Source organism: Haliotis rubra, unplaced genomic scaffold (genome assembly GCF_003918875.1).
Source record: "Haliotis rubra isolate DU_JTF1 unplaced genomic scaffold, ASM391887v1 Scf309, whole genome shotgun sequence".
NCBI lineage: Eukaryota > Metazoa > Mollusca > Gastropoda > Lepetellida > Haliotidae > Haliotis > Haliotis rubra.
In genome coordinates, this window is record NW_025766979.1 from 415452 (window position 1) to 485504 (window position 70053).

Consider the following 70053-nt stretch of genomic DNA (forward strand, 5'->3'; position numbering starts at 1 on the left):
ACTCATTGCATCTAACCTTGAACATAATGCTGAAGTGTTTTCATGTATTATGTATGCAACAGGCATCTAGCAATAATATCAGGTACAATTGAATAAAATTCACAAGGTTTCTTCAGTGGTAATAAATAAATAAATACCTCCCAATCAATATCTAACACTACATTCTGTTTCCAATGACAACGAACATCATGACGTGATCCTGGGTTACAGACAGATCTGTGATAAACATAAAGGAATGATTCACCTTCCTCTCAAAGACCTATTTCCATATTAACTCAGAATGTTGAGAAAGACATAAAGATCACACAATGCATGCAACTTTCCTGATCAACACATTTATGTTTGGTAGTTAATGCATTGCTGTACAGGGGTTTTACCCATTTCCATGGTGTTTTTCTGTCAGGCAACAAATTTTATATCACACTTGTCCAGTTGTCCAATATTAATTATGTTCTTTATTTTGCTGTAGTGGAAAAATGCCACCTCCTGATTTTTTAAGCTAGATTTAACATGTATAAAGCCACCTCCTCTAAAGATTAACATCTAGTCTCTAAAATGAACATATTTCACAGAAAAAAAGTTCCTAAAATAAATCATAAAATATAATAAAAAGGAGCTAAGAGAGATTCTTCATGTTCCTAGACTTGCATGGGCTCTCGTGGATTTATTCGTTCAGGGTCTGTATGATAGACTACATTTAAGCATACCCAACCAACATCTGGACCAATCTGTACACAAATGTTTATACAAGCATCATACAAAGACTAACACTTTACATGGCAGCGGGTAAAGACATGACCACTAGTCCACGACTAGAGATAAATCTAGAGTGACCTGTTCTTTAAACCTGACCTACATACTCTACACAACTTACTATGAGCAATGAACTGGCTTGAAATGATCAATGGTCATTGGTGCCGATCCATGGACAGTCCATATTTTCCTGTGTAAAACTTTGTCGTTGACAACAAATCCTCTTACCAATATCACTGCATATCATAAGCTCCAAATGAGCTGCATATTTCCACAATTACTCGGTTAAGTCTGAATTTTTGTATAATACGTATGTAAACAGAGACGCCAACCCTGAATCTAAGGAAAAAGGAGTCATGACTGGCTGAAAGCCAGGCCTGAGCACCAAAGGTGCGAGTTGGGCGTGAGCGCTTGGTCGACTCTGCCATTTTGCTTCACTTTGACATGCATTTCGAAAAAAATTGTGAATCTTCATCGTCAATAACACGGAATATACACAATCGACACCCAAAGGATCAAACGCTAAGCTTCTGAATGCTTTTACCAGCATTCACTCAAATAAATCACCGGCGACTTATGAATTTGTATACCGCAAAAATAAATTCAGAATTTCTTCTCAAAAATCGAAGTTTTTTAAAGAGAAATTGGAGAGCAGATTTTGTATTTGAAAATCAGAGTAACTCCTCCAAAATCAGAGTGGTTGGCATCTCTGTGTAAAATGCATAAACAAAATTGCATAACAGACTTGAATAACTACCAAAGCTTTCAACCTGTACACCTATATATCTTTACAGAATCTGTACTTACTGACCCAATGTAAGCATTAGATAAACATGAACTCCAGCCAGTGCTGTAAATAATTAATAATCAAGACACTATGTCTCGTGTTATGTTAGTCTTTCATACCAGAAGACAAATATCAATACATGACGTGAACAGTAACTTCTGAGCATGGCTGTCACACACTTAATTGTTCAGACAGTCATGTGAAACCCTGATATAGCATGGAATGTTGCTGTAATACCTAAATCTGGCTTGTCTCACCAAGCCTCAATATTTACAGGCGGCTGTGGTGTAGCTGGATTATGGCTGATAGTGGCACAGAATAAACTAACAAATCCTAACAGACCTCTGCAACCCAGCCAGTGAGGCTTTTACACTGAATATAGGAAAGCTGTCTGCACTGTAGGGCAGTTAAACTTAAAGAACTTGAGAGAAAACTACTAGCATTTACATGTACAATCTTTAGTTTTAGATAAGGTGTAGCAGTAGTAACCATGACATTAACTAGTTAGCACTCTGCATGACTCAACAGTAGGGCTGTAACGAATACACTATGTTGCTAATATGATAATATTGAGAAAATAACTGAATAATTATTCATGAATACAATATTGAAGTTAAGGATTAATGCACAATATTGAAGCCCATGTTGACAGTGTTAATTTGTCACAGCAATAACCAGTGATCTCATGACACTCAAATTTGGTATCTAATAGTTATAGCTGACAGTAACATGTGCAGCCTTGGAAAATAACATGACTTGCAGTACTACAAGATACATATTTCATTCTTGCATATCTCATTTTGAAAAAGGACATAAGGGTTCAAGTAAAACGGACACCTTTAAACGGTTTGTAAATATTCATGAATATTCGGTTCTGGTGGCCACATAATAGCTAATTGAATTCATGAAGGTCTACGGAATCGATTCACTGAATATTTATCTGAATCGTTTTGTTTCAACAGCATCCCTATTTACATCAGCTATGAAACACCTGAAAATACTGACACAAGGCTCTGAAGCTCACTGATTTTTTCTGGATACTCCATTAAATTCCATTCAACATCTAAATGTATAGGGGATTTGGTAAAACTCCTATATTAAAGCTATATTCCACATTTCTGCACTTATCTGATGTTGAAAAATTATCTGGATCTGGTCATTCTTGAACTAATGTGGAGTAATATAAAAGTATTAATAGTGTGGGTTTATAGTATTACTGTTAGTCCACTGAATTACCATGTTCCATTAAATGCCAAACACACTACAGTGTAACAATTTGTATTAGTTTCCTAGAAAATCATAACTTGACAAGGGCCTTTTCATGGCAAATCACTGGCAATTAGGGCCTCTTCAAGGCTAAAACAAATTTAGGATCTTTTTAGGGTAAAAGTCTAAATATCAAGCACATGTGAATCATGTACCCATGAGAGAATATTACATATATAGTCTGACCAAACGTTTATGAATCAAAACAATTAACATCATTAACAGCTAATGTACACAGATGTCAAGTCAAATTTTAGAACAAAATGAAAATAAATATGTTCTACCAGTTCTAGTAAATCTTGAACACATAATAAACAAGATGAATACACAAACCATACAAAGCCAAGTTATACTTGGGATTACACTTACTTTACTGAGAAAGTGTCATCCCAAATATGACTTGTGTTACATAAACATGATTATCACTGACTTGTAACTCTCAATAATTCTCAAACATCAAAATATCTTCAGAAAACCTGATTTTACCAGTAACCCTGGCAACAGTAAGATTTCAACAAGGCTAGTTCCACCGTATGAATAGGAGTACATTATCCTGCATAACAATGTCAAGGTCATATACTGTCTCAGCATGCTAAATATGATATGCTAATATCATCATGACTTGAAATATTTTATATGTCTCCTGCCAAGATGCAAACATGATTTGCATCTTGGTAGGATAGAGTAAAAATATTATTTTATACTTATCCTGACTCTTACTTATTGCTTCTCTTTACTTTTCTGAGATATAGAGGAAACAAAGACTTTGGATTTTTTAAAATAATTTTGACAGGATGAGTTATATAAAAACACTGAAAGTTCTCACCCAATCAGTATTGTTCTTGGGGAACAAAACACAGAATGTTTCTATTGGATCGCAGGTTTAGGGAGAGAGAAGCATATAGTATTAGTGTGAGTCAGAGAAAGGAAAACTCTACAATACATATCATCTCAGAAACACAACTGAGAAAAGCACAGGATGTGTGTGTATGTGTGGCTTCTTGTACTAACCCAGTAAGCTGGTCTTATAGTGCTAGTCCACTGAGATAATACGCCGCAGTAAAGCATGAATACCCCACACAGTCTGACAGACACATTATACTCTGAGCTGACCAGTCCTTGTACCCATTAATGTCAAGCGCCAGGCCGGGACCAAAAAGTACCATATTTTAAGGTCTTTTGGTATGACGTGGCTGGGGATCAAACCAGCAACCTTCTGCTCTCCGTACCATGTTCTAACCACTACACCACAGAGGCAGTCTAACACAATGTCAGTTGTGAAGCGCTGAATGTAATGCATATGCTTCCTATGACGTCTGTAATTTTACAAATATTCTCTATTTGTTATAAAAATGAATGATGTACAGGATCTAAATTAGCACAATGACCCCTGATAGGTAACTTTTCTCAACTTATACAGCAAAACCATTTCAGAAAATTTCAAAACATGAGATGTTCATGATGTTGTAGCATAATAAAAGTTGTAAGGAACAATCTTTCAATAGTACATTGTGTAGTCTACATTGATTTAATTTGTTGTTGTTAATGCACACGTCATTTCAGTAAACTATGCTTATGCTCTTGAGTGGTGACTGACATATCATTACAACGATTATGGGCAATGTTCCACAACACCTAGTGCAATAAATTTATTATTATTATAGGATATTTATATAATAATAATAATAAAATCTGACCTAGTCCATTTGACCAACTCTTGTAAGCATGGACAATTATTGGACTACCACTGACCAATTCTATCATGACCGTCCACTTATGGTGGACACCATACACATCTACTGAAAAGGGTCTGTGTTATAACAACCCGTGAAGATTAGGTTAGAATTGGTCTTCTGCAATGCTTCTTGTAAGAGGCGACTATCAGAATTGTGTTGTCAGCCTCGCTGACTTGGTTGACACATTTTCACATTGCGGTTTAGGCTATGTAAGATAACTATATTCTGAGACAAATCCCAACTAGTCCCGAAAAGATTGGGATTAACAGGCTTGGATTAACAAAGCTATACTTTATCGACTTCCAAGGTAACAACTGTACCACGTGTGCCTCTGTGTGTTTGTGGGGCGGTTGGGCCAACTTATAATGTTGGCAGCAAACTTTGTTGTGATATGAACTGACGTCCCTTTCACCCAAATCAAGTGCAAGGCATAACTCGTTCTTTCACCGATCTTCAGAGCGATCGTTCAAGTAACACCCACGACTTTCCAACAACAAAATATACAAATACGTCAACTATAACCTATTTAATTAACAGATAAAAGCAGAGACGAAACCTATGCCTTCCTGAAACACTGAACATGACATAACACTTGAAAAGTCAAACGGTGACAAAGTGTCTGCGCTCCTGTCGATGATATCGCCAATGTTCACAGGGACAATTCCCTGTTCCATATTTTCAACAGGTGGTGAGATTTTACAAAATAACAATCAAATGTTTACAATTATCTACTATATCACCAAAGGAAACACTTACAGATAAATATGATATCCCGATCGTAAGAATCACCGACTTTTCCCCTCCGGTTACTGTCGAAACAAGTCCTGAATGGACGACTAACCCCGTTCTTGGCAGTCGCGTGCTTTGTCCATATATTCCTAACAACTACTAACGTTCGTAGTGCACGGGCGTCAGTTGTTTGAGACGTACTTGACACATATTTTGAGCTTGCCATCGTCAGTGAGTTTTGAGGTTTAACCTTACTGTAAATATTATTCTCTATCACTGAGGATTGTAAATAGAACTAGAACATTTCGTTTTTCCGTTCTAACATGCACTGTCCTTCAAACTTTTGTTAATTCATGTTGGATACCATTTGAATAATCAAATTATGACTATCACATGGTTTTCATTTTCATGGTTGTCAGGTAAGAGCCACATATTGTATATGTAAAAGTTACATGGATGTCTCCCCGGGTCTGGAAGACTAATGTATAAAGATAAACCTTTTATATTACGAAGGCGTACCCCGGCAAGGGTAAAATGCTAAACCCTATTCATTTTAGATGTGTGTGTTTATTCCAAATGCAAGATACAAGATTGTATTCAGTACTGAATTCCTCATGTCCAAGATGTATGCGTAATAAGCTTTACGTAACTTTACATTCTTCATACTTTACATGGTATCCCTCACAGTGTCCGCAGAGTACGACCTTGACATACATGTCATACTAAAATTATATTACGTAAGACGGCAGATGTTTGTTTATATAACCTTCTTCAGGGCAGCTTTGACAAAAATACAAGAATTTTGGATGGCTGGTTCTGCCAATTCGCCCTTTGGCTTTCTATTGCATGGCGAAATGCTATGTAATGAAGACGCGAAGACCAAATACACCATAGACCCTCCACAACAGGAATCAGCCGCTATAAGTTTGGGTAGACTAATGCTTAGTCTCTGAATATATATAATTTTGATAGTAACAAACAAGCCCATTTAAATTGAAAAGGAGCCCCAGGGAGACCAGAGAAATCTAGACTTGCTTTATTTTAGGGCTTTAGCACTGCAGAGAGGGCTTGGCAGTAGGGAAAATAATGTGGTTCAGGGACTGTGAGACGGACTAAAATTTGGGTTACGGTGAATTATAAGAGCATTCCGTGTAGCATGATGAATGTCCAGTGATAAGAGGGCGGACCGGCACATATTTCCACATCGGAAAAATAACCTCATATTGTATAAATTTATTTCTATAAACTGGACCACACTATCGTGCACCCAAGTCTGTTACCAACAAACTACAGCACATCCAGAATACAGCTGCTCGGATAGTCTCCAGCTGCAGGAAGTACGACCATATCATTCCCCCATCTTACATGACTTACACTGGCTGCCCATCCGACAGAGAATCAGCTATAAGATCTTGTGTCATGTGTATCGATGCCTGTCTGAAGATGCTCCACAATATCTGTGTGATTTGATCACAGAGTACAAACCACCTCGATCACTGCGGTCAGAAAACAAGCTCCTGTTGCAAGTTCCATCTGTCAAATCTGTGAACTATGGACAACGTTCCTTTGCTTTCAGTGCACCAAAGGAATGGAACGATCTCCCAGTCAATCTCAGACAGTCTTCATCTCTTGCCTCCTTCCAATCCGAGCTAAAGACTTACTTATTTAATAGTGCCTTTCTAGAATGACTCTTAATACCCACATATATGTGCGCTTAGAGCATGCATTGTGCATGGATTAATGCGCTATATAAATTCACTATTATTATTATTATTGTGATTGATCATAATCATAGAAGATTCGATCTCTGAAATCTTCCAGACAGTAAGTATCAACGTCTTAAGTATAAACCTGTTATAAGGATGACAAAGCATTATGGGAAGGAAATGCATATACTAGAAATATAACTGTAAGAATGCTAAAAACATCCTGAGAGTGAGCATGGTTTTCACAAAATTAATCAAAATGCCTTCATGCAATTAAAATGAAAAACATACAGCGTGGTCAAGTCCAACATAGGTTATATTTGAGATATATATTTCTCAGTGAAGTATAGATTATAGTGCTTTTGTTGGGTTGTGTCCCATCAGGAATTCGAACCCACACCCTCAGATTTAAACACTTATGATTTCCAGCACACGTTGATACAATAACACAGTTGATATAAAATATCGATTTACATATACATATTATATTTGTGAATATTTGGATAGAATAAAATAAAGTGTACTGATTGGCGAAAATCCGCGAGACATGTTAATCTTACATTAGAACACTGAAACCCAGCTGTTTTATCGAACATATGTCTGTTCCATGCACGGATGCCGATGGCGGAGATTTTCAATGGCGGTAATGTAATCTAAGAGTTAGAGAAGAACTTTTTTTGTCTCAGAGGCTGTCGGTTGCTATAATAATATTCTGCTGTTATGAAAACGTTGGTGTGTTTGAACGCCTCTTGAAACTGTAAATTAGGTTCTCCCCTAGAATCTTGGTGAAATCCGAGATCACAGGATTCTTGCACTCCAAGGGGACGTAACTTCGTGTAGTTTATTGAGTCGCTTTAAACGAAAGGGTCACCTCGTTGGTCTTTAAACAGTTGCAGTATTTTAGACTTGTCCAATTTAACTCGCATAAAGTTAAGATAAAATGAATGGAAACAGAGTCTTTAACTATTTTTTAATTCTTTTGTGTCTGGTGTAAGCCATTCCATTCCAAACAATTGTGTGTGTTTTTCCCCGAAACAAAATTACATCTTGTCCCACTCTCACGTAATACTTATATATTGATCTAGCGTGTTTCCTTAGTCAAAGTGGGAAATATTACCTAGAATTAGATACAAATGTTTACAAAATAATATTATTATTTAATTGTGTAATCTGATATAAATTCGTTATCTAGCGACGAGAAGTATGCTACGTATGACATGCAAGCATAACTAGTTGTACAACCAGCATGATACATGATATTTTCACGAAAGATCTCTAATATTCTCTAATAATGCATAATTCCAGCGTCACAACACTTTTAATGTAGAAAAAATGAGAATATACATATTTTGTCAAATTATTAGGATTTATTAACGAATTCTCGATACCCCGAGAGTGACATTTCAAGGTCGGCCATATTGACCTGGATAAGCGAAGTCCCCAAACAAAGCTGCTGAACAGCAACAAACTGTTGGATTTTTAATTCGCCATGGGGAATATATACACGACAGGACCCAACGAAGCACTTGTTATTTCAGGTGGGTATGTTTTTAAGCAATGACATTACTTGGAAATCGTATTTTGCAACAGGTTTGTCAGGAATGTTGCTGGAGCCGACACCCTCCTCTTCGACAGAGGTTCCTGGAAATATTCTAAGTATTTCACAATATGAACCAGTCTCATTAATTATCTGATATCTTGTGTTTGTTTTTTACGATGCAAAGTCCATCTTTTGATCGCCATGTATGTATATTGATTGTTCTCTTTGCTTGTTGATTCGCAAACTTACTTGAGACTTTTTTGGGATCAGAGGAATTTGATTGCGAAAGCTGCATACGTTATGTTGAAATATGTCACGGTAATTGCGTGAAATGTGGCTGTGGTGTAGCGATTAGTCATTAATCCACCACACTCATCTTGGGGTCCTAATTCAAATGTGTAACATTTACAATAACCTACAGTTGTAAGACAAAACAAGCATGATGCATCTGCATCAGCAGCATGTCAAAAGTATGAATACATAGGTCTGTGTCGTAATGTAAACATTCCCTGTAGAATCTGGTATGTTTCGATGCAACTAACGGGATGTAAGATTAGCTGGCTGCTTTGTGCAGTAAACACATGCATCTCACATCAGTGCAGTGTAAACATGTATTGCACTTGATACCTGTTTAGCAATGTCTTCTTCTTGTTCCTTAGGTATCACAGCAAATGATATTTGATAGCATACCAATGTCAACACTAGGCAGGATTAGAATTTCCTTATTTCACCATTATTTTAATTACAGATGTTACCTTGATAAGAATAGTATTTTGTCATTCACAGACTAGCACTCTGTCAAGGTGTACCAAGTGCAACAGTAGTAGACCTTTTGCAGCATTCGTTGGTTTCACATTACTTTTCAACTCGCAAAATATCCACTGGCATGTTTCCGGTTTGGTCGTATGTTTATCGATAGTGTAAATGCACTCTAAATAAAAGCTGTTTTGAAAATTATTTACGTTGAGACAACTGTTCATAGCTGAGTACATACTTCCATTTGCCTCTGCTTTTCAATAATTGATGTCCTATTTTGGTTGCAATTCCATCAGAGATGTATTTGTTCAGTTGTGAGAAGGGGATGTGCGGGAAGGACGGTGGTGGTGAGATGTCTTTATACAAGAGCTTGTTAACATAAATAAAGCTATTTATTTAACTAATCCCGGCCTCTGTTTCATAAATCAATTGGGATCAGTTGTATTCGACATAAAACTATATATTTGTTTTGATTTTCGTTTTCTTTGGAGTATTTACACTATTGATAAACATACGACCAAACCGGAAACATGCCAGTGGATATTTTTCGCACGCTCTGCGCATGCGCATACAGCGAGTTGAAAAGTAATGTGAAACCAACGAATGCATTATTTGGTCTTACTTATTTCAGTTGAAATAAACATGATGAAATTTTGATTTCATTGAATCAAACTAGATCCCTTTGGGAATTCAATTTGTTATTAGTGATCACGAGAATTAAATGTTCATCTTTTTTTAATGTATGACATGTTTTATGGATAACAATTTATCTTCCTTATTCTTTGTCACAACATTTCAGAGCTAATTCTTGTTCCTTCATCATTCACCTAATGAACATGATGAAGGAACCAGAATTAGCTCTGAAACATCATGATGAAGAATGAAAACAGAAATTGTCATCCCTAATATGTGTCATGTATTCATGTTTATCAAACTTCAAAATAACTTTCGAGAACTTCATCTGTGTGTGTGTTTATGTATATTTGGGTGTTTTTTTATCAAAGCTGTATTTGTAATTTAATATAGTCAAGCCAAACTGGTTAATTGTTTGCACTCTTATGTTGTTGTTTAACAACACACTCAGCAGTATTTCAGCTATATGGCGGTGGTCTGTAAATAATTGAGTCTGGACCAGACAATCCAGTGATCAACAGCATTAGAATCGATTTACGCGATTGAGATACGATGATATGTGTCAACCAAGTCAGCGAGCCTGACCCACCCGATCCTGTTAGTCACCTCTTACGACAAGTATGGGTTACTGAAGACAAATTCTAACCCGGCCCCTCACAGGTTTTGAGGGATTCTATTTTCTTTTTTATAAAATTTATTGTATGTAAAGTATGCTGTTTTGTCAATTAATTACAGTGGAAAACTTCAGTGTAAATGAAAGTTTGTGTAGATTTTTAGCTAAACAAGAGATAATCACAAAACTTCATATATTTTTATTACCTAATATATCAGTTCTAAGAAAAAACATTGCAATATGTATCGTTTTAGAGGCATGTTGCCAGTTGATTGGTAATACTTGCAATATATTGTTGACTGCAGTGTTAAACATCATGAGTATCATCTAAGCAGTTGGTGTACGATCACGATTCACATCGAGTCTGACCACACAATCATGTTAAAACATTGATAATCAAGATAATGGCAGAAGGTAATAAGTAAAATGCTTTCTCTCCAAGTAGAGGTAGAAGAGATACAATTTGAAAGGGGTAGTAGAGAATATAAGTAATATTCAGGTTATCTCGACTCTGATATCATTCACAACATTTCTCATGATTATCTTGTCAGTATACATCTCGGGTTGTTCACCTAAGATAAACAAGCTCCAGATAAGCTGCATATTTGCATATAATACCCTATAGAAAAGTTGAAATATGCAAGAAAAATAAATGCCACTGCCAGCGTATGAAAAAAACACTAAATATTTACGTTTACGTGATGTCAAAATAACTATGCTTATTTACCCAATACATCAAAATCATGTTGCGTATCGTATCAATTCAAGCCACTTGAAACAAACTCCATCTCCAAATATTCACGATTAAAAGAATCTTGAATAATTCTAAATGCAATTAAGATGCGTAATGCAAAGAAGAAATTTAACTCTTATTGGAAAAATTACAGTTATTAAAACTCTAGCTCTTTCCTCCTTGGTTCATATCTTTACAGCTCTACCTAATCCACCAAAAGCTTTTATTAAAGACTTAGAGCAAATGTTTTTTTCTTTTCTGTGGAATGGGAAACCTGACAAAATAAAAAGAGTAACATTGAAAAAGGACCACCGGGAAGGGGGAATTAGGATGACAGATATCCTTTCTTTCATCGACTCACTAAAAATAGCAACATTGAAAAGATGCCTTTGTAGAGCTCCTTGCAATAATCCCTGCAATGTTCCCATTATACCATTACTCCAATTAGGAGCTAATAGTAATCTATCTAAGGAAGTTGATAACCTTTATTGGAAAGATGTTTTTCAGGCATGGACGAGGTACAGATCTTCCTTTAAAATTGATCAACGTGACTATCAGAAAATACTTCATGAACCGTTGTGGCTAAATCATCATTTTGCAAACCCTTCTCTTTTTATCTGTAATTGGTTCAATAAGGGTGTAACTGAGATTAAAGATATATGTAACTTTGACGGGTTATTATCTTTTGATGACTTTAAGAATAGATTCTTAGTTAAAGGTACCTTTTTGGATTACAACAGAGTTTTGAGTAATATTCCCAATACATGGAAAGCCACAATAAATGACCATAAACTGGAAAATCAAAATCTTGGTATTAATGAAGCGATATTAACTCTGCTTACACCTTCTAAAGGCTGTAGAACATTTTATGACAAATTGATCAAATCAGATAGATTGCCTGATGTTTGCAGAAAATGGGAAGTTTTGATAAACATTGCTATACCTTGGGACGCTATTTTCTTAAATTATAGAAAATGTACAAATGATATTAAACTCTTAGATTTTCAGTACAGATTCACTCACAAAGTTATTTACACAAGAAAAGAATTAGTAAAGATGAAAATAATAGATAATGATCGCTGTATATTCTGTAAAAAAGAATCTGAAGACATTGTACATGTGTATGTTTCATGTGATATTGTTCAGACTTTCTGGAATGACTTAAGTATGTATATTAAAAATACTGTTAATATTAATATCCTATTTACGAAATTTACAATATTACTGGGGATTAACACTGGCTACCTTTTTATTGATAACATCATTCTTGCTGGAAAAAGGTTCATATATCTAGCCAGTATAAATGATAGAAAACCGACTTTGGACAAATTTCTAAATTCACTAAAAAATCTTCTATCAATTGAAAGATATATAGCCAGAAAAAATAACAACATGGCAAAGTTCCAGAGAAAATGGCCCAAGGAATTGAAACTGTAGTATCTTTCTCATATAAATGTACAATGCAATACCTACTATAAAAGTTCTTTACGCTATTATATCTATTATACTTAGCTATAATGTGTGCTATGCTAACACAGTTATTTCACTGCACCATATTTGCCATAGAAGGAACTGAAATAATATCCTCAAACTAGAATACTTATTTCTATAAGTGTATCATGCGCTATTTATTGCATTGTTTTGGCTGGATCAAAATGTTTGCTATGTCAATACGGATATTTCACTATACTACTTTTTGTATCATGATACTTTACGAAAATCAAGTGTAATATGTGTCGAGTTCGGGACTACACCTTCTTAGTACTCGATGCATATGTCATGCTTGTTTTACTATTTCATCAAATTATATTCATATGCCATCCTGTATGCTTCACTGAAATGCTTGTCTACTATTTCATCAAATGATATTCATATGCCATCCTGTATGCTTCACTGAAATGCTTGTCTACTATTTCATCAAATGATATTCATATGCCATCCTGTATGCTTCACTGAAATGCTTGTCTACTATTTCATCAAATGATATTCATATGCCATCCTGTATGCTTCACTGAAATGCTTGTCTACTATTTCATCAAATGATATTCATATGCCATCCTGTATGCTTCACTGAAATGAATAAAAATATTGAAAAAAAAGAAGATGCGCAATGCAGAGAGAATACCAGTCATGGTTTGTTAACCCTTCACTGAGGCCTTAAAAAAAAAGCTTGTGGTTCCGATTTCCCGACCGACCCTAAATATTCCCGCCGAGCCTAACAATTTTACTCACCACATAATAAATTAAATTTATTTTCTGACACATGAGTAATGTAAAAATATTTTGCAAAAAAACCCCCAAAACCTACCTACCTACCCTAGTTCTGAAATGTAGGAAATCGGAACCTAACATTTATTTTTTTTGGCCTGATTGGCCCATCTATAAATAGAGACCAATCAAATATCTGTTCCTGTAAACAAATTGATAATGGTGAGCAAATATGGTCAAAAGCTTACACACGCTCAAAGTAAAATATCTAGGTTTTTTTCATGCTACAAACACAAAACAACAAAAGATGAATTAAAAGGCAAGTGCTGTGTTCCATACTCAGAATCAATTGCCGGTGATATCTTAAATGAACTTGTTACATTAGCTATTCGTGGTGTGGAAGTGAAACAACACGATGGGAACCAAAGAAAATGGATATAGACTTAGGCACATATTATTTCTTACAGCACAAGTGGATAAAGCTGTATTAGCTATTAGCTATAATTTAGCATTATTAGGTATTCACCTTTAACCTGGATGATTTTGTCTTGTCTCTATTATTGAATAAAAAATATGTCACACCTCTATGAAACTTGTTATTAGAAATGAATACCAGCATTTTAAAAAATATGGTGGGTATAAAGAAGTATAGAATCCCACTTGAAATTGGAAATACCCAATTAGTTTCAAAAGTATGGGTACAACAAGCTGTGACCAAGTGTAGAATACATTTCATATCATGAATATGATTATGAATAAATATGTAGAACAGAATATATCCCCCAAAGCAAATTGTATTGTTTGTACTGTACAAAAAACTTTACAGTTAATAGTAATTCCTGAACTGATTCTATTTAGAGGGTGATAAATCATGTATCTCAGTGTCCAAATACCGGTAATACATACAACAATCATTCCTCAATGAAAAGTGTCTTTCTAATCCAGCTTGTACAAATTATTCAAAGAATAAATGTTCAATGTTAAAATATTAAACTATTTGTTTATTGATATCATTGTAATGACAGGTAGTCATGGCAACAATGTAATATAGAGATTTCAATCATTGAAACTAAGTGAATGTAATGATGGTAATACTTGTGATAATACTTTAAAGACTGCCATTTTGAAAATGCTGACAAAATGTCAGTGTTTTCAAGATCACAGTTTATTTCCAACACTGTGGGGGGCAGCCTAGTGGTTAAAGTGTTCATTCGTCACGCCAAAGACCTGAGTTTAATTCCCCACATGGGTACAATGTGATCAGCCCATTTTTAGTGTCCCCCGCCATGATATTACTGGAATATTGCTAAAAGCGGTGTAATGCAAAAAAACTCACTCCAACACTGTGTTATCTTGTGTGATGTTTTTGTTGCAGGTGGTTGTTGTGGTGCAGAGGGAAGGAAATACATCATTGGAGGCTGGGGATGGGCATGGTGGCTGGTGACCGACACTCAAAAGTAGGTACTTCACTCAGCGGGGCTGGAGAAGTAGGTTGATGACAAGTGATTGAAATGATTACAGATTGATCGCAGTGACTAAACGACCAAGTAATCGATCATGTTTTCACATAATCAAACACAAACAATTTTGGAACACCTGTTTGTATTAACAATATTTTCACAAGGTTGTTTTTGACTGTGTCGTTAAAGTTTGGAAATAGGGGTGGAAATATCCCATTGCCCGACGCCCGAGTCCAGTGTTTTTTTTCTGTCGGGCAAGCAAATTTGTATATCACACTGTACCGGTGTCCAGTTGACTTTCCAATGTTAATTATGTTCTTTATGTAAAAAATCAACAAGAAAACAGCTGGTATATGGAAAAATTATCAGGGCAAGTGATTTTACATGTGCCACTGTACCGGAGTACACTAGCAATTTTAAAGTTATTTCCACCCCTGTCATAAGCACGACAAGCTTGTTCCAAGTCATGAATGAATTTATCTTAAAGACTCCAGGAAGTTTATGTTCGTATCATATTAGTTGTTGTTTAAAGATGCAAGTTGCATCAGTTTAAGTTGGCTTTGAAATTTTCAAATGCATTTTGTGCAATTTACAAATAATAACAAAGAACTACATGTTTTTTCTTTATTTTTATGTGCATTTGCCATTAACAACCATGACAGGAAAACTTGTTAAATGCCGCTAACCAATTTTTTTTATTACTGAATGGTTTTAATGAACCAATCATCAATTATGAGATTTTAAGAAATTCTAAACACTAGTGGTGACTGGTGAGAAGTAAATTAGATGTTCATCATATCATATCATATCATATGTTATTTTGTTTGTCAGTCCCGTATCTAATCCTGATGATCGTGATTCTATATGGACCCGAATGATTTATAATTATATAGATCTGCTCAGGGTTAAGGCTCTGTTATTCAGTCATAAATTTGCAACAAATGTCAGTACAAATTCCCAAATTGAATTGAAAAATTTCAGATTCTTAAGAAATTTATGGAAATAAGAACTGTGAAAAAATCAAATTTCAAACAAAGTCAAGTTTATCTGAAGTTGCCTTCCAAGGGCATACCTTTCTGAACCTTAGATTAATCTCTGAACCAATCTTCTAAAAGATATCACAGACCAAAGTCTACAGCAAATGTCAGCAACTGGTCAGTAAACATTACCAATTTGACTGAAAAATTCCTAAATTGTAATTATAAAATCACTGTGAAAAGTACAAATTTTGAACAATATCACAATTTTTGTCCAGTCAAGGTAACTTAGTTTAAAATTCAAGGTTATATCTGGACCCATGTTGTAAAGAGGTCCCAAGCACTCCATTATGGTTTTACTTGTGTGTCATCATGATCTGATGACATTTCTTGTAGTCCATCTTCTGTTAACCTCACTCAGATCACTTCCATACCAGGCCTTGATGTTGGTGAAATGTTGCTAAATATGGGATAAAACCATACTCACGCACTCCATACCCCTTTGTTAATGCGTCTTCCCTCACTCACTCATCATTGTACATGTGACTGTGTAGACCTTGACCTTGACATGTTGACCCTCTTCCAGGATCTCCCTGGAGGTGATGACCTTGAACCCTGTGTGCGAGAGCGTGGAGACATCAGAGGGAGTTCCAGTCACGGTGACCGGAGTGGCGCAGTGCAAGATCATCCGAGAGCCAGACATCTTGAAGAATGCCTGTGAGCAGTTCCTTGGCAAAGATCCTCGGGAGATTCAAAGCGTCATCCTGCAGACAATGGAGGGCCACCTGAGAGCCATCCTTGGTAAGTTGCCTTCACTTGCCTAGAACACAGCAATATGTAATGCCTGATCTCCAGTCGGTTAAGCCTAAACTCCAGTGTGTTAAGCTGAGCCTGACCTCAGGTATGATAAGCCTGACCTTCAGTGGTTTAAGCTGTGTCTGACCTTCTGTGTGATAAGCCTGACCTTCAGGGTGTTAAGCCCAACCTCCAGTATTTTAATCCTAACCTCCAGTGTGTTAAGCCTGACCCTTCCTCCTCTGACCATGTGTTTGTTGCGTTTCAGGAACCCTGAGTGTTGAGGCTATCTACCAGGACAGAGATCAGTTTGCCCAGCTGGTGCGAGAAGTTGCCTCCCCTGATGTGGGCAAGATGGGCATTGAGGTCCTCAGCTTCACCATCAAGGACATCTTTGACAACGTGGAGTACCTGTCCTCACTCGGCCGTGCTCAGACCGCCAACGTCAAGAGAGACGCTGACATCGGTGTTGCAGAAGCTAACAGAGACGCTGGCATCAGGGTTGGTACTGGGGGAAATTGCATAGAAATGTTGAACTGTGTGATAATCTTATATCTGATATATCATGGCCATGTGGGGACAGAAAACAGCTCAAATTGGACTGACTTCTCCATGCCACTTAAAACCCTTGTTTTAAGGGTTAAACAGCATCAAACAAAATGAACTAAAATGAGTTCATCAGTTTTCTCGAGACAACAGCTCAGTGTTGATGTGTTTGTTTCTGATCCAGCCTATCCCTATCCCTTTGATTATGGATGTTTGTTTCTGATCCAGCCTATCCCTTTCCCTTTGATTATGGATGTGTTTGTTTCTGATCCAGCCTGATCCAGCCTATCCCTTTGATTATGGATGTGTTTGTTTCTGATCCAGCCTATCCCTTCCCTTTGATTATGGATGTGTTTGTTTCTGATCCAGCCTATCCCTTTCCCTTTGATTATGGATGTGTTTGTTCCTGATCCAGCCTATCCCTATCCCTTTGATTATGGATGTGTTTGTTCCTGATCCAGCCTATCCCTTTGATTATGGATGTGTTTGTTTCTGATCCAGCCTATCCCTATCCCTTTGATTATGGATGTGTTTGTTTCTGATCCAGCCTATCCCTTTGATTATGGATGTGTTTGTTTCTGATCCAGCCTATCCCTATCCCTTTGATTATGGATGTGTTTGTTTCTGATCCAGCCTATCCCTATCCCTTTGATTATGGATGTGTTTGTTTCTGATCCAGCCTATCCCTATCCCTTTGATTATGGATGTGTTTGTTCCTGATCCAGCCTATCCCTATCCCTTTGATTATGGATGTGTTTGTTTCTGATCCAGCCTATCCCTTTCCCTTTGATTATGGATGTGTTTGTTCCTGATCCAGCCTTATCCCTTTGATTATGGATGTGTTTGTTCGCGGTGTCAAGATCACATGTGGTTGAGCTGTATATACGTTGGATGTTTCTTATAGTGTGGTTGAACTGTATGTGTCGGTTGAGTGAGTGTACGTGCAGTTGGGCTGTGTGCGAAGTGAGATTGCACGTGAAAAGCAGGCAGTTTCTGCGACTTAGTCATAAAAGTGGACGGTTTGATGTGACGGGTGCAGTCGTGATATGATAGAGCGGAGCGACGGTGTGAAAGCTGAGCCAGGAAAATTATCATGGCTGTCGGGGCCGTATTGGCTTGACGGCCTGTGTGCTGGCTAGTTGAGTGTGGCGGGTCAACACCAAGTATGCTGACCAGCGAAGTGATGCCTCTCACCAGTGTTGTGACCGGACGTTGTCCAGTGCCAAGTATGGAGGGCAGGGTAGCCTCAAGGTATTGCCGGTTGAGTGTGGCGGGTCAACTCCAAGTATGCTGACCAGCTAAGCGATGCCTCTCACCAGTGCCTCTCACCAGTGTTGTGACCGGACGTTGTCCAGTGACAAGTATGGAGGGCAGGGTAGCCTCAGGGTATCGTCAGACAGGGTGTGACCGTGTTCGTGAGGACGTGAACTGTACATACCATTAATCTGTGCAACCTCCTGTATAGGAGCCGATCGTCAAATAGATATGGACTGGAATATTACATTTTTTGTAAATGTTTCATTTGTATGCCTATATTTGATTTGTGTATTGTGTATAGGAGTATGAGTGTATTGGGTACCGCTGGTGTAATGGAGTACTGAGTGTGTATTTGAGTGATGTACTGAAGGTGTATTTGAGTGATATATGACTGAGATGTTTGGATGAATGTATTTGAGGTGAGAAAGGGGTGTGCAAGCTGAATATTTGAACTTTTCTTGATTTTCCATTTCATTTTGTTTTGAAATAAATTATATTTATTTCAACACCACCTTTGTTTTATCTCGCATTGTGACATTTTGGTGGCAGCGGTGGGATTTGGTTTTTTTTGTCACATGTGAGATATGTAGGTCCATTTAGTAATTTCCAAATTACTTTTCGTATGAGTGTGGTACGCTCGTATATTGGGTGTCGTGCGCCTGGTTTCCTTCACATTTTTCATTGCTTGGTACTAGTGGCTGTAGGGTGCTGAGGTATAACGGGTCCCTTTGTTCAAACCTTACCTTGTATTAGATAGTATACATTTTTACCTGTAGATACTTTGCTTAGTTTCACTATGGATTTAGTGGGCATATGTAAATTGGGCAAGGAGTTAGGTTATACAGGGGAGAATTTACAGCAGTTTGTAAGGGAACAGACAGATTTAGAGAGGGAGAGGGAGAAGGATAGATTAGAACGGGATGACCGGGAAAGGGTTCGGGAGATGAAGAAACTAGAGATAGAGAAACTTAGATTGGAGAATGAGGACAAGGAAAAGGAAAGGGTTATGAAGTTAGAGAGCATGAAGTTAGACTTAGAGGAGAAGAAGCTGCAGTTAGAGGGGGGAGAAGGGTACTGTAGGTGAAGGTATAAAGCAGGAAGGTAAGCCACCATCTGTTACTTATGTGCCTAAGATGCCACCTTTTGATGACCAGAGAGATAACATCGATGCTTATTTACAAAGGTTTGAGCGTGTAGCCAAGTCACAGGCATGGCCAGAGGTTCGGTGGGCAACCTTTCTCAGCACCTTATTGAAGGGTAAGGCACTTGACGTTTACTCTCGATTAGACCCCGACAAGGTGGAGGTCTACAAGGAGGTAAAGCAAGCATTGCTGAAGCGGTATGAGATGACTGAGGAAGGGTTCCGACAGAAGTTCAGGACAGCTCGGATAGAGATGGGTGAGACTTTTACTCAGTTCTTAGTTAGAGTTGGGAATTATTTTGATAGGTGGGTAGATCTTAGTGGCAGTGCTAGGACTTGGGAGGGAATTAGAGATTTGTTGTTGAGGGAGCAGCTCTTGCATGGTGTTAGTACAGGCCTTTGTATTTTCTTGAAGGAGAGGAAGCCAGAGTCTGTTGGGGAAATGGCTAGGTTAGCAGAACATTTTGTGGAGGCTAGGGAAGGTGTTACGGGTAGATCTGTTCATCCAGTTAGTCAGGGTGGTGATAGGTTCAAGAAGGGCTCAGATAGTCAGGTGAAGAAGTCAGTACAGAGTGAGAAGAGGGATTCCAGAACGTTTGTGCCGATGCATGAGCGGAAATGTTATGGCTGTGGTGATTTGGGACATATGGCATCTTCTTGTTCTAAGTGGAAGTCCAAACTTAAGGGCAATACAGGTGCTGGTAGTGTTGTCATTGAGAGTGTCAGTGATGTGTCCGGTGAGCCAGTTGTAGAAGTAGGAGAGAAGAGTGAGATAGATTCTCAAGGTGTGGAAGGAAGTGATACTAGTGTTACAGATCATTCAGGTGAGGATGACGCTCTAGTGACGTCAGGTACAACGTCAGGTACGATGTGTGGTATGTGTGGGACTATGCCAGTGCGTGTTGGTAAATTGTGTGGCCATTCAGTGAATGTCTTGCGTGATTCTGGCTGTAATGGAGTTGTTGTCAAAGAGATCTCTTGTGGATGAGGATTGCTTTGTGGAAGGTGAGCTTCATAACTGTACCATGGGTGATGGTAGGGTTTGTACTGTACCAGTAGCATGGGTTCCTATAGATTCACCATTTTACAAGGGCACAGTTAAGGCAGCATGTTTGGAGACTCCTTTGTTTGATGTTATGTTAGGGAATATTCCAGGTGCAAGGGCTCCTGAGGATCCATTACCTGAAGAGGAAGTAGTAGAGGTTGTTGAAGCTGTTGGTGCTGTAGAGACTAGGCGTCAGAGGAAGGTTAGGGAGCAAGGTATGAAACCAATGAAAACATTTCAGTCTGTTGGCATTTCCTTGAGTAGGCTAGAGTTTATTCAGAAACAGAAGGAGGATTCTGGGTTAGACAAAGTCCGGAAGTTGGTGCAAGATGGTAGACAGAAGATGACGGAGAAGGGTGTGTCACGATATTTCAGTGAGAATGAGATGTTGTATCGTGAGTATGTGAGTCATGATGGTTTGGCTGTTGTTCAGGCTGTTGTTCCTACAGAGTTGAGGTCAGAGGTTATGAAAGTGTGTCATGAATCTTTGATGGGTGGTCACATGGGTGTGAAGAAAACGCTGGACAGGGTTATTTCACAATTTTATTGGCCAGGTGTGCAAGGTGATGTTAGGAGGCACTGTTTGTCTTGTGATGTTTGTCAGCGTACGATTCCAAAGGGGAAGGTTGGCAAGGTTCCTTTAGGTCAGATGCCATTAATTTCTACACCTTTCGAAAGGATAGCCGTAGACTTGATTGGTCCTTTATATCCAGTAACTGATAGAGGCAATCGGTACATCCTAACAGTTGTTGACTATGCGACTAGGTATCCTGAAGCTGTAGCTCTTCCGAGGATAGAAACTGAGTATGTTGCAGAGGCTCTTTTGGAGATATTTAGTCGGGTAGGTGTCCCCAAGGAGATGTTGTCTGATATGGGTGCTCAATTTACGTCATCAGTCATGAAGGAGGTTAGTAGATTGTTGTCCCTCAAGCAGTTAACCACCACTCCATACCATCCTATGTGTAATGGGTTAGTTGAGAGGTTTAATGGCACTCTGAAGTTGATGTTAAAGCGGCTAAGTGCTGAGAAACCAACTGATTGGGATCGTTATTTATCAGCTTTGCTTTTTGCTTACAGGGAAGTACCTCAGGAAAGTCTAGGATTTTCTCCATTCGAGTTGTTGTATGGCAGGAAAGTGAGAGGGCCTGTTCAGGTGTTGAGGGAATTGTGGACAAAAGATATTCCAGATCCAGAGACTAGGACAACCTATGAGTATGTGTTGGACTTACAGAATAGGTTAGAGGAGACAATTGAGGTAGCTCATCAATCTTTGGTTAAGGCATCAGGCAGGTACAGGAAGCATTTCAATCGCAAGGTGAAGGTACGCCAGATGAAAGCGGGTGATAAGGTGTTAATTCTGTTACCTACCAATCACAACAAGTTATTGTTACAATGGAAAGGTCCTTTTTTGTGATAGAGGAGAGTTTTGGTTCTGACAATTATCGCGTTAGAGTTGGGGATAAGTTGAAGACTTATCATGCTAACTTACTCAAGAAGTATATTGACAGGGAATCTAGTAGCTGTAGTACAGTGGTCAGTGATGTGAGTGTGAGTTTACCACAGTATGTTTGTACAGGCATTGTTGATGTGGGAGATGACAATGTGGAGTCAGATGTAGAAGGGGATTTGCCTGAGATTGTTTCTCCACCTTTGAAGGCTAAGGAAACTTATCTTGATGTGAACATTTCTCAAGATTTGTCGGATGTGCAGAAGACAGACGTTAGGGAGTTGTTGGCAGAATTTTCAGATGTTTTGACAGATTTGCCGGGGAGGACCAACTGTATGGAATATAAGGTCAGGTTGACTTCTTCAGATCCAGTTAGGTCACGTCCTTATCCAATACCTCATCATATGAGAGAGACCGTTGCAGCAGAGATACAGACTATGTTGGACTTAGGTGTTATTGAACCTTCAGATTCACCTTATGCTTCTCCAATTGTGCTAGTGAAGAAACCAGATGGTAGTTACAGATTTTGTTCAGATTACAGAGCCATTAATCGTATCACGGTTTTTGATTCAGAACCAGTCACTTTGGCAGAAAGTCTCTTTGCAAGGCTTAGTAAGTGTCAGTATCTGTCTAAGTTTGATATCAGTAAAGCTTATTGGCAGATTCCGATGGAGGAGGAAAGTAAGGCATATACAGCGTTTATCACTCCAGATGGGCTATATCAGTGGACAGTTATGCCGTTTGGTATGGTTAATGCTTCAGCAGTCTTCACAAGGTTAATGAGGAAAGTCCTTAGAGGGGTAGATCATGTAGACAGTTACATTGATGATGTGATTGAAGGAACTGATAGATGGGCAGATCACATGGTAAGTCTGAGAGCTATTTTCAGTCGTTTACGTCAGTACAATATCACTGCCAGACCCTCAAAAGTGATGATTGGGTACCATACTATACCATTCCTGGGACATATTGTCGGTCAAGGTAATATTTCTCCTGACAGTAAGAAGTTAGCAGCAATCTTGGAATTGTCACGACCAACCACAAAGAAACAGGTGAGATCTTTGATTGGTTTAACTGGTTACTACAGGCGGTTTATTCCAAACTTTGCAGCCATTGCAGTTCCACTGACAGATTTGACAAAGAAGGGTAAGCCTAATGTTGTTGTTTGGACTGATAGTCAGGAACAGGCATTCCAGACGTTGAAGAAGCTCATGGCAAGTGCACCAATTCTAAAGTTGCCGGATTTGGAAAAGACATTTCTGTTGCGGACAGATGCATCAGATGTTGGCATTGGAGCAGTGCTATTACAAGAACATGAGGGTGAGAAGTTTCCCATTATGTATGTCAGTCGGAAGTTGCTGGACCGAGAGAAGGCATATTCTACCATTGAGAAAGAGTGTTTGGCTATTGTGTGGGGTGTACAGAAATTGAGCCGGTTTTGTATGGGAGGGAATTTCTGTTAGAGACAGATCACCAGCCTCTAGTGTGGATGACCAAGGCTAAGTTGGCAAACGGGCGAGTTATGAGGTGGGCCTTAGCTTTGCAGCCGTACAGATTCTGTATCAGAGCGGTGAAGGGTGTGGAGAATGTCGGGGCCGATCTCATGAGCCGGTGTCCACCGTGAGTTTATTTTCCTGTATTCAAAACTCCAATGTGATCTGTCCTAGTGTATATAATTATTTTGCAAATAATTATCAAGGATGGGAGGTGTGTCAAGATCACATGTGGTTGAGCTGTATATACGTTGGATGTTTCTTATAGTGTGGTTGAACTGTATGTGTCGGTTGAGTGAGTGTACGTGCAGTTGGGCTGTGTGCGAAGTGAGATTGCACGTGAAAAGCAGGCAGTTTCTGCGACTTAGTCATAAAAGTGGACGGTTTGATGTGACGGGTGCAGTCGTGATATGATAGAGCGGAGCGACGGGTGAAAGCTGAGCCAGGAAAATTATCATGGCTGTCGGGGCCGTATTGGCTTGACGGCCTGTGTGCTGGCTAGTTGAGTGTGGCGGGTCAACACCAAGTATGCTGACCAGCGAAGTGATGCCTCTCACCAGTGTTGTGACCGGACGTTGTCCAGTGCCAAGTATGGAGGGCAGGGTAGCCTCAAGGTATTGCCGGTTGAGTGTGGCGGGTCAACTCCAAGTATGCTGACCAGCTAAGCGATGCCTCTCACCAGTGCCTCTCACCAGTGTTGTGACCGGACGTTGTCCAGTGACAAGTATGGAGGGCAGGGTAGCCTCAGGGTATCGTCAGACAGGGTGTGACCGTGTTCGTGAGGACGTGAACTGTACATACCATTAATCTGTGCAACCTCCTGTATAGGAGCCGATCGTCAAATAGATATGGACTGGAATATTACATTTTTGTAAATGTTTCATTTGTATGCCTATATTTGATTTGTGTATTGTGTATAGGAGTATGAGTGTATTGGGTACCGCTGGTGTAATGGAGTACTGAGTGTGTATTTGAGTGATGTACTGAAGGTGTATTTGAGTGATATATGACTGAGATGTTTGGATGAATGTATTTGAGGTGAGAAAGGGGTGTGCAAGCTGAATATTTGAACTTTTCTTGATTTTCCATTTCATTTTGTTTTGAAATAAATTATATTTATTTCAACACCACCTTTGTTTTATCTCGCATTGTCTGGTGCCCTAAGGCACACTTAGAAAAAAAAAGTATTTCTATCCCTGAATGGTTGCTAAAGACCAATTCTTACTGGGATCTCCACAGATTTAACCGACTGCCATGTGTGTTGTAGAAAGCTGAAGCTGAGCTGGCCTATGAGCTGCAAGGAGCTAAGGAGAAGCAGAAGATTCGTAGTGAGGAGATTGAGATTGAGGTTGTGGAGAGACGCAAGCAGATCGATGTTGAGGAGAAGGAAATTCTGAGGAAGGAGAAGGAACTGATTGCCACAGTGAAACGTCCTGCTGAGGCTCAGGCCTACAAGATGGGACAGCTGGCAGAGGGTTCCAGGTGAGTTGGGGGATGTTGTATGTCGCCATTAATTACCCAAGCTGTGTATTGTATTGTGGTATGTTGTGCGATATGCTGCAAGCATGTTATGATAACAGTTGCAATATATTGGGAGGTAAAGTGTGCGCCAGTGATTGACACTGAGATGTTCCATGTGCATGCCTTTCCTCCACACTGAAGTAATTCACCATGCCTCCATTTTGTTGTCATGGAAACAGGGGAGATAACAATGTAAACCAAAATCACTTCAGCTTTTCCAATCATTCAATCAGTTTGAAGGATAGCATTATTTGTGCATTTTGTGCGTAGATTGTGATTTAGTACATTTCCTTTGAAAATGTTTTTTAAGCATTACACGACACACTGGAACACAGAACCAAAGATTATTGCTATACTCACAGACTGAAACGTGCTGTATTCTGGTTTTACCATATTGTCCTCTTAATTAAGAGTTGAGTTATAGTTTATTAATGTTTCATACCTATGTACGACCAGTTATATGTCAGTGGACTAAATAACAATAAATAAACACTATTACAGTAGTAGGTCTGTAAACACCACGGTTGTATCTTGATTATGAATCTGTCTCCCCAGGACTCAAACTGTGGAGGCTGCAAGAGGCGACGCAGAGAAGATCAAACTGATTGGAGGAGCAGAGGCTGAGGCTATTGAGGCTGTTGGCAAGGCTGAGGCTGAGAGAATGAGGCTGAAGGCTGCTGCATACAAGCAGTATGGAGAGGCAGCCATGTTGAACCTTGTCTTGGAGACTCTCCCGAAGGTAGGTTGTCCAGCCACTTTTGTTCAAAGATGTAGTTTATCAAAACATGCTTCATGCTTCAAATAGTAGAACCGGAGGGAAGGAAAGTGGTAAAGGCTGAAAGTCAGATATTCCTTCCTGTATGATTTGGGAGTCATTTTTAGCCAAGAATGGTTCAGTTATGATTGTCAATCACAAATTAAGATTTTAGTCTTTTTTTCCTACATGACATAAAATATCAGAGAACAAATTTTTAATGCATTGAATTAAGTTTGTTGTGAGATCATGTCATAGCAGGCACATGCTTTACTTGTTTCTGATTAATCCCTCCTTTTCCAGATTGCAGCCGAGGTATCTGCACCCCTGTCGAAGACGGACGAGATCGTGATGGTGGGTGATGACCGCACCACTAGCGAAGTGAACCGATTGGTCAGCCAGCTGCCACCCGCCGTCCAGGCCTTAACGGGGGTCGATCTGTCAAAGGTAAGACAAAGCAGACATTACAGGGATTGGAGTGTTGGGGCTCCAGGGTTTTACGTGACTTGTAAATGTGCGTCCAGTGCGCACAAATGTAAAGAAAGGATGCAGAAAAACAATTCACCGCATCCAGAAGGACGCAAAATATTATTCATTGTACCCACAGCACATCTATGACTTTGCTAAATGTTTGGTTGTGTCTTTCAGAGCAGTTACATGCATCATTTCATCCCATCAGTCCACAACCACCTCCGTGGTGTAGTGGTTAGAGCGTCCGCCCGGAGAGCGGAAGGTGGCGGGTTTGATCCCCGACCGCGTCATACCGAAAGACGTTAAAATATGGTACTTGTTGGTCCCTGCCTGGCGCTCGGCATTAATGGCTACAACAAGGACTGGTCGGCTCAGAGTGGGGTATTCATGCTTCACTGCGGCATGGTATCTCAGTGAGCTAGCACTATAAAACCAGCTTCAGTTTGGGCTAGTACAAGCAGCTGCACATACACATACACACGCATGCACGTCGTCATATGAGCGAAATATTCTCAAGCACGACGTTAAACCCAATTTCACCTCGCCTCCATCAGTCCACATGATCAATGATTCATTCCAGCCTCTAAAGAAATTATCAAAACAAACACTCCTCTACACTGTTGCTTCACAGGACCCTCATATTGTCATCAAGGACCCTTAGAACTAATAACAGGGGTCCCCAGGACTCCGTGTTGTGAGTCGAGGTAAAACCCTGGGGATCAAACAAGTCATGTTAACCAGACTGCTTACTCTGTATTGTGTATTCCAGTATGGCAATTACTTAACACCCCATGTAGGGAGACATTTACTATGAGGGGTAGGGCATGGATTGGTCTTAGGACTGTTACTGTATATGACCTTAGATTAGCTGATCTCATAGGTTTCTTGACATTTAGTATGTCAAATGGATTGGGTACAAGTTTTCCAACTTCTGACATCCCTTTACATAAACATACATAGACAGTTTGGGAATGAGGCAGTTCTTATTCCTCACTAAATAAACAATTAAAAAAATAACACCTTTAATAAGGAAAAACCAAAACTAAATTAGTCTTAAAGCAATGAAAAAGTACTCCACGCTGCACATTCACCGAAAGTCTGAATGTTAACACAAATGGTACAGTCAAATCCCGATGAGACGAATCTCTGGGGACCAAGTAATAAATTCGACTTATCGATGTATTCGAGACATAGGTATGTCTATGAGGGTAGAAAAAAAGATGATCCAGTCCTAATTCCTCCGCCTAAGCATTTGTTTATCTAATGATTTCCCTATCACTAATAGGGGCACCTTATCAGTTCCAGTCTGATTAGCACAGATGGTGATTTCCGTAAAATCACTAATCTGCCTTTTGAACTCACCCATCAAAGGCGGAAAGGTGTGAGCCGAGCTGGTTTGTTAATTGGATGAGTTTGCTACACCAATCAACTTCTCATTGACTGACTTCGGCTTATGTATACAAGATTGCTGTTGTTTGAATCTCATGGGACCAAATTTTCTTCTCGAGTCATTGTGTGTATTTATGAGTCGAATTCGTGTAACCGGTATTCAAATAATGACAACTATAACAGGGAATGGTCGGGACCGACAGGTACTTCGAGTTATGCATAATATTCGAGACACCGACATTCGACTCATCGGGATTTGACTCTATATTCTTCCTAATAAGAAAGTTGTTTCTGACTTCTCATTCCTAGCTCCTAACTGCAGTACCGTGGATGTCTTTATCCTTCAGACATAAACATTTCGGGGCGGTGGGGTAGCCTAGTGGTTAAAGCGTTGACTCGTCACGCCGAAGACCCGGGTTCGAATCCCAACATTGGTACAATGTGTGAAGCCCATTTCTGGTGTCCCCCGCCGTGATGTTGCTGGAATATTGCTAAAAGCGGCGTAAAACGAAAACTCAGTCAGTATAAACATTTCAAGTGACGATGTTAGGCTGTCCAGTGCTCTTGCCAGATACAGATCATGAAAAGCATGAGATTTGCAAAACCATGCTGTATTGTGACAGGTGTATTCGGGCAAACTGACCCGATAAAAACCAAGAACAGCTGTTTCCTTCTGTTCACAGTGTGAATTCACTCTCTACTTGTGTGTTTCAGGTACTGACGAAGATTCCCGGAGCCTCCGCCAGTTCTTAGGTGATGTGCTAAGACGACCTGGTCAGCTTCATCCTAGTGCAATACCTCGTCAGTGTTGCCTCTTCATCAGCCATTCATTCTCTATAATAGTTGTAGTTACCTCCCCTGTCAGCCTGCAACAGCATGGCTGGCCAGCAAACATCAAATACTTTTAACTGTCAATTTTCTGACAAATTAGAATGAACTTTACACAGGTATTGTAGGAAGTGAATTTGAGACAATCCGAATTTGCAATACAGCCTTTTCCTTCTTTGTTTTGCGAAGAAAGACTTTCTGATGACAATGTCAGATTTGATGAGAAAGAAGGAAACTTTGTTCCTACATTTTGGATTTTGGATTTTTATCCAAGAAATTCAAACAAAGTAACCATAAAGATATACCGGTTGCAACTTCTGTTTTATATTCTGAATTGTGACAAGTACTATTAGTGTCAGAACAATGGATTTCTGAATGTTGTGATTTTGCTGTAACAGTGTATTGATGAGAAAAGAAGCCATCAGTTTTTGTTTTAGTATGTTGTAAAATAATCTTTGTTGTTGCCATATTTATAGGTTGAACAATTTGGTTGTCATTTTATAGTTTATGATATAGTTTGAATTCTGCATCCATAACAAGTGCGGGCATTCTGTTCCACAGTTGGGTCGGTCGGGTAGCCTAGTATTTAAGCGTTCGCTCGTCACGCCGAAGACCCGGGTTCAATTCCCCACATGGGTACAATGTGTGAAGCCCATTTCTGGTGTCCCCCGCCGTGACGTTGCTGGAATATTGCTAAAAGCGGCGCGAAAACATACTCACTGTTCCACAGTGTGATTTTATCAAACAGGAACACATGACTAGCATTGAATTGTAAATATGACCCAATCCTAATGCCTGTTTAGGCTATTTTACAAACCACAAGCTCAAACTGACATTTTAGGAGACAAGTCGTCATTCAGGTTTTACATGGTTTTACTTCAGGAAAATCCAGCACACTTAGACTGGGTGGGCTCTGTTTCACAATCTTAGAGCTAAAATGATCGTCACTCCCATACTTTAACATTGGCCTATGATATTCGTAGCATTAAGATTGCTTTTTGCTGTTGCCCCTGGCAACAAGAACCTGCATGTATCTACTATGCCTTCTTGTAGCAGTCACTATCCAGGTTGAATCCATCTTATATTGTACACCAGATACTTATGTATTTAGTTACCTTTGTGGCTTCTCTTCACACATATACTCAACTTTGGATGTTACAGTTGTTACCATGGTAACAAGCATGAACTGTCAACCGTTAGCATTTATGTCCATATATAGTGGCTTTTCATTGTTTGGAGGCATTAGTAGCCTAATGGAAAAAAAATTCTTTTTATATATATATAGCAAAACTGACAATGAAAGTATTTGACTTTGAAATAGTTTATTTGCCCTCTTCAAGTTTTGCTCATAAATGGCAGGTTTGTCTGTTTAAAGACTTTAAATGACTTGTCCGAAGCCCCAGACTAGTAACATTCTGTTAGGTCTAGTAAGCTTAAGTATCAATTGTTAATACAATAACAGGCAAATAAAAATGATTCTGAAAGCCAGAGCCACGATTGGCCTAGTATTTGACACAGGCTTTAGGTCACATATTGATTGTGAACTACCCTTGTGTTGTAACCTGCGTCTCTAATGCCAGATATTTCTTATACTGAATAGAGTTTTCCTTTAGACAAATATACTGAGGGAAACAAATAAGGGAACACCACTTCATCGCAGTGTTCCTCTATTTATTCTCACCCACACTGCGATACAAAGCTTATGAAGAAACCTGGAAAAGAATACTTGGACAAAGTACTGTGACTATGTGTCCCAGTCCACCCAGCTGTGAATGGGTACCTTGTAAGGATGGGAAAGCCACATTAACTCGGTGCAGCTAGTGGCTGCAAGAGTTGTATACTCCCCAGTGAGTTGAGATTGATAATATGATGTGCCGTTGAGATTGACATCCAATGATTGAGGGAAAAATACCAGCGCCTTGAGCATGCACTAGTTGCCTGGATATCTGCGCTATATAAATATCCTATAATAATAAAGGAACGCTTCTGCTTTCATGTGTTCCCTTATTTGTTTCCCTCAGTATATATTGGTGGAACAAATCTTGAGACAATAAGCTGCATCTGCTCCTGGAAAACTGTTTAACGTAGATAGTTTTGGAGGTCACCAGGCAATTGAGATTATATGATGGATTTAATCCTAACTTCCTGCATGTATTCCCTCGTGTTCATCTATCATCTCTACTAGTCAGTAAATAAACATTTTGTAGTGTTGTAAATATACCTAAAATGTTCATGTAACAGAAAGAAAAAAAAAAATCAGAATTTATCAAAACTGTGTGGCTTAAATTAAGTCTTTAATTTTGAAATTTCAAATCATGAATTAGAAATTAGCTTGTTAAAAAGTATTCTGGATTTTCTCATAACTTCCTTTTTATCTAATCAGTATTAACATCCATTAATACTTGTAGACGTTAGTCATGTTTAGGATGCATCGTATTTCATCTCCTGTTTATTCTTAAAGCAAATGTGACTGTTGATTTACTAGTGTTTTTGTTTTGTTTTATACGTGATGTAATCATTTTAGATGATTCAAGGCAAGTGAACCAATCTCTATGCTCAATGAGTTAGATCGCAGCTGTACAGTTTTTACAAATGATTTAGTCGCATCTACTGCTAGTGTTGCTGACAATAATCTGTATAATGTTGTCCTTTTTAATTACAAACTAATTAATAATCTTTTACATTTAAATTAAAAATCTATTTGTGAATTTGTGTTATGTTGTGTTTACTCATTAGCATGAGTGAGTGAGTTTAGTTTTACACCGCTCTCAGCAATATTCCAGATATATGGTGGCGGTCTGTAAACAATTATTGAGTATGAACCAGACAATTCAGTAATCAACAGCATGAGCATTGGTCTACACAATTGTGTACAGTGACGTGTCTACCAAGTCCGTGAGCCTGACCACCCAATCCTTTTAGTCGCCTCTTATGACAAGCATGGGTTACTGAAGATCAATTCTATCCCGGATCTTCACGGGGCTGCTTGTTATGTGAAGTGACAGGCACTGACCCATGCACAGCATTCACCCTCCATATGTGGGGTATTTTTAAACTGCACCACAATGTCAATTCTGGTATGTTGCCAAACAAACATGCTATCATGAGCACATTTTGGTATTTAAGCAATAATCATACATTTCTTAAATGTATATATCGCTCCAAATTTGTTAAACAACAAAGTGGCAAAATAGTCAGTTTCAGCTTGCTATTTCTTAAGATTGGTGATTCTATTTTAACAACAAAAGAATCAGCCTACCAACATAACAAACAACTTAAGTTATATGGTCAGACTTTTATTGTTGGTTGTACAATGTGTACATAAGCACGTGTATCATGGGGAGACAACTCCTCTGTGGAGATGGACATTCAGATCTACAGACTGATGGGGAAAAAACATTTCGCACCTTGTACATGCTTTCCTTCAATGTAATACATTAAACCCAGTTTAAGAGATTACGATTCTTAGAAGTTTCGATTGGTGTGTTATCAGATTTATGTGGTTTAACAGTAGGTTACCACTGCAATGTTCCATGAAAATGAGGAACCAAAAAAGACCAGGTGAAGTTGGTTTAAAGGAAGCTGTTTAAACAAGTCTTAAAATTAATTACAAAATGTATACACATAAAAATTGCAAAAATATATCCCAACAATTAACACACGGTAATATTCCACATCTGAAAGGGATGATCACTTTATGATTCCGATCAATGATTGTTATGATATAAATCAAATGTATTTTCAAATCAAATTACTTCTACGATTATCCTTATCAAAAGTTGAGTGGTACAAATACTCATAACAGATAAAAATATTAACAAAAACAAACTGCATCAACTATCGTCAGTGTAAAAAATAACAATTCTTTAATTCAAGAACTTGTATGGTTGTGACTCCCTAGATTAAAATCCTCCTTATGGATTGAGTGAGTGAGTGAGTTTAGTTTTACCCACACTCACCAATATTCCAGCTATATGGCAGTATTCTGTAAATAATCAAGTCTGGATGGATAAGTGATCAACAGCATGAGCATTGATCTATGGAATTGGGATACGATGACATGTCAACCAAGTCAGCGAGCCTGACCACCCGATCACGTTAGTCGCCTCAAACGACAAGCATCGGTTACTGAAGATCAATTCTAACCCATATCTTCACTGGTCTCATTATGGAAGTTGGGAGTGAGTGAGTTTGGGTTTTCAACAATGTATGTGTACTGAAACACTCTGAAAACACATGCTAAAACTGGTAAAATGGCCGCATATTAAAAATGAGTTTACTGGGTATTTGTGCGTATGATAATCAAGCCCAACAATGCAGGGTCTGAATCCCGTTCCATGAGTTTCGAGATGTACTGCCGAAATAGTGTTCTTGAGCTTCATTGCGAATGTTATGTGTTTCAGTTCATGATATAAGACTTAATGAAACATGACCAGGGAAGGCATCAGACTGCTCAACAAATCGTCTTGCCTTCAGGAAACACACCAATATACGGGAATCTCGGGTCCTCTGAGATTATCTCCTGTGGCTTTCTGATTGGTTGGTTTTGTTTATTGTTTTACGCCACACTCCGCAATATTCCAGCTATATGCCAGCAGTATCATCATGATAATTAATATTATTTCACATCAAAGAATATCATATGGACTAATAATTTGCCCCCCTGTGACAAAAAACAAACAAAAACATTTGAGCAGATTCATACAGCAGAAATAAATATGTCTGACATGAAATTAAAATGTTTCAGTTATCAAACCTAAATTATTATGCTGTGATGATGAAATTCAATTCTTGAGTTTCAAACCCAATAACAACATATGCATACATTCCAAATTTGATATATGGTATGTATTCTATGAGACAAGGCTCAAACAGAGTCTAACAATATAACCATACTCTCTAAATATGATACATACATTCTTTATGTGCGACAAGGCTCAAACAGAGTCTAACAACATAACCATACTCTCTAAATATGATACATACATTCTTTATGTGTGACAAGGCTCAACCAGTGTCTAACAATATAACCATACTCTCTACACATGATACACACATATGTGTGACAAGGCTCAACCAGAGCCTAGCAATATAACGATACTCTCTAAACATGATACATCCATTCTTTATATGAGACGAGGCTCAACCAGAGCCTAGCAATATAACCATGCTCTCTAAACATGATACACTAACAATATAACCATACTCTCTAAACATGATACACACATTATGTGTGACAAGGCTCAACCAGAGCCTATCATTATAACCATACTCTCTAAACATGATCCACACATTATGTGAGACAAGGCCCAACCAGAGCCTAGCAATATAACCATACTCTCTAAACATGATACATCCATTCTTTATGGGAGACAAGGCTCAAACAGAGCCTAGCAATATAACCATGCTCTCTAAACATGATACACACATGTGTGACAAGGTTCAACCAGAGCCTAACAATATAACCATACTCTCTAAACATGATACATACATTCTTCACGTGAGGCAAGGCTCGGCCAGAATAACATAACAATACTTACAATAACAATAACATCACTACACACATACTACAGAAAGTGAGGAAAGTGGGAAGAGAGATTGATACATTATTTGGCAACAAGGAAAAGGTGTGTGGTGTTGCGGTATTAAACAAACCTGAGTGAGTGAGTGAGTTTACTTTTACGCCGCACTCAGCAATATTCCAGCTGTATGGCGGCGGTCTGTAAATAATCGAGTCTGGACCAGACAATCCAGTGATCAACAGCATGAGCATCGATGTGCGTAATTGGGAACTGATGACATGTGTCAACCAAGTCAGCGAGCCTGACCACCCGATGCCGTTAGTCGCCTCTTATGACAAGCCGGGGTTACTGAGCATACAAACCTGAGCAACCCATGCTGATTGTAGGAGGTGACCGAATGGATTGTGTTTCTTATCCCATAGAACATGGCTCAAAATATAAGTCACCGGTTGTCTGGTCTAGGTTGTCATGACAAAGATAGAACATCCTGATGACAGTGTTGACTATATTGACAAGGGAGTAATACAAGTTGTATATCTACACCTGCTCTACTATATCCACAATCACCATGGCAACACCGGGCACCAACTAGAGATGAATATGTCAGATATAACAAATATTAGCTTCAAGGTCTTGCATGATGATGTTCATAGCGACAGTAGGGTATCCCCGTATCAACAAGGGAGTAATGTAAGTTGTTTATCTACGTGTTCCACTATAATGTTCATAGCGACAGTAGGGTATCCCCGTATCAACAAGGGAGTAATGTAAGTTGTATATCTACGTGTTCCACTATAATGTTCATAGCGACAGTAGGGTATCCCCGTATCAACAAGGGAGTAATGTAAGTTGTATATCTACGTGTTCCACTATAATGTTCATAGCGACAGTAGGGTATCCCCGTATCAACAAGGGAGTAATGTAAGTTATATATCTACGTGTTCCACTATATCCACAGTCACCATGGCAACACCAGGCCCCATCTAGTGATGAATATGTCAAATATAACAAATATTAGCTTCAAGGTCTTGCATGATGATGTTCATAGCGACAGTAGGGTACAAGGGTGTAATGTAAGTTGTATATCTCATTGTTCCACCCCGTATCAACAAGGGAGTAATGTAAGTTGTATATCTACGTGTTCCACTATAATGTTCATAGCGACAGTAGCATCAACAAGGGAGTATCCACCCTTACAGTAGGGTATCAACAAGGGAGTAATGGGAGTAATGTAAGTTGTATATCTACGTGTTCCACTATACCCACAATCACCATGGCAACACCGGGCACCATCTAGCGATGAATATGTCAAATATAACAAATATTAGCTTCAAGGTCTTGCATGATGCAGAAATGCACATAGCTGTATAGAATGGATGCATTAAAACATAAACATTGTAACTAAAGGAATGTAAAATATATCTATAGTAAACATTTTTATACAAAGAAACGAAAAGGTCTTGTAATGACATTAATATCAAATCTAACAGTAAACGACATGACCTCACTACAGACAGCCTTGAAATGTATTACTGTGGTCCCCTAGTTGTAAAGGGCAATGTGAAACTTGTCCCGTTAACACTGCCTGAGCCTTGGCATATAAACAACACGTACACATGTTGAGGACGTGACGTAAACTGAAAGACAATGGCAATTCTGAGAACCTGGAGTATAAAACCATTTATCACCTCCACAGAATCCATGGTGAGTGTTGATTGCACTTCATGGACACATAGTGGATAATATCTGGACATTGGCATCAGATTACAAGTTGTTGCTATTCTTGAAACAATCAGTGAAAGTCAATACGCTGTTCTGAAGTATGGTGTCTGTAAAAAGTAATTTCTTTAAATTTGAACAGGTTGACAAGTTTGCAAGTTTCCCATCTTGCAACATACTTAAGAGGGTTTTTTGGTTGAAATTATGATAGTGCTACTCTGAAAATGAATAACTTCTTTGTCTTAACTGCAAGAAAATACAAGAAATATTTACCAGGTGATAACATCTGTAGAAGGGAGTGTAGGGGTTATTACAAGTTAAGCTATATTTTGATATTAATGTACAGTGGAAGCCGTCTAAACCGGCATTCATTGGGACCGGCAAAGAATGCCGGTATAGTGGGCGTGACGGTTTAGAGAACTTTTCAACCTGAGAATGATCTTCTGTTGCCGTAAAATACGACTGAAGAACTTGTTGATAGTCATCATATTCTTCATTCATCAATAAAGATAACATCCGGTACAGCACGGAAAAACAAACCAGTCTCATCGCAGTTAAAGACATCTTCAGGCGTACATCCGTCAATCAAAGTCGGGAGGCGGACATAAAGTTGTCAACATCACTCTGATCTAGTGTGTCACGTCACTCACCAATTTACCTCACCTACTTAGGCCTAATTCTTATCCATACTCCTTTATCAGGCAACATAAATGAGCTTAACGCCCATGATAATCCATTGTGTTGTTAATACACAGGAGAGTCGAGATACCGGATGCCGGTTTAGAGAGCGTTAATTACTGTACAAACAGTCAATTGGGCGGTCTTTGTTGTGCCGAAAACGGAAGAGACTGACACCGGATTAGAGGGCGTGCAAATGATCATAAATTAATTAGCTTCTGCCGGGACAAAATTTTAGTGCCGATATTGAGAGTATGCCGGATTGGAGGGCTGCCGGTTTAGAGGGCTTCCACTGTATTAGTACAGAGATTTGTGAAAATCACTGTGAGGCTGTGTCAATGTTTGACAAATTAACTTTCTCTGACTTCAAAATTTTAACTGTTCCATAAACTGATTCCAAAACAATTGTGTGCTAAATTGGGATCTATTCCCAAGAGACAGCATCTCTTTGTTGATGTAAACAGCTCACTGCTGTTGCTGCTGATTGACAAGTTGCAACAAATCCCTGATTGCCGATTCAGAGTCAAGCAGTAATCCCTTATTTACTCTGATTGCAAGGAGGCCTGATAAAACAAATAACTCTCCACTTCTGAGTCAATCCCGAGGTCCTAGATTTCAAAACCTGACCATTGTTTTCACAATGGTTCATGTGAACACTCTTGTCTGAAATGACCTTGAATTCTTCATCCTCTTCAGAGTCAACTGAAGCCCTTCACTGGTCCCTCATAATCCCAGCTCAACTGGTAAAACTGACGTCTGCTACACAGGCCAGGGGTCAGAGAGTTGAGCCAACATGGAATGAGGCACAGGGTGGTGTGCTGCTACACGATCGGAAGTCCGGGGACACCGACCCTGCATGGACGGACGCACGTGACGTCACAGTTCGTGGTGAGGAATGGCAAGGAGTCTCATTTCTAGAAGGCATCTCATCAAATCCGAGCATCTGCCGCTTGACAAGGTTGGAGTACATGCCTCCATTAGCAAGGAGCTCCGTGTGAGTTCCTTGCTCCACAATGGTGCCTTTGTTGATCACGACGATGCGGTGAGCTCGCTCTACTGTGCTGAGTCGGTGAGCGATGATCAACACAGTCCGGCCTTTCACGTTACTGTACAATGCTTGTTGGACCTGGAGGAGAAAAGTACAAACAACTCAGCCATAGAGACACATATCGACACATATCGACACATGTAGACACATAAAGACATATACATACCTACAGACACATACAGAAACACAGAGACACATACAGACACATATAGACACATGTAGACACATAAAAGCTCATACAGACCTACAGACAGACTTATACAGACACATATAGACGATACATATGAAGACACATACAGACTCAGGCGGACATATAAACATCACATGCACACAAAACTATGGTTACATAAGCAGTCTGTGAAGAAAACATCACATATACTAATATTCTGTTCTGACTGACCAAAGCCAAATCATCAGCTAACATTCATAAAGTAATAGCTAAAACAAGTCTGTATATAACCAGACAATATCATTATGAACAAAGAGTGTTCAACATGTGACACTAGAATGTTACCCTTATCAAAGAATGTTAACCTTATCAAAGAATTTTACCCTTATCAAAGAATGTTACCCTTATCAAAGAATGTTACCCTTATCAAAGCATGTTACCCTTATCAAAGCATGTTACCCTTATCAAAGAAAATCAAAGCATGTTACCCTTATCAAAGAATGTTACCCTTATCAAAGCATGTTACCCTTATCAAAGCATGTTACCCTTATCAAAGCATGTTACCCTTATCAAAGCATGTTACCCTTATCAAAGTATGTTACCCTTATCAAAGCATGTTACCCTTATTAAAAAATGTTACCCTTATCAAAGCATGTTACCCTTATTTAAGAATGTTACCCTTATCAAAGATCAAAGAATGTTACCCTATCTAAGAATGTTAACCTTATCAAAGAATTTTACCCTTATTATAGAATGTTACCCTTATCAAAGAATGTTACCCTTATCAAAGAATGTTACCCTTATCAAAGAATGTTACCCTTATCAAAGCATGTTACCCTTATCAAAGCATGTTACCCTTATCAAAGCATGTTACCCTTATCAAAGAATGTTACCCTTATCAAAGCATGTTACCCTTATCAAAGCATGTTACCCTTATCAAAGAATGTTACCCTTATCAAAGCATGTTACCCTTATCAAAGCATGTTACCCTTATCAAAGCATGTTACCCTTATCAAAGAATGTTACCCTTATCAAAGCATGTTACCCTTATTAAAGCATGTTACCCTTATTAAAGAATGTTACCCTTATCAAAGCATGTTACCCTTATTTAAGAATGTTACCCTTATCAAATATTGTACAGATGCTCATCCCTTACCACATGTTCTGACTCCGAGTCCAGAGCGCTCGTTGCCTCATCCAGCAGCAGAACCACAGGGTTCCGGATCAGAGCCCGTGCTATAGCAATCCGCTGCTTCTGTCCCCCTGCACAACAAACATGGTTGAAACACTTGTCAGAGCTTAATATGAAAGAAAAACTTCTAAACTTTAGGATATGTATCAAAAGATTTTGAATGTGTTAACAAACAAGCAGGTAATGAACCCCAACCATGAGAGGAACTCAGAAAAAGGTCAACTGATACTGAGTCTAGAAATATTGTGTTCGGTGGTGACTAACATGATCAGGTGGTCAGGCACACTAATTTGGTTGACACATGTCATTGTATCCTAATTGTGTAGGTCAACAATCATGATGGATTGTCTGTTCCAGATTTGATTATTTACATACTGTTACCCTTAAACAAAATGATTGGTCCAAGACATGATACTAATTACTCTCATTCTAATGTTGATAAGGCTGTTATTCCCTGATCTGAATGTTTCACCTTCCACCCTCAGAATGCATACTGTCTTTTGTCGCTTCGCTTGAGTAACTTCCCCTACCTGAGAGTTGCGTCCCCTTCTCTCCAGACTGTGTATCATACTTCTCTGCCATCTCCATGATGAACTGATGAGCGTTGGCCATGACAGCGGCGTGTTCCACCTCCTCCTTCGTACAGTCGTCCAGCCCATAGCCGATGTTCTCCCGGATACTTCGAGCATACAGCACTGGTTCCTGACCCACAAGGGAAACCTGCAGCCACCAAACATGCAGAGTTACTCCCCCTTACTGAGAGTTGTGCCCCCTTCCCTTTAGTCTGATTACCATACACATAATCATCATCAGTCACAATCAGCCTAATAAGTTACTCCCCTTCCCTCAAAATTTTGTTGCCCTCTCGTCTATCTGTGGACAAAGCTGGTATTTACCAAAAACAGTGAAAACCCTATGAATACACAAAGCCACTTAGACTGTGGTCAAATGTAACATATATTATATTTGGGATTACAATTTTTTTAACAAAGAAGAGATTCAAGTGCTTTTTGGGTTCAGTCCGATCAGGTGGCTGAGTGGGTTAGATTGCCGACTTTGTGCATAGTTTGTGTTTAAATCCTGGATGGGACTCAATCCCCAAAAGTACTATAATATAAATTTTACTGAGGAAGTGTAATGCCACATATAACAGATGTTACAGTGAAAATCCAGTATGACTCTCAGAGGTTGACAGTTTTGATAAACATCAACAGAGTTTTGACACACTATAAACCAGATCCTAAATTGTGCTCCTGGGGACTTTTGACTTGGAATTTGACTATGAGAATAAATAGTAAAACATCTCGAGTCCTTCACCTTTCTGTGCAGGTACTTGTGATCATACTGGTGTATTGGCACGTTGTCCAGGAGGACGTCCCCGGTGCTTGTCTCGTAGAAGTGTTCCAGTAGGTTGACACAGGAGCTCTTGCCGCCTCCACTCGGACCAACCAGGGCCACCACCTCCCCCCGGGTGCACGCTGAACGACACATTCTGAACAAAAACACCGATAATTCCATACAGCACCTGTCAATCAAGATTACAATGGGCCAGAAACTGGAGGGTACCACAGAAGGGACTTTTATGAACATTTCGGAAATTATTTTAAACTAAAACAATATTTTGGGGTAAAAATGCCAATTGCTGCCATCAGTTTTTACCAAAACTATTACAAATAGTATGAATAACATATTCAATTGAATATCAAATGGTCATTGCGTTACTTGTTTCTGTCAGTATACAAAGACAGCGCCACCTACCTTCAACACCAGGGTGTCGGGGCGGGATGGGTAGGAGAAGCTGACATTTCGGGAACTCAAGATGACCTTCCAACTTGTCTGGAGCATAACTTCCTGTGTTAGTGATCACCGGCTTCCTGTCCATGTACTCGAACACTTTCTCCGAGGCCCCTATAGCCTGCATCAGGCCAGTGTACACGGAGCCAATACTCTAGAACAGACATATGAAGATCCAGGTTAGAATTGGTTTTCAGCAACCCATTCTTAATATATGTTTCGTTTGGATTGTCTGGTCCAGACTCAATTATTTTTAGACCACTGTCATACAGCAGGAATACTGCTGCTTGTGGCATTAAACAACACACAAACAAATAAAATACTCTAGAACAAAGATCAACTGGGGACATTCACATCAGTGAATGGATACCCCTGGCTCTACATGACACAAGACTCACGCCCCCAAATACCATACACGCACTGTCTAATTGTTATGTGGCACTGTTGTACACTGTGCTAGGTCATGTCCCATTAGTCCTAGGTCACTAGTCATACCATTAAAACCCAGGCATATACTCCCACTAGTCATACAGCAAATGGGGGTTTAATTTTAAAAACCCAGGCATATACCCTTTGTGCAAAATGGACTAGCCTGCTAATTAGAGAGCTTGAGGTTAGTTGAATCTCTAACACTGAGATTGCCACAGTCTTTGGTAATGAGTGAGTGAGTGAGTTAAGATTTTAAGTCACATCGGCAGTATTTCAGCCATATCGTGAATATATCAAGTTATATATTAATAATAATTATAAGTAAAGTATAAAACCCTGCCAACAAAGGACAGTAAAACAACTAGAATATCACAGATGTAAATGTAATAATAAAATCTAAAACATTTTAACTATACATGACAATACAACATAACAAACAGGCTATAGATTGCCAACAACTAGGGTCTTTGGTAATGAAAATACATACAGGAATGTTATTAAAGTAAATTGCATTGAAGTTATATGAATATAATACACCACAGCCGTTGGTTGGTAATCAAAACATTTAAATCAATGTAAAACTTTCTAAGTTTGATTCAATTTACTCAATCTTATAAAAAATATATAAACTAATGCATAAAAGTTCCATGTTATAGACTCTAGCATATCTTCAGTCAACCTGTATTCTGTACTGAAGAGGCCACAGGCATGTAGTACATAAAACATACATATATGTATATTCGCCCAAGTAGTAACTTTTACATTGTTTCAAATATTATTATTTTTCTTTCTTTGTAATGTTGCATATCACTCTTGTTATCATGGCAGGATTGATTGACGTGGAATGCATACTATGTTCAAGATCAGATTATGTATGTATACCATGCTGAAGACAGATTATTAAAGTGCACTGATGTGACGCTGTATTTCTGTTTCTTGCATCATTCCACTATATTTTTACAAAGGTACTAAAAAAGTAGTTGTTGGTGCAGTCAACCATACCATATGTTGTTTTAACCTGTATGACTAGTGGGACGTATGACTAATAATAACAAGTGTTTGCCACTGATATGGCAATGTCCCCGCCGCTAAAGAATGGAATATCTATATTTACTACTTTTTATTTTTCGGTCACATACAAGATGCCTGAAATGACTGGTGTCTGCATAATCACCCAATGTAGGCAATGTTTTATGAGATATTGCCTTTAAAAAGCGGTCAAAATATCGTGGTGACACCTTCATAAGAGTTTGAAAAGTGTTCAAACTGTTGTGGTGACCTTGAAAATAAGCTCAAGGTCACCTAAATAAAATGGTGTCTGTGAAATCCCCTAATGTAGGCTGTCACCAAATTTGAAGGCATTGGGTACAACAGTCCATGAGATATCACATTAACAACAGTTTGAAAAGTGGTCAGTGGGGTGGTGACCTTGAAAATAAGGTCAAGGTCACACAAATAGACTGGTGTCTGTGTAATCCCCTAATGTAGGCTGTCACCAAATTTGAAGACATTGGGTACAACAGTGCATGAGATATCACGCTAACAAGAGTTTGAAAAGTGTTCAAAGTGACATGGTGACCTTGAAAATAAGGTCAAGGTCACCCAAATCGACTGGTGTCCGAGTAATCCTCTAATGTAGGCTGTCACCAAATTTCAAGACATTGCGTACAACAGTTAATGAGATATCACGTTAACAAGAGTTTGAAAAGTGGTCAATGTGTCGTGGTGACCTTGAAAATAAGGTCAAGGTCACCCAAATCGACTGGTGTCTGCGTAATCACCCAATGTAGGCTGTCACCAAATTTGAAGACATTGGGTACAACATTTCATGAGATATCGCGAAACAAGAATTGGGACGTACGTACGGACGCCGCTGAAAACATAGTCTTCCGTTCCACGTTGCGGCCGGGGACAATAATAATAATAATGGCACTTATATTGCGCTATATCCACGCCATGAAGGTATGCTCAAAGCGCATTGCCTCAAATGATGGAAACAGAGGCAGTTGAGTTCTACACAATGGTATGAGTTATGTATCTTTTAGGTATAGTGCTTGAAAAGGTGGGTTTTAAAAGATTCTAGAGATGGAATCAACTTCAGTGATTCGGGTAGAGAGTTCCACAGAGTAGCGGCTGAGACAGAGAAGGATCTAGAGCCGAAAGTTTTAAGTTTGGTGACAGGCACCCAAAGGAGCTGTTGTTGACTAGAGCGCCGAGTTCTTGAAGGGAGGTATGGGACAGTCAGATCACTCAGATAGGCAGGTCCAGTACCAGAGGATGGTGTTGACTGTTACTATCAACATCATAACATCCATTTCAACTTAACACGGGAACATTGTGTTCTTCCAATCCTCCAAGAATGTATTTCCCAGGTTGTGCATACTGAGAACCTATATGAATAAGATCAGAGACCATCTATTATATGGTCTCTGATAAAATAAATACTGATCACTCATTCTGTGGAACAAGCATTGGAATGGAATACAACAGCAGATGGTGGCGCAGGTTAATTGTAGTGGTGATGGCAGCAAAGGATTGAAGCACTAGAAAATGTCGAGTGCTGCTGAATGCAGACTAAAACAGGAAGTGTGATTAGAGTTACTTCCCTTGCAAGCATAAATGTTTAAGGTTTTCATGTGAGAGTTCTAATAGGCTGGTGGTACCTGCTGTGATCGAGGGTCATACAAGGCTTTGTTGTTACCTGACATGCTTCTAATCCACTTGAAAATCCTAGATGCCTATCTGAAAACACCAAACTACTCCAGCTTCCACAGACATTCAATAGTAGAGACAAGCACGGTTCAAGGAATTCAAGAGGGAATTCTTAAGTGCTCTGACATATGTTAAAGTGTCTGTTTCATATTGCTACTGGGACTTATTTGACTCATTGTGTGGCCTTTTTCATTTTAAACTCAAACATTAGTGTTTGAATAAGTCTAATCTTGTATTGCCATTTACTGATATTGGTGGTGGGTTTAAGCTCATCATACCAAAGACTCGGGTTCGATTCCCCACATTGGTACAATGTGTGAAGCCCATTTCTGTGATATTGGTGGAATATTGCTAAAAGCGGCATGTAATACTCACTCACTCACTCTAACCTCTGGACTTGAATCTGCAATTTATTGACTGCTTAACAATAAATACCACAATACAGTCAAACACTGTTGTATTAAACTTTAATGTGTTGAACTTTCAGATGTTTTGAAATATAACCTTAGTCTCTGCATATTTCCTATTAATCATCCTTTTATGGCTGTCATATAACTCAAAGTATTTTCTATGTCCCTTCTACTTTCACACAATAGTGTTTTACTGTACACAGACTATCTCGTTGAACATTATACACTGACTGTACACCTAAACAGGATGAGGAGTTGTTGTTTTAACACTGTGCACTAGTACAGACTGTAGTTTTGACTGTGGAAGTTGACACTGACTGTACACTGACTGAACATTATACACTGACCGCACACTGACTGTACAGACTGTACACTGACTGTACATTGACTACAGACTGTACACTGACAGACTGTACACTATACACAGACTGTACACAGACTGTACTGACTGTACACAGACTGTACACTATACACAGACTGTACACTGACATTACATTGACTGTACACTATACACAGACTGTACACTGACTGTACACTATTACAGCTGTACACTGACTGTACACTGACTGTACACTGACTGTACATACACAGACTGTACACTGACTGTACACTATGAACATTGACTGTACACTGACTGTACACTATACACAGACTGTACATTTGACTGTACACTAACTGTACACTGACTGTACATTGACTCTGCGTGACTCACCTCCAGACACTGCCCCAGCTCTATCTGGTAGAGGATGAAAGACACCAGGTTGCCACCAGTGATCTTGTTGGCAATCACAAGATGGCCGCCATAATACAGCACCGCAACAGTGAGAGCCAAGTCAAACAACTGGGAAGAAAACATCTCGTTAAGTGACACATTTACTGGCAAACAAGGATAAGGTTTGTGAAAGGTAGAGCAGATGTAGGCTAGTGCATGTGCATTACATGACGATGAAATTGATTGATAGACTCTCACGTCCGGTGTAGCAATCAATTATATCACTACGAAGTTGATAAAGTTGGAAATAACCTGGGTCCCCTTATGTTAACAATCAGCGAAGTTTGATGGGTGGCACTCATTTTATTTATCACCAAAAATCACTCTTCAATTGTAAGGTCAGGGATCATCTCTATCACTTGTTTGCCATTAGACTTGCAAGTAGTGGTAAGTCATCAGCTATGATGAAAATATTAGATGATTTTCAACATTTACAGTTACTTCTAGTATTGAAATTCACAGAGCGATTAAATAGGGTGTTAATCACCAATTTTTCTGTATTAACTTAACTGTCGGGGTTATCATTATATCAGAGACTACAAGAGAGAATGATTTTCCAAAAAAGGTTTGTGTATTTTTAGAGGTTAAAAAAAAAAAAAAAAAAAAAAAAAAAAGTACATTATTCTTTCCTCAATTTCGTATCCTAAGACTACTTAGATCTGATCCTGTGAAGGTACGGGTTAGAATGTACCTTCAGGAACACATGCTTGTCGTAAGAGGCGACTAACGGGATCAGGTGGTCAGGCTCACTGGCTTGGTTGACACATGTCATCGGTTCCCAATTGCGCAGATCACTGCTCATGCTGTTGATCACTCGATGGTCTGGTCCAGACTCGATTATTTACAGACTGCCGCCATATAGCTGGAATATTCCTGAGTGCAGCGTAAAACTCAACTCACTCACTCACTCAGATCTGATGGACTTCTGTCTGTATTACCTGGTTAGACCACAGGAAGCCTGCATACACTACAGCCTGCTTCTTGTACAGCTTGTAGGTGTCTACCATTGACAGCTTGTATCTCGACACCTCGCTCTGTTCATTGGCGAAACTGCGGACCGTTCTGAGTGATGAACAGGCTTCCTCTGCCACCTCATTGGCTTTGGCTAGACTGTCTTGGACCTTCTTCGCCAGCGCCTGTTGGGGAGGAAAACCAGGGTGTCTAGATTAACATGAAGTGTCAGGATTAACACTAGTGTCAAGATTAACATTAGGTGTCAAGATTATACAAAATTATTTTTTAAATCTGTAAACCTTATATTACAAAACGTGTTGCCTATTTATCATATCTCAGGAAAGAAATTCTGAAAAATTCTTCTTAATCTTTTCCCACGCTTCCCACAATCTGCCAAATACATCAGCTGGCCACCAGTAACAGAAGAGACCTCCTGAAACGGTCTGTACCTAAGTACCCTATATTTAGATAAGCCGATCTCATAGATAACCCTTAACTTGAACCTTAAAATCAGATTCAAAATGGTATGTTATGTTCATAAGCCGACCACCCACGATGGGGCCCTAATCACGGCCAACTCAGACCACAAGACAACTAGCAGTTACCAATAATTATAACTTGGGTCCACATTATTCACAGGAATCAGAATCATTGCATCTACTCATGCCATGCAGTGTAGTTGACAGAAAATGGATACCTATGTATTTTGTTTCACTAAAAGTTATATTTATTGTAGATGGACGATCACATGTCAACAATCTGTTTTCACAGTGGAAATATCGAGACCTCGCCAAAACCACATCGGTGACAGGTGAAATTGTTCCATGCATAAATCTATCAACAATACACCAAAGTGCTGCCGCATAACTTTAGTTATTATAATAAATGTTTACATTTATAGAGCAAAATCTGTAAATAAAATTACACAATTCTAGAATATATTTCTCTTGGTAAAATAACAGTTTTAGATATTATATTTTACTGATCACTGCGTCAGAATTCATTCCTGCTATATTATTGGGTATGTTTAAACTAAATCACTGGTAGATTGCCAGGAAACGTGTGCACAGCTGATTGTGCCATATGCACAACCTTGATTGCTGCCATTAGGCAGAAAGGCAATTGCCTACACATAATTTTGTAATTGCCATCTAAACTTTTTGCCTACACATAATAATTGGCTCAGATACGCCCCTGATTGCTATTTCCGGCTCTATATACGAGGTAGTCAATAAATATCCTGTAACGCTGCTTGCCTGTATAGCTGTAAAAGTATTATACATCTTTCATCTTGCCTTCCACAAATGACCCCAAAAATCAGCAAAATAGGAAAATAATTCTGCTGGGCTGCAATACCGACACCCTGTAACATTGCTCACGTCCAACATTCACTAAAGAACCTGTATTGCTATAGTTACCTTGTAGTAGTCACCATACACGTGTGCAACGCCGATGACGATGGGGAGACCGGTGAACGTGACGAGACTCATCCTCCATGACAGCTTGATCATGAAGAACACTGTCCCACCTGCCATGGAAACAGTTACCATGGTTACACATATTTTGTCGTGGATAGTGCTGATACATTAGATGGGTAGAGTTAGTGAATGAGAGATTATTATTTTTTTTTTATTATAGGATATTTATATAGCGCACATATCCACGCACTAGTGCATGCTCAAGGCGCTGGTATTTTTTCCCTCGATCATTGGATGTCAATCTCAACGGCACATCGCATTATCAATCTCAACTCCCTGGGGAGTATACAACTCTTGCAGCCAGTAGGCACACCGAGTTATTGTGGCTTTCCCATCCTAACGAGGTACCCATTCACAGCTGGGTGGACTGGGACACATAGTCACAGTACTTTGTCCATGTTCACTGCACGCTGCTGTACAAGCAACCAGGGTGTTTGCACGCATTCATGTGGCTACCATCTGGTCAAATACCAACGGATTCGTGAGGTTCATTTTAAGTGCACAGGGTTGTGTACTGTACACTAGGGGTTCTGCAACACTGAAAGAGTTACCAAAGTTGACTCCATATTTTATCGTGGTCAGTGGTGGGCTCGATTAGACACCTCAACCTTAGTGGATCACTAGCCTGGCGTGAGCCAGGTTGCCCAGAGCCTGGAGATGGTGTGGGTTGTTTATGAGTGATTGAGTGAGTGGTTAAGTGGTGAGTGGAGGGAGTTGAGTGGGTTTGAGTGTGGTGAGTGATTGGTGAGTGAGTGGGTGGTGTGTGAGTGAGAGTGAGTGAGTCAAGGTGGTGAGTGAGTGAGTGAGTGAGTGAGTGAGTGAGTGAATTTATTTTTTGCCACACTCAGCATTTCAACTATATGGCAGCGGTCTGTAAATAATCGAGTTTGGACCAGACTATCCAGTGATCAACAGCATGAGCATTGATCTACGCATGTGTCAACCAAGCCAGCGAGCCTGCCCACCTGATCCCGTTAGTCGCCTCTTACGACAAGCATGGGTTACTGAAGACCAATTCTAACCCGGATCTTCACGGGTTGAGTGAGCCGGTGAGCTAATGAGTGAGTGAGTGAGTCAGAGAGTCAGCAAGTGAGCCAGAGGGGCTTTATGTGTGTGTGTCTGTATGAGTGAGGCTTACATGCTGTGATGAGGCTTCTGAGAAAGATGTTGACGTTGAGTGTGATGGCATCACTTGTTGTCGTCGTGTCCGATGTCAGCCGCGATGTGATGTCACCTGAAACACCAGCGTTAACATCTTGGTCAGCAACACCTCCATATCTTAATGAAATCAAACAGCACAAGTATTTACACAATATATCAGCAAGTGAGCTGAGTTATACAAAGTGTCAGTTACATCACAACATATACTGAGAGAAACAAATAAAGGATCACAGGAAAATTCAAGCGTTACTTTAATATTTTCCAGTTTCCATCACCAGTTTTTAATAGCGCTGTGGGAGGAAATCTGAGAATAAATAAAGGAACACTGCCATGAAGTGGTGTTCCCTTATTTGTTTCCCTCAGTATATCTACTTTGTGGGGCAGGAAAGACTGAAATGAAGTCTTTTGGTGTGTTGGTGAATGTGTATATTCCCCCCTCCCTAAAAAAAAAAGACCAAACCAACATAAACTAGGTACCTCGACATGAACCCGACATTTAGTATGTGAGATTTCAAGACAGATTTGTGTATTTCATGTCACATGGTGATTAATCAATTATTTACAGAATGCCACCATATAGCTGGAATATTGCTGAATGTGCCATTAAACAAACAAACAAACAAGATTAATGACCTGTAGTTTCCCTTGTTATCAGTATCTGACTTCATCTCACCTGTTTTGACGGTGTCGAAGAAGCCAACTTCCTGGGTCATGATGGAGGAGAACAGGACGTTCCTGATGCGGATGTTGAGTCTCTGCAACGCCAGGAACAGGCAGCCTCCTCTTACACCCGTTGCTATGGCACTAATGGAAAAGTTCTGTTACTATGGCTACACGGTATGGGGAGTGTAATGGCATAGATAATCCATCATGTTACCATGGTTATATTGTATGGAGACAATGTAGATACAGAGGAAACTGTCTTAAAGACCGCTTAACTAAACAGACCTGATAAGTAAACACTATTTTTTGGTCCCGGCAAATTTCATAATTAATTATTACTATTAGAGTCCGGTTAACTCGGATAAGTAAACAATACTGCTTAACTAAACGTCTTCTCACGGTCCCTGGAAGTAAAGTACTTACCAAAAGAGACCGGATAACTAAATTAGCGATCACCACATAATCCGACATGAGGGGGCACATGTCAGTCTCCAGTTAAACAAACATCCTACTTACAGCTCGCTGGTGTCATGCAGTTGACAATACACTGACAACTGGAGGCAATCCCTGATAAGTTGTTCATTGTTTTATATAGCTTGCGAGTATCAGTGAGTAGACCAATTAGCAAATGTTACTCTGTTATTCTGCTGTATACATATACATGCATATGGTTGTCATTTGCAGGTTTTGATAAGTTTTGATAATTAAAATACCTGATAAGTAAACAATTTTGGCGAGTCCCTTGAAATTTTACATATCAGGCTTCCACTGTACTGCGGTCATCCTGCACATCTGTGGCTATGGTACTGAGGAAGCGGTACTGATACCATGGTTTAACAACAGACACTGCAGTCATCCTGCACATCTGTTGCTATGGTACTGAGGAAGCGGTATTGATACCATGGTTATACAACAACAGCACACACTGCAGTCATCCTGTCACCCTGCACATCTGTTGCTATGGTACTGAGGAAGCGGTACTGATACCATGGTTTTACAACAGACACTGCAGTCATCCTGCACATCTGTTGCTATGGTACTGAGGAAGCGGTACTGATACCATGGTTATACAACAGACACTGCAGTCATCCTGCACATCTGTTGCTATGGTACTGAGGAAGCGGTACTGATACCATGGTTATACAACAGACACTGCAGTCATCCTGCACATCTGTTGCTATGGTACTGAGGAAGCGGTATTGATACCATGGTTATACAACAGACACTGCAGTCATCCTGCAGTGACCTGTTGCTATGGTACTGAGAGAAATGGATCTGTTACCATGGTTATAGTACTTATACAACAGATAGAATGGTCATCCTGCACAACTCTTGCTGTGGTACTGAGAGAAACGTCTTGTTACTATGGTTATACAGACACAGCAGGGTGTTGCACACTTGTTGCTATAGCACCGAGATTAGTTCCTACCAATATAACACATGATGGACACACTACTGCTCCTCACTACCCTGTTTATCTTAAGTATATATCGCTATTCTAATCTGCTAACTGACCTAAAAACAATTTTATTGATCATTCCACATGCTAATTCATAGATCTTTGCCATAAATGCTTTACCTTTCATAAGTCCTTCTGAACTGAGGTAAAGCTTGACTTGTCTAATTAACTCACCTGCCGAGTGAAATTAAGGCCATGACGATGATTGCGTGAGTGAACTTTTCACGTGACTTCTCGATAGCGATTCCATCGATCACCAGACCCGTGTAGAATGGAATGAAGATATTGGCTGGAATGTATATACATCAATAGTAGTGTTGGGAATTGGTTGGACTCTAACAATTGATGATTGGTTCAATACCAATGACCAATCATTGAAAAAAATTGGTTAGCGTCATTTTTTAGATTTTCCTCTTCAGGTTGTAGTTACAGATACGTATAAAGAAAAAAACCATTTGGTTCTCGGTTGTTGTGTTTAGAAACTGCACAAATTACATTTGCAGATTTCACATCCAGTGTAAAATGATTCAGTTCCAGTGTAACATTAACTTCCCAGATACTTCAAGAAATATTCAGTCATGACTTTTCAGAAAGTGAAGTGAGTTTTCTTAGAAATAAACACGTTTTCAGGCCCTGACAACAGATATGTTCCATCATCAAGTATTTCAAACTCTATTACAGCGGTTCCAAAATCATTTGTGTTCGATTATGAGAAAATGTGATCGATTGCTTGGTCGTTTGGCCACTGCGACCAATCTTCGATTATTTCAATTAATCGGACCACCACTAATCAATAGTACAGCCCTCATATGTAAACTCATTATTCACTACAAAACAGAAGCAGTCCCATCCAAAAATGTCCTGAAAACCTAAAATGTCTTCAGCAGAAATATACAGCATGAACCAGTTTCAATTTCCCTCAACTGAATGTGTTAGTTTTTCCTGAAGTAAAACCACGTAAAACCTGGATGACGACTTGTCTCCTAAAATGTCAGTTTGAGCTTGTGGTTTGTAAAATAGCCTCAACAGGCATTAGGATGGGGTCATATTTACTATTCAATGCTAGTCATGTGTTCCTGTTTGGTAAAATCACACTGTGGAACAGTGAGTGAGTGAGTATGTTTTCATGCCGCTTTTAGCAATATTCCAGCAATATCACAGCGAGGGACAACAGAAATGGGCTTCACACATTATACCCATATGGGGAATCGAACCCGGGTCTTCAGCATGACAAGCAAACACTTAAACCACTCAGCTACCTCACCACCCCTTCTCCCTCAAGGGGTGACAGCTGAATTCACCTATCTGTCTGTATCAAACTTCAAGTCCTAATGTCTGAAGTAGTACAGTATGGTACTACCTTGACAGCAGTTGTCTAGCGCATTTCTGGTGTCCCCGCCGTGATGTTGCTGGAATATTGCCAAAAGCGCGTAAAACCAAAACTCAGTCAGTCAGTCAGTTGTCTAGCACAGGGCACAGATGGAAGATAATTCAAACAAAACACCCTGCAGCCATGACAAAAAACATATTCAATTACATATCAATAACACTGTCAATATGCTTCACTGTTTCCCATCTCCCACCTGTCATGAATTTTCATTCCGATGTGAAATAATAAAAAATGTAATTATCTCACCGTGGAAATTTATGCCCAGATGTGAAAAAATAACTTTTCCCCTTGCTCACTCATAAAAAACAAGATCAGTTTCATCAATCTTCATGCGCATCTATAAAAAAATTCTTTCTGAAGCAAAGTGACTTAATCTCACCACAAATTAATTTTTAAAGACTTTTACAAAGTGACCAAAATAATAAACTTTCATGCGTTCACTATAACACAAATAGCACCATTAGCAAAAACCACGTAATTTTATTACATTTGTTTTTAAAACAAGGCAGACCTTAATACCAAATGACCTTGACCTACATTGAGCTGCCAGAAAATTTCAAAATTCAAGACCATGCTTCAATTAACAAGATAAATACCATCTGCCTTAGGGTGAACATTCTAGAGGCATAATGAATATAGAATGAAGGGCCTAAGAACTAGTCACTGAAAAACATTTTTAACATCATGAATTAATATCAAGTATTCCCTGTTTTGACAAAATGGCTTCTTGTGACCTTGACTTTCATCAGATGTAACCAAGAATCATTTAAAAGAGATTAAGACCCTAGAAATTATGGATAAAGTCCAACTAAAATCATAAAAGCTCAAGATGTTGTGTACACAACCTCTATGAGACTTCAGACTGGATGCGTGAAGTTTCGGGTCACGTAGAATTGGTCTTCAGCAACCCAGACTCAATTATTTACAGACTGATGCCATATAGCTGGGATATTGCTGAGTGCAGCGTTAAACAACATCCAACCAAACCAATCAGACTGGGTGACCTTGACCTGTAAAGTCATCAGGTCATATGTCAGTGGTATATATGAAGGATATCAGGTATGATGTCTCCGACATCTGTCACACGCTGTTGTAGAAGCAACATGGGCTGCTTAATTATACATACAGTCAATAAAAGGATTCTGTTACCAACAAATATCAACACTACCAGAAAATGTCAGAAAATAATAAATCATTCATACAGATGAAACCTTACAACATGACATTTTGTCTTTATAACGTTAATACCTTTAACAACAATGAAATAATTTCATCAAATATTTTGGATCAAATATTTCAAAAAAATATTTTTGTACTGTGGAACTGCAAAAATGATACATAAAGAGATATTTAAAATGATAGGTTTCTTAAAAACAGTGTTAAAGTATCAATTTATATCTCAACAGAGAAGCGAAATTTCTTCAGAAAATATCACTGGATTATCAACTCATTTCTTGCAGATTACTCAGATTTGTTCATCACAGACCATGGCACCTAGTCAATTCAATGTTGTACAGAAAAGTCATAGTTGCAGCATCGCATACAGTTATGTACAGTGTCAAGTAAAATCTTTAGTGTAACATTCATAAATGTGAACAGCTCTCCACTTTAAAAAATAGGTCAAGAGATTAGGTACGCATGACTGACTGAGTTTTATGCCACTTTTAGCTGTAGGATTGGGTCACAATTCAATGCTAGTCATGTGTTCCTGTTTGATAAAATCACACTGTGGAACAGTGAGTGAGTGAGTATGTTTTCATGCCGCTTTTAGCAATATTCCAGCAATATCACAGCGGAGGACAACAGAAATGGGCTTCACACATTGTACACATGTGGGGAATCGAACCCGGGTCTTCAGCATGACAAGCAAACACTTAAACCACTCAGCTACCTCACCACCCCTTCTCCCTCAAGGGGTGACAGCTGAATTCACCTATCTGTCTGTATCAAACTTCAAGTCCTAATGTCTGAAGTAGTATAGTATGGTACTACCTTGACAACAGTTGTCTAGCGCAGGGCACAGATGGAAGATAATTCAAAACAAAACACCCTGCAGCCATGACAAAAACATACTCAATTATTTTTATAACACTGTCAATATGTTTCACTGTTTCCCATCTCCCACCTGTGATGAATTTTCATTCCGATGTGTAATAATAAAAAATGTAATTATCTCACCGTGGAAATTTATGCACAGATGTGAAAAAAATAAGTTTTCCCCTTGCTCACTCATAAAAAACAAGATCAGTTTCATCAATCTTCATGCGCATCTATAACAAAAATTCTTTCTGAAGCAAAGTGACTTAATCTCACCACAAATTAATTTTTAAAGACTTTTACAAAGTGACCAAAATAATAAACTTTCATGCATTCACTATTACACAAATAGCACCATTAGCAAAAACCACTTAATTTTATTACATTTGTTTGTAAAACAAGGCAGACCTTAATACCAAATGACCTTGACCTACATTGAGCTGCCAGAAAATTTCAAAATTCAAGACCATGCTTCAATTAACAAGATAAATACCATCTGCCTTAGGGTGAACATTCTAGAGGCATAATGAATATAGAATGAAGGGCCTAAGAACTAGTCATTGAAAAACATTTTTAACATCATGAATTAATATCAAGTATTCCCTGTTTTGACAAAATGGCTTCTTGTGACCTTGACTTTCATCAGATGTATCCAAGAATCATTTAAAAGAGATTAAGACCCTAGAAATTATGGATAAAGTCCAACTAAAATCATAAAAGCTCAAGATGTTGTGTACACAACCTCTATGAGACTTCAGACTGGATGCGTGAAGTTTCGGGTCACGTAGAATTGGTCTTCAGCAACCCAGACTCAATTATTTACAGACTGATGCCATATAGCTGGGATATTGCTGAGTGCAGCGTTAAACAACATCCAACCAAACTAATCAGACTGGGTGACCTTGACCTGTAAAATCATCAGGTAATATGTCAGCGGTATACATGTGTATGAAGGATATCAGGTATGATGTCTCTGACATCTGTCACACGCTGTTGCAGAAGCAAGTGGGGCTGCTTAATTATACATACAGTCAATAAAAGGATTCTGTTACCAAATAATATCAAACACTACCAGAATATGTCAGAAAATAATAAATCATTCATACAGATGAAACCTTACAACATGACATTTTGTCTTTATAACGTTAATGCCTTTAACAACAATGAAATAATTTCATCAAATATTTTGGATCAAATATTTCAAAAAAATATTTTTGTACTGTGGAACTGCAAAAATGATACATAAAGAGATATTTAAAATGATAGGTTTCTTAAAAACAGTGTTAAAGTATCAATGTATATCTCAACAGAGAAGCGAAATTTCTTCAGAAAATATCACTGGATTATCAACTCATTTCTTGCAGATTACTCAGATTTGTTCATCACAGACCATGGCACCTAGTCAATTCAATGTTGTACAGAAAAGTCATAGTTGCAGCATCGCATACAGTTATATACAGTGTCAAGTAAAAACTTTAGCGTAACATTCATAAATGTGAACAGCTCTCTAACTTTAAAAAATAGGTCAAGAGATTAGGTACACATGACTGACTGACTGAGTTTTATGCCACTTTTAGCTGTATTCCAGCAATATCACGGCAGGGGACACCAGAAATGGGCTTCACACATTGTACCCATGTGGGGAATTGAACCTGGGTCTTCAGAGTGGACGCTTTACCCACAAGGCTACCCCACAGCCCCAGGTACACATTAACACATAATAAGGTCAGAATACAAAGCTAATAAAGCTGCCATTTTCCTTCCTCTCTCCACACGATTTGGCTCCATAAGTTCATAATGTAACAAAACATATTGATCTGGTCTGATTTTTTTTAAAAACCCACCTCCTCCAAGAATCAAAGAATTCTTACAAGGAAAGAAAACTTGGCTCTGGATTTTTATTCAATATGAACTGTGTTCCTGTTTATGATGCTAGTTGTAAGGGAAACTAAAGAGATCGGGAAGTCAGGCTCACTGACTTGGTTGAGGCATGTCATTGTATCGCAAACACCTAGATTGATGCTCATGATGTTGATCACTGGACTGTCTGGTCCAGACTTGACTGCTGCTATAGAGCTGGAATATTGCTGAGTGCAGCATTAAACAACAAACAAATAAACTCAGTTTCTTAAAATTTCTTAAATTAAATATGAAATCTATATCAGTTTCTCAAATAAGAAATATCCCCAGTTCTTACCTATAGCTGCTAAGATGAGAAATGTGAACCCTGTACACAGCAGGAGCCAGTCAGGTCGCATGTACGAAAACAACGAAACACTTTGGCTTTGGATAATTTAACATTTTTCTCTTTGTCCTCATCCTTCGAATCATCCTTCACTTTAGCCTTTGAGTCATTAATCAAGGGCTCTCTCTCTTCATCATCCCCTAGCAAGTTTGGTTTATCACAGACTTTTGTACAACACAGAATACGCCATTGTATATAAAACAAGATGGCCGCCACAACGGCCCAGGCCAGCATTGCCCACATCCAGGGGTTGTGGAGGTTGCTGTTGCTGTCAGCGAGGGTGAGCAGTCGGATGACAGTCCACATACACATCGCCACACACAGAACTACGATGTATTTACTGACGTGTTTACTGCGAGACACTGCAGGGGACGGATTGTGTATAATCGCTGTGACCAGTCCTAAGATGAATGGGACCCGAATTAGAGTCAGTGCCCAGAGATCAAACATGGAACGGTTGATGTTGTAGTCGTAAGTCTCCACCAGGAAGTGATAACGGAAGTCTGTTCCATGGGAAAAGATGACTGTGGTGACGGCAAGGTCGGACAAAGAAAGAAACGCACAGATCGGAACAGTTATACATCTCCTCATGGCTGTTGTTGGACACAAGACTGAAATACAAAACAAACGAAAATTATTACATGTTCTGGGCTGGAATTGAGATATTCCTTGTACTGTGATCATCTCAAACGCCTAAATCTTGCCAAGACAATGATTTGAGTAAAGGTGAGGTGAGGTGAGGTGAGGTGTGAGGTGAGGTGAGGTGAAATTGGGTTTAACGCCGCGGTTTGAGAATATTTCGGCTCATATGGCGACGGGCATGCGTGTGTATGTGTATGTGCGTCTGCTTGTACTAGCCCAGACTTAAGCTGGTTTTATAGTGCTAGCCCACTGAGATACCATGCGCGCAGTGAAGCATGAATACCCCACTCAGACACATTATACTGACTCGAAGCCGACCAGTCCTTGTTGTACCCATTAATGCCGAGCGCCAGGCAGGGACCAACAAGTACCATATTTTAACGTCTTTTGGTTTGTGAGGGATCGAACCCGCGACCTTCTGCTCTCGGGCAGGCGCTCTAACCACTACACCACGGAGGCGGTCTTTGGGTGAGTGAGTGAACATGATACTATAGTGATTTGAGTGAGTGAATTCAGTTTTATGCTGCTTTTAGCAATATTATGGTGGGTGGACAGAAATTTCACTGGATTATCAAAATATCACTGGATTACTGCAGATTTGTTCTTGCAGAGTACTTGGCAATTCAATGTTGTGCAGAAAAATGATAGCTGCAGTACATCAGTAGTTATGTACAGTGTCAACTAAAAACTTTAGCATAACATTAATAAATCTGAACAGCTCTCTACTAGAAAAAAGGTCAAGAGAGTAGGTACACATGACTGACTAAGTATGTCCAAGATATTTTTATGGATTAAACTTCTCTTTTAAATTCCCTCCACGACGTTTGAGACCATTCCAGGTCCCTTCATCAGGTGATGAAGGGACCTGGAATGGTCTCAAACGCCGTGGAGAGAAATTAAAAAGAAGTTTAATCCATAAAAATATCTTGGACATCAATGTACAACTTCTAAATGCCACTGAAAGACATGACTGACTAAGTATGGTTTTATGTAGCTTTTAGCAATATTACATCAATATCACGGCGGGGGACACCAGAAATGGGCTTCACACATTGTACCGATGTGGGAAATCGAACCCAGGTCTTTAACGTGACGAACGCTTTAACCACTAGGCTACCCAACCGGCCCCCTATGGTGATTACAGTTACATCATGGCTTCTCAGATTAATCTCCTTGTGTTAGAGAAAAAGCAGTGAACTCATCATTTAAATTGCGATGGACTGACTGACTGAGTTTGGTTTTACGCCGCTTTTAGCAATATTCCAGCAATATCACGGCGGGGGACACCAGAAATGGGCTTCACACATTGTGCCCATGTGGGGATTCGAATCCGGGTCTTCGGAGTGAAGAGCCAACGCTTTAACCATTAGGCTACCCCACCGCCCCAAATTGCGATGGAACACTGTCACAAACAACAAAGAAGTCGTTATGCATGAAAACTGTCACATTGTATAGATCATTAGGAAAAAAGACTTACATGGTAATGGGACCAGTTTTTCAACAATCAGTGACACAAATGTCAAAGATGTTCAGTTCCATATGGAAATAGTTTCATCCATATATTGCCAGTGTATCCTGGAAAATAATATCATTCCCCTTGATATACAAAGGAACAATATTGCAAGGGAAACAAAATACACTGCAACATGAACATCATGATATGAGATTTTATATTACACTTGTTTCTTGTCAGTCGGATGATTTACAAAACTGGTGTTAATCTATCTCAGCCAAACCAAAGTCTCATTCTGCTGCACAAAATGGTAAATATTAGTATCATTAATAGCCTGAATGTAATGAGTGTTTGGTGGCAGCTGCGGAAAGATCCCAGTCTGTCATGGCTACAGATACACAGGTGATCAGTACCAGATTACGCAGAATACAGATGACGTGCCGATAACGTGCCAGTCTGATTGATCCAATTATTGCAGTGTGTTCAGTGGGCCAGTGGTCTGATAATTCATGCTGTCTACAGTTTTACAAATTTAATAAAAGGTACAATACATTAGTGGTTCTGCTTTGTTTAATACTCTAATGTCAGTATCTTTATTATGAACACAATGCAGAGTTCTACATTTATTAACCAGGAATATTATAGATTCGCAAATAATATCTATATTTCACTATATCTATATTTGTTAAACAGTCAGAATATTATTGATAACAGCTTTAATTACTGATTAGATTGGTTCCATTATCGGGCAGACATTTACATAGAAGCATAGTTATCATTCACAATTTCGGAGAATGTGCAGTGTGGGGAATTTTTCCTTGGGTTTATTGTTTTGTTTCAGTTTTGGTGTATTAAATGTTCAGACATAATTCTTTTGACTTTTCGTTTATTTTATAAATGGGGAATATGAACTGCCTCATTCCCAAACAGAATATTATTGATAACCGGTTTATTTTTAACACAATGTTTCAGGGTCACTATATGTATATTTATTACCAGAAATATTATTGATATGGATATCCAGAAATGGATATGCAGAAAACTAACCCAGTGCAAAACAAAACACCCAATCTCAACAGCTGTTTAATAAACTGATTTATAGCCTGACATACTACCACTGACCTCAATGTCATAAAATCAGAGATACACCTACATCTGCAGCCAATGGGCATCCTTTGGCAGGTCTTTACCACTGATTTGATATTTAATTTACAGCTGTGACTTTACTAATAGTGATATTTGAAGAAATACAGTGAAACGCTTCAACCACTTGGCTACTCCACCGCCCCACTTAAGTTTGTTTCAGCTGTTACACATCAGTGTCATGACTCATTGGCCAGCTGAGATTGCACAAGTGACATACATTTTTATGATATCCATGGTTCTGTAAAAACAGTAAATTTAGTTAGACAACAATGAAAAATTAATCAATGCGTTACCAGCTTATCCTTTGAAAAAAGTATGTTGTCTAACATAGATGCCAGGATATGGGTGTATTCTGTCTGCTAGGGGACCGTTCATAATTTATGGCTAGGGGGGTGATGATGATTTTTATGGAAAAGCATGTACAATGTGAATGACACACCCTAAAATTTATGTACAAAATAAGTGACCCCCCTGCATGTCATGTACAATATCAATGACACTCCCTTCTCTTTCCATAATTTCTAAGCATAATTTTAAACATATTTTTATGAACAAAGTTGCTGACCCCCTTAGTACGTGTGTACAAAATTGATAACCCCCCTAGCTCCCCAGAACAAAATGGGTGACCCCCCTTAAAATCATCATCACCCCCTTAGCCATAACTTATGAACGGTCCATAGGTGTTTTCCCACTTTAGCTAATTTTCACCTGTTTGCTACAGGGAACTACTCAGGTGATCTTTGTATGGTAGAGTCCATAAATTTAGATCCGAGAGGATTAATAGGTGTACCAATTTCATCATCAGAATAAATGAATGACAGACTCAATAACAGATTATATGTTATATTAGAAACATTGTGTGTGTTTTCGTATGTGTTTGTGGAAAAGCAATTGTTGTATTACATGCAATTTGCCAGAAAAACTAAGAGTTATTACTGTTTTGAGTTCATTAACTAAACTTCGTTGCAAATATAATATGTACATGTAACTGCTGAATACTCATTGTGATTATATTATTATATGTGAATTTATATTGTACCTTTTTCTCTTGTACCACCGTTGGTGTTTTTTTCAGAGAATAATCAAACTGTGAAACCCAGCTGGTCCAAAACCTGTGTTTGTTGAGTTGCCGATCCTAATTGGCATCTGGTGATTGTTCAGGCTAATCAAAATGGCACCAGGTGGACGACTGAAAGTTGGGAGTTTTGATTATTTGTATTGTTGACAGGAATCATGACTGGTATGACATGTGTTTACACTGACTTATTAAAGCTCTACATGCAAAACAACTGAGATTTTCTTCTTTGTGAGGCATTTAGAATTTGAGGCACTAAGGAAGGCTAACAATATATGGATGAGCTGCCACAGTAATAAAGAAGTTGTTCATCAATATATTGTTATCCTTCATTAACTGAGATTTAGAATATTGTTCCCTGTTAATAAATAGCATGGCTGATACATAACTTGATTGAACATGCCACAAGAATCGAGGAATTTGGGTGGAGGCTACAGTGACGCATGGGCATGGGAACAGCCCGGAGCAAACACTTCAAAGTGTGTGCGTGCGTGCGTGCTTATTCGTTCACAAGTTTCACCTCCAACAATACGATATAGTTTTGACTGGGCACAATACACGAAATAGCAGTTTTGTTATGTGCATGGAAAATACGATTTTACTTGGCCTTTGTTCCGAGTTATGTAATCGTTACTATAACTCGGGGGGTCATCCATGGACCCCAAGACCCACGTTATGGCGAGGGATGTCTGTACCATGTGGCCTATTCTGTTTATTTCTCACTAATAATTGCTGTATAGGTAATGATAAAAGATAACTCATTAAGACACACAAACTTGTTAGATCAATTTGGCGAACAAGACTGAAGCTATGAAAGATGAGTTCAGTTATCATACATTATTTGCTTTTCACTGGGGAAGTTGTTTTGGGGGAAATGATCCAAAGTAACTTTGTCTTCTGCCATTTGTTGCTACAAACTCTTTGGCAAATGTCATTCAACGACAGTTCATCGGAAATGTACTTGTGTGTATGCAATAACAAGACGTTGTTGAATGATAGTTGTTCAGACACAGCAAACACCTGAGAGGCAACATTCAGTCCAAAGTATGTACTGAACTGGTCAAGCTGAGCCATCACACCACCTGCAATTGTTGCATACTCGTCGTGCCCCTGTGTGTTAATTTTACTTAAGGTCCTTTGAAGAACATCATAGTTTTCCAGAACAGAGTTCACAGACCCTGTCCTGACAGTCCATCGTGTTGGACAAAGAGGCCTTAGATCATGTGACTTTTGTGTCTTTTAAAAATCAGTTTTTTCAGGCATTTCTTTTGTATGAGCATTTGGGACATTCTGAAAGAGTTGATCTCAATTCAGAGAATATTTGATTAATTTTGTAATCTCCATCTCAAGGGAATCCCTTAAAGGCTTGCAGGTTCTTCCAGCTTCTTGAAGTGCAAAGTTCAGGCAATGGGCAAGGCAATGGAGGTGAAGTGCCCTTGGTTCATCATGTCGGAGTTGGGGAACAACTCCACGGATGTGTCAAGTGAAGCTCCTGGCTCCATCAAAACCTTCTTGACAGTCTGAGAGAGGTAATCCACAACGTGCCAGTGTGTCTTTTAATACCTCAGTCAATGTGGCTGATGTGGTACAGGGAACTTCATTTACTGTGAAATCATCATCTACCCACCTTATGCAAATAACCAGTTGTTCCCTGTTTGACACATCCCTGGCTTCATCTGCCAAAATGACAAAGTATCTTGCAGTCTTAGTCCTGTCCAAAATCTTCAATAAAACACCTCTTCCCAATGCGTCAGCTACTCATTAAGTATAACTGGAGACATATAGTTCTTGTCTGATATCTATTTCAATAAATCAATAACAATGCCCAGTCACAGAGAACAAAAGACTGGTTTTAACAGCTACCCCACCTCATCGCGTGTCTACTCAAGAGACAAGCTTTGTGAGATCGGGTCCCATTGTCTCAACACAAGATGTGTAATCAAACCTGGGATTGAAGAATTCAATGTGTTTGTTAATCAGCTGATTACAAGGAAACACAGACACAAGACAAGGAGAGGCAAGCGAGCAGGGAAGTCAATTCACAAAATACCTCAAACTAAATCCGTCACTAATTCAAAAGAATGTTTCCTGACAGTGTGTGTTTGGAATGCATAGAGTGCTTGAAATAAAACAACTGATATCTGTGACTTTTTACATGATAGAGATTTAGACATTCTCTATATCACAGAATCTTGGATAAGGGATAAGGGTGATGACGTCATCAAAGCAGAATTAACACCAACTGGCTACACTTTAATCAACAAACCTAGGCAATCTGATCACATGGGCGGAGGAATCACAGTAGTCTACAAATCACACATAAAGTTAAAAGTTAACCCACAGATGATGAACTTTCCGTCTTTCGAATTTCTGGAAACGGTTTTGGAACAGAGCAATAACCTGCATATCATCTGTGTGTACAGACCCCCACCGTCAGCTAAAAATAAACTTTCAGCCTCCAAATTTCCAGATGACTTTGAAAATTTTGTTCAACTTCAGAGCAGCAAAACAGGTGAAATTACCATTTCTCTGTGACAGGAATATCCATTTCGATGATCCATTAAAACCTGACAGAGAAAAAATTGTCACATTCCTGGACTCAATTGGACTTGTCCAAATTGTGCCAGCGCCAACCCACAAATGTGGACATATTCTAGACTGGGTAATCGTCAGAGACACAAACAAAGAACTTATTCAAAAAGTGACTGTTGAAGACCTACAAATGTCAGACCACTTCCCTGTGTTTCTGTCTTTCAACAAGGAAAGACCAACAAGACAGAAAATAACGAAAACATGTCGAAACTTTCGCAATATGGACATTGACAAGCTGAAAACAGATATTGGGAACTCTCCTCTCTACAAGGTGAAACCGAAGACTGCCACAGAACTTGCAGATCTATACAACAGAGTTCTATCAGAGCTTCTAGACAAACACGCCCCTCTTAGAACCAAGATTATATCTGTGAAACCAAGCTCACCATGGTACACAGACAATATAAAACTGGAAAAAAACAACAGGAGGAAGCTAGAAAAGCAATGGCAAAGAACAGGCCTGGAAATACACCGCCAGATGTACGTTTCACAGAGGAACAAGGTGAATTGCTCCATCAGACAGGCTAAGACCGAGTACCTTAACACTAAGGTGCTGGATGCAGAGGCCAACTCTAAACAGCTCCATCGACTCGCCTCCAAACTGTGTAACAAATCCAGTGATACCAATCTGCCCGAGGACCAATCTCCTCAAGAAGCTGCTGAGAACTTCACACAATACTTCAGAGAGAAGATCGAGAGTATTCACAGCAAGCTAGTAACTTCGGCTTCAACGATAGATGACAGCACATCTACTCCAGATGACCAGTGTGACGAGTCTACTTCAGCTACCTCAGGCTATTTTGATGAAATACAACCTTTCTCAACCGATGAAATCGAAAAGATCATTAAGCTTCTGCCAGACAAGAGTTGTAAGCTCGATCCTATACCAACTCAATTTGTGAAATCATGCCTGGAGGTTCTAGTACTTCCAATAACCAACATCATCAATCTCTCAATATCATCAGGAGAGTTCCCTAAAACCTTTAAACAAGCTCTGGTGAGACCCCTTCTGAAGAAAAGTAACCTGGACAAAAATACTCTGAACAACTACAGACCTGCATCTAACTCCCATTCGTCTCGAAGGTGTTAGAGAAGGCTGTGTGTACCCGCCTCTCTGAACAGCTGAAGAAACACAAGCTGCTTGACAAACATCAATCTGCATATCGACCAAACCATTCCAATGAAACAGCACTCCTAAAAGTCACAAATGACATTCTAACAGAAGCAGACAAAGGAAACGTATCAGCACTGGTTCTTTCGGCAGCCTTCGACACTATTGACCATCACACGTTGTCAAGAATGGAAAGTGACCTGAAAGTCAAGGGTACTGCTCGTTCATGGTTCCAGTCTTACCTATCAGATCGATCTCAAGTAGTTAAGACTGAAAGCAAACCATCATGTCCCACAGATCTCAGGGGTGGCGTCCCACAAGGTTCCGTGCTAGGACCAGTGCTGTTCTCTGTGTACACTACACCACTGGGAAGAATAGCAGACAAGCACAAAGTCAACCAACATCAATATGCAGATGACAATCAAATCTATTCTTCATTCCCTACCACAGAAGCCCTGCCATCTTTGGACACCCTTTCTGATTCCTGCAATGACATTCAGACATGGATGACTAAAAACCTACTGAAACTTAATGAAAGTAAAACAGAATTCGTGCTTATTGGGTCGAGAACAACACTTTCCAAACTTGACAAGCCATCTTTCCAAATAGGGAATACTGCCATAACTCCAACCCCGATGGTCAAGAATCTTGGGGTTATTCTCGATGAAAATCTGAAAATGGACAAGCAGATCTCCAACATCATTAGCACGGCTCATATGCATCTCAGGAACATTGGAAAACTCTACAACTATCTGAGTGCTGATGCTACTTCAAAACTTGTCCTATCTCTGGTCATGTCCCGAGTAGATTACTGCAACAGCCTCCTCAACAATGTCAACCAAGATCAGCTACGTCGCCTTCAAGCCTTCCAAAACACTGCTGCAAGAATCATAACAAAGTCTAAAGTCTTTGATCACATTACTCCAATTCTAAACGATTTAACCATTCTAAACGGCTACCAATCACCGCAAGAATTGACTACAAAACTGTTGTAATGTCTCAATGTAAAGTGCCTCAACAGAATGGCCCCTGACTACCTCGCAGAGTTACTGTCTCTGTATCAGCCCTCACGCTCACTGAGATCAAAAAACCAAATGCTAGTGACAGTGCCAAACATCAAAGCCAACTTTGGCAAAAGGTTGTTCGCTTTCAATGCAGCAATGAAGTGGAACGCTCTACCGCTTGAACTCAAAACCAGCGAGTCACTAACATCTTTTAAGACTGGCCTCAAAACATTTCTTTTCAAGTGTCAATTTCCATCTTAAGTGCACAGAGCATTTGTTAGTGAATGATGCGCTATATAAATGCAATTATTATTATAAGTTGAAGAAGGTTTGATTCCTCATCAGTGTGTCCACGGATTGCTAGTCCTTGTGTACTCCAGTATAAGAGACAGGACAGCTGTACAAGCAGTAATTTATGTCGAAGTTCCTGGTCCTTGGCCAGCATTGAAATAAGTTGTCCATATTGTTTGTACTTTGCAGTGCATTTTTATGAGACAGACTCTTCTCGTGCTTTCTGAAACTTTCAGGAGTTTTTCCAACTGTAAAAGTCTTGAGATATGAACGCTGTTTCAGGTTTGCTAGACGCACAAACGGTCTGTTACTACTTTTGGCACATACTGATTTACAATAAAAGCAGAATGCTCTGTTCTGTATCATACACAAACTCAACCAGGGAAATTGGGCATACCACGAAGAATTGAATGATCATGCAATTTGCTTTTTCCCAGTTCTTCTCATTGTCGTTTTTAATGTGGAGACACTTCATAGTTGGAATAGGCAGCTTGACGCAGTACAGCACTGAGCAGCACATTGCTCTGTGTCTGTGTTCCCATCACCAACTACATGTACATCTTTTTCAACACATACATAAAACTTCTCGTGGTAACCACGATGGAAAAATATGAGTTTTTTGTTGATTTTATGATGATAATTGCTCATTTAAAAAACACTGATTTTCATACAAAACCATGTCTGTACAAGTATTGCCCTGGAATGTTTAATGTTGAATTTATTGGTGAATGTGAATATTCAAAATGTCATTTTGCGTGTCTTACACGATACAAGGTCAATACCAAGTGTAACCTCCATGTGACTGTATGACAGTTTCAGAAAGCACAAGCACAGCTATGGAAACAAATGAACTGGCAATGTATCCAATCATTGGTGATCTTCATAAATAAATAAGCTTATATTTTTTTCATATATATTCTCAAATGAAGGAAATTATTTTATGCTGATATATATGTATTTTTGTTGTTTTATTATAGGATATTTATATAGTGCACATTCACACAACTTGTGCTTGCTCAAGGCGCTGGTATTTTTTCCCTCGATCATTGGATGTCAATCTCAACGGTACATCATATTATCAATCTCAACTTGATGGGGAGTATACAACTCTTGCAGCCGCTAGGCGCACCGAGTTATTGTGGCTTTCTCATCCTACCCAGGTACCATTCACAGCTGGGTGGACACATAGTCACGGTACTTTGTCAAGGTTCGCTGCACTTTGCTGCACCCATAACTATAGGTGTTTGTATGGTACACTAGGGGTTGTGACAACACAAAAGGAATCTGCACACAAATTTGACTCCCAGGTTTTTACAGCCGGTCACAGGTGGGCTCGATACATATGATACACATGGGTCTCTAGTTAGGGAGATTCGGTAAGTAACTGGCTAAAACATCGTCAGCGTGCAACGAGTCTGTGGATCACAACATCAATCACTGGTTTGTCTGGTCCAAACTCGATCATGTTTCAGGATGCTATTATAAAACTGGAATATTGCTCAGTGCGGCGTTAAACAAACAAACCAACAATGTTAACAGAAATGATTCGTCTGCTTTCAATAGCTTTGTCACATATGCTCTCACAAAACAGATCTGCTATGGACACAATTCCTAAATCAGAACTAGAGGCCTTATATCAGCAGTCTCCAACACCATAGTAACATAACTTACTGTGACTTAATGACTGTTAGTGAATATTTTCTATTTGTTTGCGGCTCAGCTGATGGACCCACGTTGACAACTTGTGCAATAATATCCTCTTACAAAAGTCGAAACGGGTACTTTTGCACGGGCGCATATTTCCTATCGTTTTGTTCCCTCCAGCGAATTCATTATTTTCTCCCTTTTCATCTTGCACTCTTACATTGACGTTCAACAAAGTGATAGACTTGCCCATTGATTGATATATATGCGCACATTGCACATAGCTTTGTGTTTGTTTTCCACTTAGGAGTTGCACTTTTCGTACAAACTATGCTCCGGTAGTACTATACGCGAGTTGAACAGCAGAGTTACGTGCCCTTTGAAGTCTTAAACGGGTTTTCTGTTAGAATGCGAAAGCTTTTAGACACACTTTAATGTATAGACTGGATACTAGTGATAAAAAGAATTACAGTTTTCCCAGAAATTATTGAGAAAATCTTTGTTTCCTAATACTGAAAATAGAATATTACATTATGTGTTACATTATGTAGTAAGGTAGCATTGTAGGCTTAAGAATGAACCTTACTACCAATCTCCTACCCAGAGTTCCATGCGGCCATGTTAACCTGGTTATCGGCTCCCTTTGCTAGCGCCTACTACATCAAGAAATAACCTCCACTGGTGTAGGAGACGTCTTTCTTTGTTGGCATGGCGGATTTGACAGCAGAAGAGAAAAGAAAGCTGGTTCTGGATGATTTTGAAAGTGGTGTGACTAATGCAAAAGAGTTAGCTGGTAGACATGATATTCCTCTGTCTACAGTATACAGAACTTTGAAGAAGATTCAGGCAGGAGATGGGGTTGAGCATAAGACAGGGGCTGGGAGGCCAAGGAAGTTAAGTAGTAAGGATCGCCGGCGGCTTGGTCTGATTGTGAAGAAGGGAAAATTTAAAAGCGTTGAGAATATCAGAAATGAAATGATTAATAGAGGAAGTCCTCAGGTATGTAAAGAAACCATTAGACAAGAATTACAAAGTATTAACTGGGTGAAAAAGCGCAAAATTCCCTCACCATCTACGAAAGATGCACAATAAAGAAGTTTAAACTGGTGTAGGGCTCACGAAAATCAAGATTGGGATGTTTTCTTTTCTGGTGAATGTTCTGTCTGACTGTTTCCGAACTGTGTGAAAATGTGAACAAATACTGTGAAACCTGTCTACCAACGCCCAAAACATAGCCCAAATTTTCACATGTGGGGTGGGATATCATCACGTGGAGTCACTTCGCTGTGTATTTTCACTGGAAATTTGCCGAAGGAACAATATGTTGACATCTTAAATGGTCACCTCCTTCCAACAGCCTGAACTCTGTATGAAGATAATTGGATTTTCCAGCATGATAACAACCCAAAACACAGTACGGGCAAAACACAAACCATGCAGTGGTTGTCAGAGCTACAGCCCAGATCTTAACCCTATTGAGAATGAGTGGGGACTAATGAAGGACAGAATAAACCAAAAAGGACTTAGAAATATTGAGGATATGAAGAAAGAAGTGGTCGAATATTGGGATACTTGTGACACGATTTCCTACAAAATTTAATTGGTAGTACCTAGGCGCATTCAGGGCAAGGAGATCTCATAAAGTACTGAAAAGACACATTTGAGTAAAACTTCTATGGTTTATGTACAGTGGAGGCTCTCAAAACCGACATCCCTCCAATCCGCATGCTCTCAATATCGGCACTAGAACTTGGTCCCGGCAGAAGCTAGTTAATTTAACATAATACCAGAAGAAAAAAAATCAGAATTTTCCCAAACAACAAGCCCTGGATCACAAAAGAAATGAAATCTTTATTAAACGAAAAGAAACGAGCATACATGAAGAAAGATAGAATAAAACTCAAATGCATACAGAAGGACATCACTCTTAAAGCTCGTGAGTGTAAACTAGTGTACAAAGAGATAGTTGAGAGACAGTTTCAGCAAAGCAATCTGCAACAAGCCTGGCAAGGCGTGAACATGATGATTGGCAAGAGCAGGCGACGACAGACAACCACCGCCGGGGTTACTAAGACCTTTGCTGAGGACCTCAACACTTTCTACAGCCGCTTTGATTGTCACGATTTTACCAATGAGAGAGCTCAAGTTAGTGAAGCCGTACAGGATAGTGAAAGTCGTATCCATATATCAGAAGCTGACGTCATTCAAAGCTTCTCCAGAATTAACATCAGAAAAGCAAAAGGACCTGACAACCTTGACAGCATTGTGTTGAAGGAGTGCAGACTTCAACTGTACAGTTTTCACTAGATTGTTTCAATTCTCAGTGAATACACACGTTATTCCTTCGGTCTGGAAAACATCAGAAATTGTACCAGTTCCTAAAAAGACACAACCTAAAGAACTCAACGACTACAGGCCAGTTGCTCTCACATCTATAGTAATGAAGTCGCTGGAACGCATCTTGTTGAGACATCTCCGACAGGAAGTTGCCGACATACTGTACCCGCTTCATTTCGACTACAGGTCAAGGAGAGGAGTTGTTGATGCCTCACTGTCACTTCTTAATAATGTCTATAAACATCTAGAGACACCTAAGTCATACATCAGGATCCTCTTCGTTGACTTTTCATCTGCGTTCAACACCATCCAGCCACATATCATGATACAGAAACTGTTAGA

General features: G+C 39.3%; 2 protein-coding genes across 2 annotated transcripts in view; both read right to left on the reverse strand.

The window, feature by feature from the left end:
* LOC124283042 (serine/threonine-protein phosphatase 4 catalytic subunit) overlaps positions 1 to 5399 on the reverse strand; it is a 21588-nt gene extending 16189 nt beyond the window's left edge. The window contains exon 1 of the mRNA XM_046719055.1: positions 5299 to 5399. The gene's annotated coding sequence lies outside the window, so the exon portion shown is untranslated. The remainder of the gene's footprint in view (positions 1 to 5298) is intronic.
* Positions 5400 to 35334: 29935 nt separating this feature from the next.
* LOC124283043 (ABC-type oligopeptide transporter ABCB9-like) lies at positions 35335 to 58639 on the reverse strand. Its single transcript, XM_046719059.1, is given in 16 exon segments — positions 35335 to 37629; positions 38877 to 38983; positions 39443 to 39632; positions 40230 to 40379; positions 40381 to 40404; positions 40671 to 40721; positions 40723 to 40860; positions 44970 to 45098; positions 45968 to 46165; positions 47402 to 47511; positions 48600 to 48695; positions 49296 to 49426; positions 50919 to 51033; positions 56369 to 56440; positions 56443 to 57027; positions 58536 to 58639. Coding segments are annotated over 15 exon segments (2427 nt in total). The 5' UTR covers positions 57008 to 57027; positions 58536 to 58639; the 3' UTR covers positions 35335 to 37278.
* Between the last annotated feature and the right edge of the window lie 11414 nt (positions 58640 to 70053).